A 72,089-nucleotide genomic window follows, 5' to 3' on the forward strand; every position below is an offset into this window, starting at 1 on the left:
AGAGATAAGACACAACAGCTATAAAAAGTAGAAAATGGATGCCCTAGCTCAAGCAGAGAGAGTGAATTCACCCTTCCTCTGCCTTTTGGCCCTTAACAGATTAGAGAATGCCCATGCAATCTTATTTCTTCCCAGAGATAAGACAAACCCAGAAATAATGTTTTACCAGCTACCTGGGCTTTCCTTAGCTGTCGAGTTGACACACAAAATTAATCATCTATGTATTTAGTGTCCATTTAAGTAGTTAATTTAAAACAAAATCAAGAAAGTTAGTTTATTAGGGACAGTTACAGAGAAGACCACAGTCTGGGGGTTCATAAAAAAATTCTGGAAGGAAATGCACCAAAAATTAAGTGTTAAGATTACAAATGATTTTCTTCTTTGTATTGTTCTGTTATTTTCTAAATTTCTAAAGTGTGTAGGTACTACTTTTATAATTAGAAAAAGGTTTTTTTAAAGTCCACTTAGTTTCTCAGCAATTTGAAGCTTGATTTTCTTCTTCCCTCTGTAATCATACTATGTTATTGCGTATTTATTGTACAACTTTGCTGGCCTCTAGTACAACTAAATAACAGAAAAAAGAAATGTTAATTCTTCTTGTATTCCCAGAAGAGATACTTATAACTTTGTTGTCTTAACAATGTATCTGCTTTTAATTTTTTTCCCCAAAGATAGACAATAATGTATGATACTGAGCTAACAGAGATAAGTGAGTTCTTTCAGAAGGGACACATTGTTATCTTTGCTTTTACGTTGATTGTATAGTTCTTAGATGTATTCATAAAGTATCCATTGTGAATGTAATATCAATACTACATCAGTATCTGATTATAAGTTATACTCTTTCACATAGTCTAGAAGATGTAAGATACTAAACTGGGTAAAATAATTTCAACTGCTCTTTATTTTACATGAAATATTCTAAGAAAAGTTTACTAAAGGAGACATCCTGGAACTATTATTTGTAATCATCTTGAAGAAAAATGTTGTGCCTTAATCCCAGAAATCTTCACACATTTACTACTAATAAAGATATTTAAATGGCCATTGGCACATAGGAAAAAATGAATCAACTTGAAATTTCTATCATTTCATAGCTGTAGTCCTTAAGATGTAGTATCTTATTGATTTCTTCATAATATTAACTATAATTTTTGTTTATTCACTTGTTTATTATCTGTCTCCAGTACCTGACTACAGACTTAGGAGAAAAAAAACATCTGTCTTATTGACTATTATATTCCTATGGCCTAGAACATAGCAGCTGTTTGATAAATTTTGTTGAAAGAATGGAGAATAATAGAATTATCCAGTCTAAATAGCAGATATGTTTTTAAAATACTGAATAAGTTGAATATTTCCATGCAAGGAAATAAAACGTTGTTTAATTTTATTATGACACTCTAAATTTAGATGAAGAGAAAAATTTCACTTTCTTTTGTTGAAGGAAGTGTCATTTCAAGAAATGAAGGAATAGCCATAGTTGAATTGCCAATATATTCATAAAAGTTGAATGGCTCTCCACTAGGAATACCAATGGAGCAAAAAAATTAACTTTTAAAAGCTTGAATCTTTTAAATCTGGATTTTATTAATAATAACAGTTCATAGAAAAGATAATCTTACTGAATTAGATATAGTAGCTAAATTTCAATGGCATTTGAGACAAAGAATTTAGAAATTTTCTAACATTTTTAATAGGACCATTCACATGCTCTGGATGAAGGTACTTGTCTCTCCTAAGTCACAATAACTAAATACTTGCAAGACAGAGCTTTTCTCACTTATACCCACTGCTTAAATGCCAGTGAGCATGGATATCTTCGAAAAAGAAAAAAAGAAAGAAAGAAAAGTTCCTCTCTGAACAAAAGCTGTTTTTAAACAATTGTATAATTTACACAGGTAAAATTAACATTGCTACAAAATTAAAATAACTCTCAGTTATTTGGTCCTAGTGTTCTTTGGTTCTAACTAATGGAAACAAACTCGAACTACTGTAAGCATACACACATGCACAAAAACAATAAATTATCATCATTAACAACAACAAAACAAAAAGGAAATTTATCCTAAGAATTCTGGGGGTATCCTGCAGAGACAAGAGCACAGTCCTACTTCAAGAAGAGTTATGAACAAGAACCAGAAAGGAAGGAGAATCCCAAATGCTATTCTCTGTCCTCCCTGCTTCATTCTCCTCTCCTACTACACAGAATAGTTTTCTCAACTCCTGAATTGACATGGTAATTTATGGCTTTTCTTTGGCTTTTGAGATCATTGCAATTCAACTCACAAGCAGGAGCTCATTGACTCAGTTTCAACTGCAAAATCTTGGGAGGAACTGATTGGCTCACCTTGAATCAGGTGCCCATCCTTTGCCCAGTCTGTACATGTAACTAGCCTTTCAGTCCTCTTCTCACTATAGGAGGCAGTTCCCAGAGGTAGAGTGGGGGGTATCAATTACTACTTTAAATCTAATCCACGAGAATCTATAACAAATGTATTTTGATTATGTTTTGGGATAAAGTGATGCAAGCTGTAGAAAATGTTAATTTACATCAACATAGGGTAAAACATTTATTACTAATCAAAGAAACAGATATTATCCAGCACAGTTCGGTCAACTAATTATATTGCCTATTGTGTGTCAGGCCCTATTGCAAGTACTATGAAGACAGCAGTGAACAAAACAAAATCTCTTCCTCCATGAAGCTTACATTTTACTTTAAGTTAATGCAGAACTGCCTTCAGCAAGGCAAGGTTTTAAATTTTTTAATCAAATAATTTATTCGGCTCTTTTCCAGAATAGAATTCTTGAGTTGTAGTTTTAGAAATGAAAAATTCCTAGATCAGGGATTCCTAGACTATCAGATTTTGCCCGCCAAAAATTTTTTTTAGATAAATTGGGTAAGACTCATAGCTTTCACTATTTTTTAGTTTGCCAAATAAGGGTATAAAAACAAACACACTATCACCATTATGTCATAGAAGAAAAGAGATTTTAGTATCTTAACATGGAACGAGAAAGACAATCACAGAATAAAGGACTATTTTTTCCCCCCCAAGTAAGGACTTCTGGCTACTCTACACGAACTGTCCCTAATCTTATCATTTCGCAGCTGACTAGGGAAAACTTTTCACAGGTTCACAGACCTGAATTTGGTAACCACTGTTCCAGACTACGGAGTCTAATACTGAGTAGGTAAACAAAACAAAACTGGTTTGCCTATGTATGAATTTATGGGTCAGTTATTCCATGTAAAGTCACAATTTGGTGAAAAAACTATTCAGAATTATCGCTTGGAAAGATGACTTTTAAAAACAAACTGAATTAACTTATTGGCACAAACAAAATGGTTGATATAACAGTTCTATGTAAGCAATCTTTGCCTTTCTGGAATACTAAAGACACTCCAGTATGAAATAGTGATGACATACTATATTCAATAAACAAACCAGTTTAATACTTACAGCATGTTAAAACAGCAAGTGTTTTATAAAATAATTAACTTCTGATAATAAACTGCTGACAGGCAATTAAAGCAGCTATTCAGTGTCAGGAATTTAATCTCCACAATGTCTAAAACCACCGGAAAGACCTTTGGCTTGCTTGAGCATCAAGATAACTTTTAAGTGTTTAACTTTGCCCTTTAATTATCTGAATAGGTAGACTGTCAAAGATAAAAATACGTTTGTTGTCTTTCAATACCTTGGCTCACTTTAAAATACAAGTGTTCTCCCCTCTGCCCATATTCAAACAACAATTTTATAGTGAAAGATCTTTTTGAAGTTTTAGGTCAAGATATTAACATATTCTGTTCTCGATCTATCTTTGTTACCTCTACTCGATGTTATTGCTTATCTGTCTCTTGGCTCAGGTGTCTGGAGGCTGACCAGGCAGAATTTGAATCTTTCGTGATGGCGAACTGGAGTTCAATTCACCTATGAAACACTCTGTTGGAATCAGAACTTAAATCAATGCTGAACAGTCAGAATATAAGAACTTAAATTAATTCAAATAGAATGGAAGCCAAATGTTATTAACTTTTCCTATTAATTGGAAGAAAATGTTACAGAGGATGCACTTAGTCTAGGTCATCTTCCAGTTTCCCAAAGTGAGTCCTGGTGGACAGATCTCAAATCCAGTCAAAGAAAACCAGAGAAAAGAGGCAGGTTTGTATGACATAGAAATTCCTAGTGGGCTTGGGATTGCCTGCTTCAACTTGGAAATTATATCGCAAGTGAAATTTTGACAGGATGGCGAAAGCAAATAGGCACTCTTTGCTCAAAGAGGATTTTAGATTAGCAAAATTACAAATGAACACATTTGGATCTAGAAATTCCAAATCCAGTTCACCCTACAGATGTGAGCATTTTTTGAAGCTTTTATTCCAGCATTATTATACCAAGACTGGAAATAAGCTTAATGTCAATTTTTATGGGACTGGTTATATAAATTGTGGTACACTGCAACAATGGATCACTTTGCAGCTGAGTAAAAGAAGAGACAATGCTTTATGTACAGATATGAACTGAGCTCCAATTTATGCTAGACAAAAAATGGACTGTTTATACACTGTGTAAAAAAAGTAATTCATAAAAATATACGTATTTGCTTTATGTTCATAGAATATCTCTGGAGAGTCATGAGAAACTTTTAATATTGTCCCTGAACTGGAAGACTTTTAACTAACATGGGTGGGCTTTTTCAGTAGATGAATGCCCTTTGTTATCTTTTGAATGTTGAGACATGAAAATTAATTCACATATACACGCACACGCGAAGGAAAAGGCCCCAAACCCAAGCTGGTGACATAACGGGAAAGCCTGTGAGTTCAACTTAAGTCACGTACCCTGTTCAGGTCTTGTCAGTTAAGACTGTTACCTCTGTGACGCAATTCAAATGTGTCACAACCATCCTCACCTCCAAGTCGATTTTCCTTCCGTTTGTTTCCGAAATTGGCCGTTTCAGAACTGCTAGCAAACTTGGCATTCTTTCGAAAACACTAAAACACTTTTGCTCTCGTAATAGAAAGAAGGGGGCTCATATATCAGCCAGGTAACATCTATCATAAATGAAATTCAATGTTTTTGAACGTGCTCTGTAGCTGTAAAGCTGTGGAAATACGGAGTATTACTCAATAGTTAGTGATAATTACCATTTCACACCTCAATTCACAGTTCGGAGATCATCTCAGTACCTGGACCCCACTTTCCCTTACCAAAGCCAGATTTTCCTTCTGTCTCCTCCCCCTCCTCTATTTGTCCCTCCCAGCCAGTGGCGGGAGGTCTCCTAGCGTGACTGCCCCGCTTAAGTGCGGAAGACGCACTGCAGCACAGTTCGCTGAAGAACGACGGAGCTTACTCTTTCCTCTCATCTCTATGATCCTCTTTGTGACCCATTGGATAGCACTGGAGTCACAGAGTTTCGTCCCAATAGTCCTCCACGCCGAAAGAGGACAGTGCAAAAACCTGACGTTCTCGCGAGAGGCGCGGAGTTCTCTTCAAGGAGTGAGAGCGTGAGCGCATGCGTGCTCCGCGCGCGTGGTAGCGCGAGGGAAGACAGGACCCGGCGGGAGCTTGGGAGAGCGCGCGTGCGCCGTCGCGAGCTCGGCGCTGCCGGGCAGCCGTGTGGGAGCGGGTGTGAGACCGCCGTGCGGGCCGCGGGAATGTTCCGAAAGGCCCGGCGAGTGAACGTGCGCAAGCGGAATGACTCGGAGGAGGAGGAGCGAGAGCGCGATGAGGAGCAGGAGCCGCCGCCGTTGTTGCCGCCGCCCGGCACTGGAGAAGAGCCGGGCCCCGGCGGCAGCGACAGGGCCCCCGGGGGAGAGTCGCTACTGGGCCCCGGGCTGCCACCGCCTTCTGCACTGACCCCAGGGCCCGGGGCCGAGGCCGGGAGCTGCTTCCCGGGCGGCGCGGAACCTGGCAACGGGCTGAAGCAGCGCAAGAGGCCGCGCGAGAACAAAGAAGTGCCCCGGGCCAGCCTGCTCAGCTTCCAGGACGAGGAGGAAGGTAACCACCGCACTTCGGGATCCTAGATCCCGGCATCCCTACCCCAGCCCCACGCCCGGGGTCTCCGTGTTCCTGGGACGCCCAGCCTCCGTATCCTGAATCCCCTCTGTGCCCGACCTGCCGCACATCTTTCCCCGCCTCCGGCCTTCTGCTGCGGCAGGCGACGCGTTCCCGCGCCGCCACCAGCCTTTTCTTAACCGCCTCCTCCTCCTCATCGTCCTGTGCATTTTCTACTACGAGGGGCCAGAGCTCAGATCGAGTTTTTCAAATTCGATATCCCCTGTCGTGCCTCTTTTCTGGCGGGTGTGTTAGAGGAACAACCTGAGTTGGGTCCCCTGACTTATCTGATCCTTCTGCAGGTCATGGTGCCCACGTCTCCTGGGTGCTTTGTGGGGACATCCTTGACCGGAAGGCGGGTTTGTAAGGAGGAACAGTCCTATGTCTGGAACAGAGTCCAGGAGTTGAAGCTTTGATTCAGAATGACCTTGGGCCAGTCCCTTGCATACGCCGAACCTAAGTTTCTTCGTAAAAATAAATAGGAGTACAGAAATCCGGCCTTCCTCGCATCGACTTTTGGACAATGAAGCGAGACAGTGTAATAGGAATTCAAGGCAGTTTATCCAGTCAGGTGTGAAAGAGGCCAGGCAGTAGTGGGTTTAGATTTCCGATTGTAAATGAGCCTTAAATATTTTCACTTTCTGACCAGTCGATTGTGTGTTTATATAGCCCAGTTAAGTCCGTGTTATAAAATACGAAAGAAAGACTTTTGGACATCTCTTTTGCGTCTTGATGTGAGATGCTTTTGTTTCCAGTAAGGTAGACAGTTTCTCTTTTATCTGTTATTTTGTATTCTAAGTTTGAGAGGACTACCGCCAGATTTTTGTTTTTGACGATGCAAGGACCATTTGGTAAAGTGTTTGACTTTAAGTTTTTTAAATCAAAGGTAATGAATACATCATCACAAGTTATTTTTGAAAAGTGTTTTCGCAGCTTATTCTTGCAATAACATTATGTCAGTTTGTGATGGATAAAGAGTTACTAAAAATTGACAGCTCTGTTAGTCAGCACCTTTTGATTTTGGATATTTTGTTTCAGATATCATAGTAATTTGGTTATTAAGTGCTTTATCAATGATTTTTTTCTCTCCTGAAATAGGCGATTTAAGGAAGATAATAGGAAAAAGGAAAATTTTGTGTAGTTTATATATGTTAGACCTTTAAAAAAAATTCTCAAATTCACATTATTCCAGATTAATTTATGAAGTTAACTTCAGTTTTTGAAATCTATGACAGACTTCAAATAACTTCGAATTATGTAATGATTTGGGGTGTATGAGTATATATTTGGAAGAATTCAAAAAGCACATAAAATGTAAAAGTTAAAAGGGAATATATTGTCTGAAAATTGATGCTACAGACTTCATTTAATTTTTTTTTAAGAAAATGAAGAAGTTTTTAAAGTGAAGAAATCAAGTTATAGCAAAAAGATTGTAAAATTACTTAAGAAAGAATATAAAGAAGATCTTGAAAAATCAAAGATTAAGACAGACGTCAACTCATCAGCTGACAGTAAGTACCAAATTAAAATGGTTCTTTTGAAATGAATACATGAAAGCACTCAGGGATTGAACGGATTTGCTGTAAAGTATACACTGTGAATTCTTTCAGGTGACTGTCATTGTCAAGGGTCCAAATTCTGTGGCAATACGGTTCTATTTAATTCTAACAGAACTGCATTGTAAATGCATTTTTTGAAAAGACAGACACTTCGCCCCTGGAATATTTCTACTGCAATGATGAAATCCTCTCCTAATTTCCTGCTAGTCAGACTGCTGGTGAACAGAGAAAGGTTTCCTATTTAAACCTGAGACACAAGTTTATTCCTGTTTGAGGGAGTACTGTGCATATTCCTATACTTATATTTTATAAAGACAGGTTTTCATTTTCTTTGGTGATATTTCTACAGTTGGTTTAATTCTTAGAGAACTTTTACGAATGCCCTAAGTTTAATGTTGATACTTCCACTCCACAGCCTTATCACATATGTGGATGAAGACTCCTCAGTGTGAGGCACCTGCCTACATTGTACAGATATCTTTCCTGTTCTCACATCTAAGTTAAAATATTTAACCAGTTATTTGTCTTTAGGAAAGTAGATCCACTATAATATGCGATGGTCTGAGTTATTCTCATGCAAATGCCCTAGGGAAATCTTTTTATTTTTATGGACTTAAGGATAGAACTGTTATTTCCATTTGTCAGCTACAGGCTTAATGTGGAAAAGTATGTTATTATATCTCAAACTTAAAATCTAATTTTGGAGACAGCACTTAAATGTGGTCCAAGTAATTGGATCCAGTGTTAAGCAAAATGTCCAATGAATTGTTTCAAGGGTAAGTACATTTTTTTTTTAAGAGATGGAGCAAAGAATGGTTCACAGACAAAGTGCAATTTGAAGCTGGAGCTTTGATAATTTGAATTCCAAAAGATAGAAGAGGGAAAATATAGTGTTATCATTAAAGATTAATGTGACTAAGGCTGTTTTGGAAAAGAGCAAGTATACCTCACATGACAAAGTAGATGATTTGTGGAGGAAGTAGAAGTTTAGGGAGAAAGATACACTGTCGACAGATTGTGAAGGATGTTTAGTATCCAGTAAGGGGTTTATAGTTGCTTTGTTCATTGGCTTGCCAAGATGGTGACATGATAAATGCCTTTTGAAACCTTAACCCGGTATTAGCACAGATTGGCATAAGGAGAGATTGGAGACATAAAGCACTTTAAACGCAGGGGTCAGCTTTGATCCCTTACTGGTGGGTTTAAAAAGGTCTAGCAAGACAGGCTTTTCCTGTCTTCATGGGAAAAATGTTTGCTGTGGGTATGGGAGAAGAAATGAAAAGAAAGGATTATTTGAGAAATGTTCCAAGAGAAGAATCAGTAGGCTTCATGTATGCTTTAGCTATTGGATTTAAAAGAAATAGTTAAATTTGAGCTTTCATGCCAGGGTGACTGAGAGAATAATTATGTATATATAGAAATAGAGGAGGTGGGTGGGAGGAGGAATATTTTTAGGGAAACCGATTATCTTAGAGTCTAGGAAACTGCTTCATTTTTCCCAAATCTCTTGAAAATCAACCATGTATGATGAAATAGTACAGGAAAGGTCAGGAAAAGTGAGACCTGAGAAAGGACCATTTACTCTAGTGGGTTTCGACATTAAAGTAGGGTCTGCGGCCATGCCACCCTGAATAAGCCCAATTCCGTCTGATCTCAGAAGCTAAGCAGGGTTGGGCCTGGTTAGTACTTGGATGGGAGACCACCTAGGAAGACCGGGTGCTGTAGGCATAAAAATATGAGATTGTAAGCTGACAAGGTCCTTGCATTCTATGAGATCAACCAAGGGTTGCCTCGCCTAAAAAAAAAGAAAAAAAGAAAGAAATTAAAGTAGGTATGAGGTTTACAATGCCATCGTCGTGACTTCTTCCATTGTTCCACTTTCACAAAGCTCTCACCAGATAACTCAGTTAACGTCCTCCCCAGAAGTGAAACCTTCATATTATAGATTGTCATTATTATCCCTGAAATAATGGTGCCGTGGAGCTCTTCAATAATAGACTCACAAACCCGAACTCTTCCTACCCCGATCCTCCTTAGATGTGTAGAGATGCATTAATTTCAAAACGAGGGTAGCATTGACTTGGAAACCTATTTTTTTGATATTCCTAAAATAATGAGTTCACTTTTAAACTTGAATTTGAGTGGAATAGCCAATGAACAGTTGGAGATGTAGATTTAGGTATGGTGCTTTTTGAGATAATATTAAAACCAAAAGTAAATGGCGTTGAGGGAGCAGCAAAAATGAAAAATTCTTGAGGACCAAGGACTTCTACCTGTAATAAGCATACACAGAGAAAAGAGGATTTTCCAAAGAGCTATAAGAATCATAAAGGCTAAAGGAAAAAAGACAGGACAGTTTCAAGATGAGGATGGGTAGGTTGTATGAAATAGTTCCAGAAAGGTCAGGAAAAGTAAAGACAAAGGAAGGGCTTTTGGCAGGGTTGCTGTGTTTTGCTGGAGGAAGGCATCTGGCAAAAGAGATTCATCCACTAGGCAAGCTGTGTCTCCTTGGAAGAAGGAACATCTCTTGCTCATTTGCTCAATGATACCGTAAGAATTAGCTGTGGCTGCAGCCATGAGGTTAGTTAGTGAACTTGAAATGGGAGAACACAAAAGCCATTTGCCGGGGTTGAGATGTGTGTGCAAGTTGGTGAGGAAGTAGAAGGCAACAGGTCCACACTGCTTCTTCGGGAAGTTTGGCAGAGAGAAGTAGAGCAGGGGTCCCTACCTCCCGGGCTGTGGACCAGTACCTGTCAGTGGCCTGTGGCCTGTTAGGAACCAGGCTGCATGGCAGGCAAGGGAGTGAAGCTTCATCTGTATTTACAGCTGCTCCCAGTGCTAGCATCACCATCTCAACTCTATCTCATATTGGATATCTCAGAGGAGTACTGGTCCCTAGCGCCAAAATGTTGGGGACTGCTAAAGTAGAGGATGATAGCTAGAGAGGCCATTGGGATCAAGTAGAAGTGCTTTTGATAAAGAGAAGCCTACATCTCTGAAGACTGAAGGAGAGGGAGAGCCTAATCAAGATAATGAGAATATTTGTGAGAGCGAGTGTCCTGAAGTAGTGGTAAAAAAATAAAATTGAGGGCACAGGAGGAGCCTAGAAAAAAGTTCTCTTATAAAGATGTCCAGAAGCATAATATGTGACCACTAACAAAAATTCAGCTGTTTTGGACTAGTATTTGCTCATTCACAAATACTTGTGAACTTAATGATATATTGAATCTTTTAAAATCTTCAGGAATCATTATTTGAGCATATCTGATCTGGTAGACCTTTTGCAGTTCTGTCTGTTGAAAGCCATTGATTTAGTGTTACTTGAGAGTAGAAGGAAATGGGTAGTTTTTGACTCCATCTAACCATATACATCTGATAAAGTGAGTTTTGAAATCTCATAGCCTCAGAATGCACTTCAGAAGCAAGTCTATGGCTAATGAGGTAGGATGGTAACAGGAAAAAAATTAAAGGGCCTAAACAGAATGACCTAAATCTCAATAAACGTGTAGAGATGGGGCATGGCATGGGTATGATTCCTGGGACTCTTGTTTAGGGGAGTAGAATGTGGTTTAAAAAGAAAAGAACTTTTGAAGCAATTTTTGGAGGGGAACACACGAAGGAAACAGGAAGGTATCTTTTGTATTTAGAATAAACTTTTGTTTTACTTTCATTATATTCATTGTGCCTATTGTGCCCATTGCCAGAGTCGAGTGCTTCAAGGTGAGAACATTTTGATTTTCTTGATTTTTGCCTGGGATGGAGGATGTGGTAAGACTATTTAGTTATAAGTAAACCACTTGATGTAAAGTAAAACACCGTAGGCCTCTAGAAACCCAGTGTCAGGAAAGCAGTCTTGACACTGGCCTTAGGAATGGCCTGAGAATTAGAACCGAGTTAGAGAGCTCTCTTCCTTGTCTACTTGGCAGAATATGGCCACTCCATAGCACCTTTCCTGGTATACATATGGTTCTTAGTGCCACCTGGTCTCTGACTTGTGTGTCTGTCCCAGTTCTGGATTCCCAGAAAGAATCAGGTTGTCTCTGCTTCAGTCACAAATTCACTCTTAAATATTTATTTAGTCCTGGCAGTGGGGTCAGGGTTGCACAGTGTAAATGTAACTTTTGGGTCTCACCCCTTTAGGTGATGGGCGAAAAATGGTTATGAGCTAAGAAGATATCCCAGAAAAGCGTTCATCACAGAGGGGTTTACCTGATCTGTAACCTTTGTTGTTGATAGAAGCTGCCTTGAATGGGCTTAGAGTTTAATGAAGTACTAGAATGTAAAATGAAATAATGCTTCAAGGAGGTACGAACTGTTACCTATGGGAGCTTAGAGGAAGAAACAGTTAATTTTTGATAAATTAGTAAAATTTCGATAAAATTAACTGAAGAGGGGATTGAGCAGGGCCTCAAATGCATCCCTGTGTCCTTTATTTTATTTTAATCTCCCAATTATGTCTGTTGTGTTATTTCATTTTCATACATCAGTGGTTTGAGGTTTTTGTAAACAATTAAAATAGTTTCAGCTTTAATGAGTTGAGCCCATAATCAAATAAAAAGTGCCTCCTTAATTTATGGATTTTGTTTTAAAATCAATTTTTTCGAAATGTAGATGAACCACCTTTGGACAAAACAGGACATGTTAAGGACAGCAGTCAAGAAGATGGAGTTATTATTAGTGAACATGGTGAAGATGAAATGGATATGGAAAGTGAGAAGGAAGAAGAAAAGCCAAAGGCTGGGGGAGCCTTTTCAAATGCTTTATCTTCTTTGAATGTTCTCCGTCCAGGTGTGTACTAGCAAGTGCTTGTCAACTGAAGTAAGCCCTCAAGAATGGGCCATCTGCAAAGACGGTTGTTAGGGAAAGAGTTATTTAGCTAACTTGTGTTTCTTAGGACATCCTTGTTTGAAGCCAAGGTGTTAACTTTTGCAAGTATAAAAAGTGAGGGAACTGGAAACTTCTCAGTTTTCCAGGTTCATTGTGAGGCAGTTTTGTTATCAGAACAAATGTAGGATTTAAATAAATGGATAAATGGTACTAAAGTCTTTTTATGTATTTCAGATTAAGACTTTAACATTTTTAGAACTGCTATTAAAAGCAAAATTAACTGCTGCTAGTTTTCTGTTCACACTTTATTCAGTTTTACTTTTATATATGAAATAGTTTGCAAATCTTCACTGGCTAATCAGCTTTTGAATCAATAAGTAGCCAAATTTAAATTATGAGGAGATATTGTTTAATTCATTAATATTTAGAAAATTTAAAAATGTTTACCCTGAGTTGTTAAAGTTATAAAAAGTTATATACATAGATCTAGTAGCATTCTAGCTGGTACAGTCCTTAAGGGAAGCTATTTGGCGCTATGTATCAACAGATGTCAAATGTTCTTACTCTTCGACCCTAATTCCATATCTGGAAATTTATTCCAAGGAAATAATGTTTTTATCACAACATTATTTGTGGTGAGCAAAATTAAAAAAAAAAAAGTCTAGCAGGAGAGTAATGGCTTAGTAAATTAAGGTACATTTACATGATGGCATATTACATAGCTATTAAAAGAACAATGGGTAGGAAGGCATTAATTTTTACTGTGAGTGAGAAGGTCAATTAATTATGTAGTAGATTGTGCTTTATCTGTTAAGTGAATGCTAAGCCATTAAAATTATATATATATAAAACAACATGGAGAAAAGCGTATGTTTTAACATGAAGGGAAATTAGGCACATAATTATATATTCGATATGCTTACCTATGAACTCAAAACCATTTGCAAGAGAAATATTTTATAAATCTAATAGTGTTTTTTAGGGTTGTGAGTTGTGGACACTTCTTAAATTTTTATTTTTTATTTTTTTTAGTTTAGTAATATGGTTTTGTTTTGTTTCTCTTAAAAATGAAAAAAATTACAGTTAAAATAAAACTGCTTCTGGTGGAGTCCTCCACCCTCCCAACACACACACACACACTTTCCATACATATTGCCATTATATACTTTTTAGTTTCCTTAGTGACTTTTAGTTTCTATTTCAGCTAAATTAAAAATAAATCAGTCGGATTGCAGGCACAGTTTGGGAAAGGAGTGCCAGCAACTAATATTAGAACATTATCACTGTGGTAGGGCTTTCTTGGTGAGATTATTTTACCCTTCATAGTTTTAAGAAAATAGAAACTTTATACTCTAATACATTTTATAATCCTTACCATTTGTTCGTAGGAGAAATTCCAGATGCAGCTTTCATACATGCTGCAAGGAAAAAGCGTCAGATGGCCCGGGAATTGGGAGATTTCACTCCTCATGATAGTGAGCCTGGTAAAGGCCGCCTTGTTAGAGAAGATGAGAATGATGCCAGCGATGATGAAGATGATGATGAGAAACGCCGTATAGTATTTTCTGTGAAAGAAAAGTCTCAAAGACAAAAAATTGCCGAGGAAATAGGTAACTTGATTTAATAAGATAGCCTGTTACACTGCTAGTACATGTGATTTGATGTCAAAATGAATGGTCAAACAAAAAGTACCTACATTTATTTAACTGTTTAATGTTAGAGGACTGTTCTTGCATGGGTTCAAGTGTTGTACTGTGATTTTTTTGAAAAAAACTAGCATGATTGTGATAGCTAACGTTTATTGAGCACTTCCTGTTTGGACTGTATTGTGCTAAGCACTTTATATGCATGAATTTGTATAATTGGCTCAACATTTTTGGGAGACATTAGGTTTTGTTCTTCCCTTTGTTGAACTGGTGTCAATCTCGCAGAGATTAGGGTATCTAAGATTTTAGGAGTTACATTAATATTGCCCTTTGCCTCAAAGGATACTTTGTATAAGACAAGTAAAGTCAAGAGTATCAAATGAGGAGAGAGAGAGAGAGAGATCATAATAGACATTTTAGTAGGGTTGAGGTAATAACAATAGTTTTGCTTAATTTTTGTGAAATATCAGGGTAGCATCTTTTCTCTCCCTGTTTTTCTGGTATTACTTGCTTTTTTTCCCCGCTGCTTGTGGCTGCAGGTATTGAGGGGAGTGACGATGATGCTTTAGTAACTGGAGAACAGGATGAAGAGCTCAGCCGATGGGAACAGGAGCAGATAAGAAAAGGAATTAATATTCCTCAGGTAAGAACTAAAAAATTAAACTTAAAAAATTAAAAATAAATATAAAAACCTTTTTTACCTGTTTTGTTAAAGTAAAAACATATTGCATATTGAATGGAATCTTTGTCATTCGTTCAAGTAACATAATTGAGAAAATTACAAAGTTAGGTATCCATTAAGGTTTTAGAAGAAACTGTATTATATTTTGTTTTTTATAGTCAAATGATGGAAGAATTTCTAGGTTCTTAAATCAGTGTTTCTCAAAGTGGTTCTTCAACCAGCAGCATCAGTATCTGGGAGCTTGTTAGAAATGCAAATTCTCACAAACCTGTGACCTAGAGAATGAGAAGCTCTGGGGCCCAGCCATCTGTTTAATAAGCCCCTCCAGGTAATTCTGATGCATACTGAAGTTTGAGAATCACTGTATAGATAAAATGTTTCTTTCTTATATAACTTATTTTTTCTGACTTTAAAAATTACTTTGTAGAAGATAGATTTCTCAGTAATGTAAAAAGTTGCCATAGATGAAAAATATCTTCCTAAATAGTTATAATTTGTTTTATAGACAGACTCTTGCATGAATGTAAACTTCGTTACTAGTGTTTTGACCAGAAAAGTCCTGGACTAGATATCAGGAATCTTAAATGCTAATCTCTGTTTATCTGTTTATACTATTACCATGGCAAGTAATTTATCCTCTTCTATTGATAAAATGGCAGCCTTGGATTTTTTTTTAATGCCCTTTGCAACTCTAAACTTCTTTGATATTCTATATTTCTGAAAATTATTAAAAATGAATCCAGTAATCTCATAAGAGTTAGAACATTCATCCAGCCCTACTTTTATTTGCTTTTGAAGAACTCTAATTACATACTGTTTGGAAAATGGGTATAATTTTTGTTGTTAGGTTTTTTTTGTTTTTTTTTTTTAACTCTAAAGACATGATATTCTTTTCATAGTTTTAGCTACTAGTTTTCATATATATCCTGTTTTTTTTTCTAGGTTCAAGCAAGTCAGCCTACTGAAGTGAATATGTACTACCAGAACACTTACCAGACAATGCCTTACGGTTCATCCTATGGCATTCCTTATAGTTATACAGCCTATGGATCATCCGATGCCAAATCTCAAAAATCAGATAATACAGTCCCTTTCAAAACTCCCAGTAATGAGATGACTCCCGTTACTATTGATTTGGTAAAGAAACAGCTTAAAGACAGGTAGGGCAGATCAATTTCTTAAAGACCTGTCCTCTAGCTTTGTGTTCCCTCAGGCAACATGTAGTCTGGGGTAGCAGATGCAGACTATCAGCAAAGAAGATTCACTGGCCCATCTTCAAAAGCTAAACAGAAGATGACTTCATCCTTTGTTCTGCTACCTGCTTGGATTACTTCTGTGGAAGCCTTGAAAAGTTTTTTAGAATGCCACTCCATGATCTTGTTGAAGACAGTTCTGAGTTTGCACCTCTTGGACTCTGAAAAAGTGTAGTCAAGATATGGGGGGAAAAGCAAAACAGTGAGATTTTGGTTAGCCCATCAAAAAACTTTATATGAAGTCTGTAAACTGCCAATTTTTTGAGAAAAAAGCAGTACAGATGAAAAGATGCCACACCAAGTATTTTTATATTCTAATAGTGGAACTAAATGCGTTATAATATTGCAAGAGTCCTGACAGCATAAATTTTGTGGTGTAAATATGTTATATTTATCCTTTTGTGTTCTTAAGGTTGGACTCCATGAAAGAACTACACAAAACAAATCGACAGCAGCATGAGAAACATCTGCAAAGCCGAGTGGACTCTACCAGGGCTATTGAAAGATTAGAAGGGTCTTCTGGGGGTATTGGTGAACGGTATAAATTTTTGCAAGAAATGCGAGGGTATGTCCAAGACTTGCTTGAGTGTTTCAGTGAAAAGGTAAGAATGTAAAAATATTAATCTCTTTGAATAAGGCAAAATTAGGTCTAGACGGCCTTGTGTAGATCATTTCTGTATTTCTCAGAGAATGTCCACTGAATTCAACCTTAGGAGTGATGAAAAGTCATGCTTCATTTTCTGCATTAGCGGCATTCTGTCGTGGGAGCAAATATACTACCTTTGTTGAAAACAAAACAAAAAAAGATAAAGCACATTTAAATAAGATTTTGGCAAGTCCTACATTAATAAATGGTAAATTATTGACCTGCCCTGGATTATTAGAATATAAGAGACTCATCTGATGGAATTTTCTTTTTTATGGTTCAGGTCTAAACTTATCTTTAAACTGTTTGTACAAGTAATTCCAAATATGCATAAAGTTGCAAAATTTTATTACTTTTTATTTTTTACCCTAGATAAAGTTGGTCACTGTTGCTGCTAATAGTTTTTATCTAAATAAGCCTATGCTTCATTTCAGAAACCATTCAATGGTCATAATTTCTTTTAAAGTCTCATTTCTTCCAAGTTCCTTTTTTTTTTCAGTTTGATAGTCACTTATTTTAGTATGAAGTTCAGTTGTTTTTAGTACAATTTGTATTTTTAAAAGTAGCTGCATAAAGAATCCCCTTTTTTCTAAACAACCTCTTAATTGATTTTTCTTTAAAGTAAATGTTAATTGATGAATTCGTTTGTAAATATTTGTGGGCTTTGCTAGCTTATCTTTTAAAAAGTTAAAATGGTGGTGCTTTGAACATCCTCTCTAAACTTTTAAGTGATGCAGGATTAGAAGGCACATTTTCCCTTATTTTTGACTGTGAGCATAGAATCTGTAAGCGGAATGGTATGTTTAAATGAGTTATTCTAAGTTTGTGATCTCTCGATTGCTTTAATACCGTAAAATGCCGAAAGGTTTGCAAAAGAACCTTGCCAGACTGTGTCGTCCTAAAGGGTTTTAATGGTTCCGGCCAGTCTGTGGTCAGATCCAGACTGTGACAGCATTCACCAGGTCCTCTCCATAGGATTTATCACATTCTTGTCCTTATATCTGATTTCTGGAGAAGGAGCTACAGGCTGAGCTATGATATGTCCCTTGTGGCAGATCAGTGGCTTAGGGTGACAGTACGGGGCTAGAAGAAGCATAAGCTTGCCTCTGTGCAGACGTGTGGATATAAGTGTCAGAGCTGGCAGTCCTGTCTTTCCTACTAATAAAGCCCTTTTGAGCCTAGAGGGCATGGTGGGAGCTTTTCTAACCTTTTGTGACTAGAGAAAGCATCTTTGTCTTAAACCATACTTTGTAAGTGAGATTTGTCCCTGTAGAGCTTTTTCTTAAGTATCTTGGCCTTTGCTTTGGAACTTACCCGAGTAAACTTAAATGCTCCAATTTGCAAGCTGAACTCTTAAAAAATACTGACAGTAAATGATCAACTAGATTATACAGTTCTTGAGTTAGATTACTAGGATATCTAAATCATATGGTTTTCAATTTTAAGTACATTTCTCTTTGATTACTCTAATTCTAGAGAAGCCTATTTCAGATTATGCTAACGTGGTTTCACTTAGATAAATGTTTTTGGAGCAGATCTTAAACCTTATATATCGTTTAGTGACCACATTTTACTTAAAAGAGGTAGCTAATTCCCTCTTTTAAAGATGAGAATTTTATTTATTTTGACATTTTCATATGCATTCAATTTTATTAAGAAACCCCTGCTAAGTGAATAATGTCATACATTGTCACCTTGGAAATATTTAGGAACAATTGGATAGATTCGAATGTTCATTTTACTTATACTGTGAAAATGTTTCAGGGTAAGACCATGAAAAGATAAACAGTCTTTTGGGTTTTTTTTCCTTCTTTGGTTGTAAAAGTTTAAGTGGTTTTGAACTAATGGTTTTAATTATTTGCAGATCATTTTAACTTTCCATTGTTTTATTTCCCTGTAGTCATCTTCCTTTTTGTGTTCTTCGCCTTATATTTGGTCTTGAAATAATAATAGTCAATGACAGTCTTGAGTTTGGAGAGGGTAAAGAAATTGTTCATGGTGCATACTCTTGAGATAAGTCAATATTGTTAAGAAACATGAGTGAGAGCTGAAAATGTGTTTTAGGGCTTTTATTCTCAGGATTTTCTCTGGGCATTGTTAAAGGCATTCTAATTACCTAAGCAGAAAAATTATATTATAGGAATTTTAACTAAATCGAGTAATTCATTTCTGTCTGATGCAGCCTCAGCTGTGTAGCTCTTAATAGTAGAGGAACAGTAACAGTTTCCAGGACTAAATGAATGCACTTTAGGTACATGGGTATATTTGTCTTGAATCCTGCATAGTTTGAAAAAAATTAAGGGGTGGGAAGTGTTAAATCACAGTGATAGAGCAGTAATTGCTTAAAAAATCAGTTCTAGTAAATTTTAAATATAGTCTCTGGTCTCAGCTGTCAAAGATAATCAGTCCAGATTTGGGGACATTATTGCCCATAGTGTGGCATTATTAAAGAATAAAATAACTCCATAAGCTTGACCTTTCTGCAAACATTTTCTGCTTTTGCAATGGAATCATGCAAGTGTATAAAATTGCTTTTATTACAGACATCTTTGTATTCCACCTGCCTTTTTTTATTTTCCATTTGCAGTCTGTTCAGTTCAGGAAGCTGCCATAATACTTGGTGCCAGTGTTCCCAAACTAAGTAATGTATTTTCCATTTGTACTAACCACCAGGAAACTAGAATTTCTAGTTTCCTCAGGTATGTGTAGTGGTCGTTAGTGTTTTGTGAAAGTTTCATAGCATTTGGTTATAACATAAGGTTAAGAATAAAGAGAATTTCTCTGCTTTTTTCTTTTTAAGTTAGGTCTCATTCTATAAACTTTTGTATTCCATATGAACCAAGTGAATGCTTAGCCATGGATATTGACCTGGGAACATTTATCGACTTTGTAAAATGATAATTCATGTGAAGAATTCTATTATTTTATTACAAAATATGGAAAAATTTAAACATTTGATAAGAGCTTTCTGAGTTGGAGATGTATTGATTTCAGACAGGTTAACGAGAGCTAGAAATTTTGTTTTCCTTATTAATGTAAATGAGTGCAGTTTACATGTAAAACGTATAATAAAGCTGCAAAATAATAAGGTACAGAGGAGTGGCTGAGCAATTTAAGTGTCCAAAATTGAGCAGTTAGTAGATTCTTGTTCTTACATATTCATAGAGCCATTGCATTTTTTTTTTTGGTACCACACAGTAATAACGGTTTATTTTAATTTACAAAAATTGCGAGGCAGATCATGCTGCTAGAAAATTAAAAATGTACTTTAAAAGACTTCCAAGTACTTTATTCTAAAACTTTTCACATTTCTTTTTACTAATATTGAAGTGTTAAGTTTCCTAACCACACCTTTGCTCCAATAAATAGGCACTGGACATTATAGCTCTATATGGATTAAAAGAAGTGATAATTCCTAAACATTGTAAAAATGAATTGCTATTTGTGTCAATCTATTGAGAATTCATGATGATTCTGTCCATAGAGGGTACTTTTTCAGAAATCCGGAAATAGACTGGAACCCTCAAATAAGTAAGCAGCTGAGGAGTTTGGTGTTACGGAGTGTGTTGTATTTTTACAGGTGCCACTGATTAATGAACTTGAATCAGCATTACATCAGCTGTACAAACAGCGAGCTTCCCGCCTTGTCCAAAGACGACAAGATGATATTAAAGATGAATCTTCGGAGTTTTCAAGCCATTCAAGTCAGTCCATCTTGAAGGTTTTTATTATTCATTAAACAACCTTGTTTACTTAGTGCAGCATAATTGAAAATTAGAGTGCTCAGAACATCTTTTTTTTTTTTTTTCTTTTTAATAAATGAATTCCCTTGCTCTTGTGTTAGATCGAAAAATTATAACAGCATGTACTTGGGTTTTGTTTAAGGAAATATAGGTTTGCAAAGGAGCTCAAAACCATGCACTAATATGCTGTCCGTCTTATTCTTCTTTGTACATTTTGTTTATTCTTTAGAGTTAGAAAAATATCATTATTTCATCTTAAAACCACTATCTGTTTGGCCCTAATAGATTTTTTCTTCCTGTTTTCATCCTCTTCATAACATGAATACAAATTCTGTTATTGATCACAGTGAAAGATTTTGAGTTTAGGACGAGAATTTTGGAGTGCAGAGGGGGTTTTATTATGTAACAAATGATACAACTTCAAGATTGGGGGAATTTTGAGCTTCACCCCTTGGGTAAAGGAAAATTTTTTTGGATTTAAAATTTTTTGTATTTTCTAGTTTGTCTTATACACTATACTGAGTTTTTTAGTAAGTCAGTTGATGCCTACAGTTCTTGAAATATTAGTGTAAAAACTTAGAAATTGAATGAAATTCCTTTCATTTATATTCCTTTCATTAATTTATATTCCTTTCATTAACCAAAATTAATTGGAGACCTCTTATTAGTTAGCTGAGATTCTTTAAGCAGGCGTTTTAAACCTTTTAATTCATTTTTCCAGTGCCCTCCACATTCTTGGGTGCTCTAATAGGAATATTCCCAGCATGGGTTTCTTGTGGCTTCTTTCGTCATCTCTTTGTTCCCTGTCAGCAGTTCTCAGATGGAAATGTACATCAGAATTACCTGTGATATTAATTTAAAGTGCAGATTTCCTGGTCCTTCTCTCAGAGATTCTTGCAGGTCTTGGATGGTGTCCAGTAATCTGCATGTTAAAAAACCACTCCAGGTTATCCAAGTGGAAAGGGCCCTTGTGATATCTTTTCTAAAAACAATGCTTTGTCATGTAGCGTGTCCTCTAAAGTAGAGAGACATTAGATCCCTGAGGAAGCATCCTTCTGTGTGCCTGGTGGGTTTTGGAGCATCATAAAGAGGTGGTAATACGACCCTCAAAGCTGAATCGGACTGAGATGTGGGCCATGTGAATGGCTTTGACTTTCTATTTTTGCCACATATGTTTAAATTGGAGTATTGCTCTATTGGGCACCTAAATGACTAATGCATCCCTCCCAGATCACTCACTTTCGATCCAGACAGAACCAGATTTCTGGGGCAGATTACAGGTAACCATTGTACCTACTAAGGGAAATAATTTTCTTTTAAGTTAAATGGTTTGTGTGTTCTGTACATTTCATCAAATACCTTTTCTTGCCTATAATCTGTTCTTTGTAATTTGGAGCTATTTACTTATATGGAATTAGAAGTAAGGGTTGAATGGCGTATGTTAAATAGATCGAGAGCTGGAAAGAAATTGAAAGGTAATGAAAAAGTGAAAAATGCTGCCCTAGATGGGAGTATTCATTAATTGTCAAAGATTTGAGGAAAATTATATGGGACACTGAAGTATCAGTTCCATTTCCAGTCTTTTTTTAAAGCCTGAAATTCATCTCTCTAGATTTGTAAACACCACAAATACGTAGTTCTCACAGAAATGGAGACTCACACTTGAGCCATCTACTCTCTCATATCTCCTTCAATACATGTTTTATCAACTATATAAACATAGTAGCATTTTAAGTATTATAGTAATGAATGTACTTTAAAATATTTCTTTAATGAATGATACCTCTTAAGAGGCAGGAATCATTTCTCTAGTTTGGGATTTTTTTAGCTAATTCATCTGTGGTGTATAGTGAACTCACAGTTGAGGTAAAATTGGGGCATCTTTTTATGTACTAACCTTTCTTTATAATTTGTGTGCTCTGAAACATACTTCCTAATATCTGAGCTATTTTGAAATATGAATGAAAAATTCAGTAAGAAAGCCAACTTAAAAAATAGTGGGGTTTAGAATAGTTAGGATATACTGAAGTGTAGAGAGCTAATATTTGGTTTTATTTTTCCTGTTGCTGCTATTGGTGACACGTCAGGGGGGAAAATATGCAAAAGACTTTCTTTGATTTTGCATGTGATTTCCCCCCACTTCTATCCTTTGAGTTGTTTACTTCCCTTTGGTAAACATATACAAGAGGTCCTCAAATATAAGAGGTCCTTGAATAACTTCATTTCACTCAACACTGTTTTCGTATAACTGAAAAGATGCCGTAGTAACTTAACCTTCATTTACATCAGTTAGCCTATGGTAAAACTGGTTCTTTTATACTTCATTTCCCTTAAAGGCACAGAACCAACTGACGATGTTAATTGAGGACTCACTGTATTACAGAACATCTTCGTAGTGTGGAACAAAATGTAGAAATGAGGGGAGTATTGCAGACAGATGTCTCCCTCATTCCTTCTACCCTAGGCAAGAGATTAGAGAACTCTTCTCTGGAGAGAGAATGGGTTCAGAGCAGAGACCCTGAGACATTAACATCTTGGGGCCCCCAGCAAAAGAGTTGACTTTCTACTCAGCGGTCTGATGAAGCCACCTCTGTTAGAAAACTCCCACCTGTGTCCACAGGACTTCCAGTCTCATTCTTTTACATGAGGTAGTAACAATCACCAGACCAACACAAGCAATAGAGAACCAAAGGGAATGAGGAAAGAGAATGCAGGTGGCAGAAACTTTAAAACATAATTGGTTTTCTCAGGGAGATAATAGAATGTATCCTACATCTAACACAAGTAGAGGACACTAGAGAAAAAGGAATATTCTAAGAACAAGAACCATTCTTAGAAACTAAAAACATGGTAACTAGAATATAAATTTAGGTGGGAAGGTTGTAAGCTAAAGCTAAAAAATTGCCCTAGACAGTTAGAGAGAGAGATGGGAAATAGGAAAAAAACGAAAAAGAAATAAAAGAATTCTTTAAAAGTAATGTTTGAGTAAGCTTAAGTTGGTCTTGTTCAGGTATGTTTTTGGTCTATGTGTTGATTCTGTCCTTGTTCTAAAATTAGTAATAGAGAATAAATTTCTACAAAGCAAAATTAGAATAAAAAGAATAAATCATTAAACTCCTGTAACAAAGCTGTTTTCTCATCCTACCTGTTTCTTTCCTTTCATTTCATATCATTCAACATGTGATGCTTAAGTATTTCCTTAAAAAGTAATCTATTATTTTTCCCTTTGCACAGGTAATTTAGATTTTTAATTTATTTGGTTGTCACAGTAGCATAAACTAGTTCTGTTACTTAGACATACAAATAGTGACTAAGCCCAGTTGCATTTGTTTAGGGTTGTTGAACTCCTTTTATTTTTTTACTCCTTTTCGTGGGAACCCCGAATAATACTGAGATTTGCTCTAAATTAGAAAACTGGTTTACCAATTATTGCAGAATCCTGCTGTTGGGATTAGCAAGCAGTCTATCATTATGGCTTATTCTGTGCATACTCTTTCCTCAAAATTGCTGAAGGAAAGTTTTTAATTTTAACTGTTGTTGTTTTGCAGATAAAGCTCTGATGGCACCAAATCTTGATTCTTTTGGACGAGATCGGGCACTGTATCAAGAACACGCGAAACGTCGGATTGCAGAACGGGAGGCCAGGAGGTAATTCTAAAAGTGCTTGCTGTTGGTTTGTTTGAAGGGAGGAATCTCTTTTATCTGTTTTGGGAACTTGATGTTTGTTATTTAGGACTCGGCGTCGACAAGCCAGAGAGCAAACCGGTAAGATGGCAGATCACCTCGAAGGCCTTTCCAGTGATGATGAAGAAACGTCTACAGATATTACAAATTTCAACCTGGAAAAAGGTTAGACATTTATTTGGAAATGAGATTCATTGTCATTTGGGCGTGGTTTTTACCATGAAATGATGGTTTGAAGTTTTGTGGCCTCTGTATTGTAAAAACCAGGTACTTTTCTTAATTATAAAAATTGCACCCATTTTTATTTCTGAATATCATGATGAAGTCTCAAAAATAATAGCAACATCTTGTAAGATTTATTTACTACTGGCAGAATAAATGATTCTACTCTTCGGAGTTGTAGAACTTTAAGTGACAAAAAAAGTGTGTCAGATTTTGAGGGCCACCATAATGTATCCTGTCTGGTCTGAAAAGGTAAAGCTTGGCAGTAGAGCACTCAGCCCTGAAGGAAACGCCTGATTTTGAGAATCCCTGAATAATTTCAACCAAGAGGAATAGACAGTTCTCTTCTTTGCCAGACATTTCCAAATAAGAATCTTCACTTCCCACCATTCGCTGTAATAATTTGGAATTATGTTGGCTGCAAGCCATTTGGAACTTAGTTGGAGAGGCTTATTTTCTTTCTATTTTTTTACAGTGAATATTTCTAAACATACAGAAAACAAACTGAAAGAATAGCACAGTGATCACCCATATACCTGTCACCTAGATTCAACAGGTCTTAACCATCATCTAACCAACTTTGCTGCATCACTCTGCGAATATGTGTGTGTGTTTGCTGTACCATTTGAAAGTCACTTACAGACACCATGGCACTTCCCTCTAAAAACTTCAGTGTGTGTCTCCTAAAAGCAAGGATATCTTCCCATCTAATCACAATATCATTATCACACCTAAGAAAATTAACTAAAATTTCTTGATATCATGTCTGTATTCAGTTTTCCTTAGCAGCAGGTCCCCCCGCCCTCGTCTTGTTTTTGTGAGTTTTTCTATGTTTTCCAAGCCAGGATCCACACAGGGTTCCTGCTCTGCGTGCAGTCATTATATCTCTTTATCTAGAATTAATGGATATTTGTGAGTGCCTTATACACGCACACGCACCCACGCCCGTATTATTTATTTATTTGTTTGTTTAAGACATTAAATTTCTGAAGAGACCAGGCCGCTTGTTTTGCAGAACCTGTTTCCTTATGGTACAACTTGTTCTTCTGCTCACGGTATTTCTTGTAAACTGGAATTTAGGTCTGAAATCTTGATTAAATATAGGTTAAATGTTTTTGTGACAAGAATACTTTATACAGGATGCTGTTTCTTACTGTGTAATAACAGATGACAATGTTAGATTGTCCCACTATTAGCGATGTTAAGATTGATTTTGAGAAGTAGGTCATCACAGCTAGGTTTCTCCATTATAGTCATCATGGGTGTCAGACGACCTTTCACTTAAAAATCCTACTAGCGTTCGTTGCTGATACTTGTCTATGTCGGTTAGTACAATCAACAGTCTGAAAGAAGTGTTATGATTGGTCACTGATTATGATGCACATGTGTTATTTACACAGTGATTTGTGGACTGAAGAGCTAGCAGCAAAATTTGTATTTTATGCAATTACTCATGGTAACTGAAATTCAAACTGTTGAGGAATAGGTGTTATTTAACTAACTAAACTGTAGTAATAGAAAATTATACAAAAGAAAGCGTGCCTGCCCTTTGGTTTGCATGGTAAACATTTGAAACCTATACTTATCTGTTTATTCTTTTAAATTGTAATTAACAGTTATTCTTTTGTTAATGAGCCTATCGATGCTCAAGCTACAAAGAAAATTCTGAAAAAATTGAACTATGTTTTTTCTACTACATACTAAATTATGATTTTCTGTGGATTTTTGTTGATTTTAGATCGCATTTCAAAAGAGTCCAGCAAGGTTTTTGAAGATGTCCTTGAGAGCTTCTATTCAATTGACTGTATTAAATCTCAGTTTGAAGCATGGCGTTCAAAATACTACATGTCCTACAAGGATGCTTACATTGGCCTTTGTTTGCCAAAGTTGTTCAACCCCCTCATAAGGCTGCAGCTTCTCACTTGGACTCCTCTTGAGGTTGGTGGCTTCTGTCACTGTTAGAAAGCAATGTAATACGCCTGGGTAATTTTAATCTCAAAGCTAGAAATGTAAGCTTAAGCAAAGTATTTTTCAAGGGAGTTAGGGCACAAAGGCTATAGTTGATACAGATTGCAGCTGGCTATAATCTTAGGATCTCTACTTTCATGCTCCACCCCTTCTTAAGATGGCTATCTGTTGTTTTTCAATTTATATACCATGCTTTTCTCAGTCACCTAAATTATATCGAGTGACACTGGGCTATGAACATGAATGAGTAGGAAGAACTTGGTCCTTTGATTCTAGAAAAACTTATCACCTCATGGGAAAGCTCGATGAGGCAGGTACGAAATGAAGATCTGAACTAAAAAGTCAGTGGTAATTGAAATCGGGAGGGTGAGACAAATTGATAAATTTACGAAGTGGACTCGAGAGGACCTGTTGGCCTTGTATATGAGAGAGGAGACTAGAATTCACTGTATATATCTAATGGTAACATTTAGGATATGGTTTTGGATATCACCAACATATGGATGGAGCTGTGGGCATGAAAGAGATTGGCTGGGTTGAGTATGTAAACTACAAGGAAAAGAGGGTTGAGGTCAAAGCCCTGGAAATGATTGAAAAAGAATGTGAGCTCTAGAAACCATTCAGCCCACAGCTGCCTGTTGCTCTTTGCCAGACCTTGTGCATTTTTACCCAGTGCATGTGCGTCATAGTATACAACAAAGGCCCGAGGGAACCCGTGTGCATTTTGGAGGTCTTTTTCTGTGTAGTTCCTTCCTCTACACCACAGCTTCCAGCTGTCTCAGCCTCCCTGAACTCCAGTTTTTGTCAGCTCTACTCAGCAAGCCTGTGTTCTGCTTGCAGCCCCCTACCCTACTTTCTTGATCAGCAGTTCACCTCATTCGATTCCCTTCGTGCAGGGGTCATAGTCCTGTACTGCCTGTGGCCCACTGTCTGAACACAGATGTTTCATGTACTTTGTCCAGGTTTTTGACTTGTTTATGACTAACAGCTAAATCCAGGTCTTATTACTCTTATGGCTAGAAGCAGCAGTAGCCACTATTTTAAATGTGTAACCTTTTTAATATTTTCTAGGCAAAATGTCGTGACTTTGAAAACATGCTGTGGTTTGAATCTTTGCTGTTTTATGGTTGTGAAGAACGAGAACAAGAAAAAGATGACGTGGATGTCGCACTATTACCTACTATTGTGGAAAAGGTGATTCTTCCAAAACTAACAGGTAGAAATTTCTGAATTGAACATTCAAGCACATTGGGTTTCTCAAGTCTGTTTTTAAGAATTTTTATTCAGAGCATATTTTCTCATAGAAATTACATTATAAATGACAAAGTTACCACTGGGCCCAGAGATGGCTAAAGGGTAGATGTTGCTAAGCCTGGGACTTGAAGACCTGGAGTTGGGAGCAGTAATTGATCTTTTGGTGAATTTGAGAGACCCTTAAAGATTGCCTGAAGCAAAACTGCATACTTAGTTTTGGGTGGATATGCATTTTTGTGGGGAACAAGTTTATTACTTTATCAGTTTCTCACAAAAGATTATGAATCACCTATTTAAATATTAAAAATAAGTTTCAAGTTTAGTTCAAAATTCTTGGTGCTGGCACAGTTATCTCTTAGGGTATTGAAATATTCTTTCCTCATAGTCTTTATTTTCCTTGAATAGCAGAAAATAAGAGGAATCTATTCCCTTCTCCCCATTTGCCCGATGGTCAGAATTCCCACAGTTTATAGGACAAAGAAGACTGAAGCTTGTACTCTAAAGAGAGAAAAAAATCAGGATTGGCATTTATAAGTTTAGGACTGCTTGACATCAGATTTAATTTATATCTGTCTCAACACATCCTACTTCTTTTTTAATAGTGATAGCTGAAAATATGTGGGATCCTTTTTCTACAACACAGACTTCACGAATGGTTGGAATTACGTTAAAATTAATAAATGGATATCCTTCAGTAGTGAACGCAGAAAACAAAAATACACAGGTAAATTAATATCGATGAAAGTTTTTTTTCTGTTTTTTTGTTTTCCTCTCTATCTTTTTGAAAATGAGCAAGAGTTAAGAGGTTGAGTGGTTATGACCAAAAAAGCTGATTCTCCCACTTGGACCATCTGGTCCCATATAAATCCTGAAATATAAAAAAATTTGAGATAATATTTTTAGTTTTAAAAGATATACATGGAAGAATACTATTAGTCTAGCTAGCCTCTCAGTTGTACTGTTCTCTCTTTTTACCGCCCCTCCCTAACTCACAATTGGACTGACTAGATATACCTTTCATAACTGGATCTATTAGAAAAACGAATGTAAAACTACTAGAATGGTTAATAATAGATTATTTAAATGCTAAAACATTTAAACAGCACATAAAACAACTAAGTATTGTTTTATAACTAGTTTCCAAACTTTGAGTTGCTGTTGTCCCTCGGTGGACATTCTTATGCACCTTTTAGACGTGGAGAGGGTGCCCTCTATCATTATATTTTCACTGATCTCATTTTGAGAAGAACTAGGTTATGCATCTGATCTTTAATCATTGCATAGTAGGTTGAGGGGCTGAAAGATTTCTAAATGGCTTTATTGCTTGGGAATGGAGGAGTGAACTGACAGAATAGTAGGTATGAATGACCTCGGGGCCTTCAGTGAGGAAAGTGAAAATTTGAGAAGAAAGTTCACTCAAAATTGAATACTTAATTATATGATTTGGAATATGGCTTATTTTTATTTCCTAAAATTTTAGTTTTCACATTCCTTATTAAAATATGTGATCTGTTTTTAACTCTGTAGGTGTACCTAAAAGCACTTTTATTGAGAATGCGAAGAACTTTAGATGATGATGTATTCATGCCCTTATATCCCAAAAAGTAAGTAACTCCTAAGAAATTAAAGATGATAATACTCTCCATTGTCTTTTAGATAAAGCTTCTTAAGTTCTGGAAAAACTAATAGTAGCTTGAACAATAAATTTACCTACGTAGTGTAAACCTGTAACAAAAAGGGAAATTGTTCAGTGGGGAAATTGTTCCCTTAAGCGGAATAAAGCAAATAATGCTTTTTGTTCTCCTATAGTATCTCAGAATAAATTTCCATTACTTTTTAAACTTAATGTCTTCTGCAATATAGTTGTAAATTTGAAGAAGTTACTTAATTCTTCAGTTTACCTGTTTTACTTGTAGAAATCTTTTCTTCTAGGGATCATGTGGGACTTTATAAAACATTTGGTCATGTTGTGTTTCTCTTTTAGTGTCTTAGAAAATAAAAATTCTGGGCCTTATTTGTTTTTTCAACGACAGTTTTGGTCTTCAGTTAAGGTATGTATCTATAGGGTATCTAAAAGATTTCAGACTTGGTTGACTTTATGTATTATATTTTGAAAAGTATTTTTATATTTAATTAAGTAACTCCATAGGCTTAGATCTATGTGTATATACAAAGTTTCCAGTTTGCGAAATAACTTTATTTCAAAAGTTTAATAAGGTTTTGATGTTTCCACAGGAGAAAATGAATTCTCATTTCCAAAGTAAGGTCCAAGCCAGTCAGTAAAATGCCTTGCATAAAAGACAATTTCTTAAAAAAGTGGAGTACCGATACTCTTTAAGTTTTGGGGAATAAAGCACTGAATGAGATAGAAGTGAAGCCTTCATGGAGTTTGTAATCCAGCACAGTTGACAGGTAGTGAACAAGTAATCTCAGGTGTGGTGAATTATAAAGGGAAAAATTCAAGATAGTGTGAGAGCAAATGACAAGGGGCACAGAGGTATTGACTGGTGAGTCATAGAAAATCCCCTTCCACCCTGAGGAAGTGGTATTTGGTTATTAGAGCAGAAGAATAAATAGGAATTGGCCCCGAGGTGAGGTTGAGCAGAGCACACTAGAAGAACTGAGGAAAGTCAAGGATGGCTAGCCTTAGGGAGGAGATAGTAGTCCAAACGAGACAGGAGCTGCTAGGTCATGTAGAAAACTTTGGTCTGTCTTCTAAAAGTTGTAGGATGCCACAGAAGGATTTTCTCCCCCTCTTTTTTTTAAGGTATGATCTACATATAGCGAAATTTGCTTTTTTTAGTGTATAGTTTTATCAGTTTTGATAAATGAATATAGTCATGTAATCATTACCCAAATTAAGATATATGACACTTCCATCATGCCCCTTTGTAGTCAAGCCCACCCCTACGCCCTGGCCACCCCTCTTTGTTGTCCTATGGTTTGTCAATGGAATTATGTAGTAGGCAGCCTTTTGAGTCTGGCTTTATTCACTTAATATAATGCATTTGAGATTTATCAGTGTTGTGTGTTACCAGTATTTCACCGTTTTTTATTGCTAAGTAGTATTCCATTGTTTAGTGGATATACCACAGTTTTTTTGTTCTGTTTTTTTTTTTCATTCCTCAATTGAGGGACATTTGGATTGTTTCAGTTTGGGGTAGCAATGAATAAAGCTGCCGTAAGTGTTTGCACACAGGTTGTTCTGAGTATATAAGTTTTCATTGCACTTGGGTAAATACTTAGGCAAAGATGTTTTCCAAACCAGCAGTATGTTAGTGTTCTAGTTATTTGGTTATTTTTCATTTTCACCACATTGCACACTTGGTATTGTCAGTTTTTTTTGTTGTTGTTTTTTTTTTAAGTCATTCTGTTCATTGTATAGTGGTATCTCATTATGATTTTAATTTGCAGGCCCCTAATGACTGACGATGTTGAGCTTGTTTTCATGTGCTTATTTGCTCTATGTATATGTTGTTGGTGAAGTGTCTCTTCATATATTTCGCTTATTTTTTAAAGTTGGGTTCTTATTATTGATCAATGAGTTGTATATTCTGGATACAAGTCCTTTATCAAGTGTAATATTATGATTTGCAAAGAGTTTTCCTTTTTTTCCTCAGGCTTTGGTTTGTCTTCGTTCTCCTAACAGTCCCTTAAAGCACAGAAGTTCTTAATTTTGATAAAGTCAAATTTATCACTTTTTCTTGTTAATGATTTGTGCTTTAGGTGTCATATCTAAGAAATCTTTGCCTAAAACAAGGCCACAGAGTGTTTCCCTTGTCCTTTTTCCTGGAAGTTTCATAGTTTAAGTTTTGCATTTAAATCTGTGATCTGTTTTGAGTTAATTTATGTATAGAGTGTGAGCCTGGTTTGAAGTAAGATTGTTCCATCACTGTTGAAAAGACTCTCCTTTCTTTATTGACTTGCTTTTGTACCTTTGTTGAAAATAATGGACTATATATGAGTGGGTCATAGCAGGGATTTTATGTCAGCGAAGTGACTTGAACAAATTGCCTCTGGCTGCTATTTGGAGACAATGGATTGAAGTGGGTAATAATGAAAATGGGAATTAGTATTTATTGTGTATTAACTATGTGTCAGACACTGTGCTACTCTACATAGTTTGTAGAATCCTCATAATGGCCCCATGAGCTAGACACTATTCTTATTCCACTGATGAGATGGTGAGGCACAGAATAATCTGCCCAGGGTCATTCCACTTGTAAGTGGTAGAGATAGAAGTCTAACTCAGGCCAGTCTGACTCTGGCAGCTTTTCTCAACAGGAGTTCTGTTGAAGAATTAATACCTAATGCGCTTAGGCCTCCATCGTGTGTGACGAATTCTCTTATTTCCTTTGCATCTCCAATGTTACTAGCTATGCACCATTAAGTAATGGCAAAATTAAGTAATCACTCAAATAATTTTCTGTAGGGTTAATTCTTCCATGGAACCCTGCTTGAGAAAGAGTATTCCAGAGCTCTTAATCACTTGAGTAACTGCAGGGTCCAGAAAGAGATAATGGCTTAGATTAGGGAGGTGAGAGACATACACAGAATGGACAGAAGTGGGGTTCAAACCCCATTGTGAGAGAGAGCTCAAGAATGATACCTGGGCTTCTGGCCTGATCAGTTGGTTGGATGGGATTACCATTCACTGAGTTGAGAAATACTAGAAAGCAGAAGCTTTAATGGTGGGATGGGCCTGGGGGCTTTTACTTTATGAAAATGGCTTCCATTTTATATGTATTAAGCTTGAGTAGCTTGAGATGTCCAAGCGACACAGCTCAGTCAAGGTTCTTGTTATCTGGAAAACATGAAGCATCATAGTCAGAAAGAGTTTATGTCTTTTGGGGAGGTCATAGGACTAGCTCAGGCCTGCTTCTGACTGGAGGACATTTATCTAAGAAGCAGCACTTGCCTTGTGGTACTTTCTGTGGTGGTGAAAAATGTTCTGTTTCTGAGCTGTACAATACAGTAGCCACTACTGTATGTGGCTATTTAAATTTTAGTTGATTAAATTTAAATTAAAATTTAAAATTCAAATCCTTGGTCTTTCTAGGAAATATTCGGGCCCTATAAAAGTGCTTATCAGTACTTTGGTAAGACAGGAGTTCACTGTATTTTATAAGGTGTTTTACTATGTAACTGACTTACTTTGTACCTAATTTATTGTGTAACAATGCCTCTTAGTAATTTCTTTTTCTCCTTTCTAGCTATTAGGGAATTTTCTTCAATGGTACGGCATTTTCTCAAATAAAACTCTTCAGGAGTTATCAATAGATGGTTTATTAAATAGATACATTCTCATGGCTTTTCAGAATTCGGAATATGGAGATGACAGCATCAAAAAAGCCCAAAATGTAAGTTAAATAATACACATCATAGTTTTCAAAGCATGTAAGTTAAAGTGAATCATTTTCTTTGTTTGAAGAGAGATTTGAGATTTTACAGAAACCCCTTTGGTCTATATAAAACTTCGTGCAAAGTTAACAATCACTTTGACCACCCCAGGTAGTTCTATACCACCAGCGATAGCATTTTTTTACATAAAAATCTGTACTATTAGATATGTGTATTTCTACCTATCTAATATCCATTTATCTACATTAGTGTTTTTACAGTTAAGTTGCTGATAAAGGGAACCCAGTTCATTTAGGGCTTCCTGGAAAACTGGAAAATGAAGCAATCGATTATCATCATTATGTCTCTAATATACTCAAATGTTGCATAAATTATATATCTTTTGCTTTGAGTACTGGAACTATGTGTTGAAGTAAAAATTCAGGTATATTCAGGAAAGTTGTAAAGTTAATGGAGGAGGTCAAGTTGAAAAGAATATCCGTTTAAAGTAATTTGTTATGTAAAGCCCAGTAGCAAGTCTTCTAGTTAAATGCATTATGCCCATCATCTGGACTCAGCTTTTAGACACTTTGACTTATTCATTTTAACTATTTTATTTTGCATCTTTCTTCTCTGTAGGTAATCAATTGTTTCCCCAAGCAGTGGTTCATGAACCTGAAAGGAGAAAGAACTATTTCTCAGTTAGAAAACTTCTGTCGGTACCTTGTGCACTTAGCAGATACAATTTACAGAAACAGCATTGGGTGCTCTGATGTGGAAAAAAGAAACGCAAGGTGATTACTTAATGAAATGGTGATCTAGAGTCTTTAGTTGTCAGATTTAGTATTATTAAAATGCGTAAGTAGAAACTATACATTGATTTAGTATTGGTAAACATAATAGAACTACACAATTTTTATTTTTGTGGTTTTACCTAATCTTTTTCTAAAATATTTATGGAGCTCTTTCGAAAAGAATTCTGGTAAGGACCAGCCCTAACGGGAAAGAATTAATCTTTGCTTTCTGTCTCTTCCTTTGAAGAGTTGGGGAGGTCACAGGCTCTTAGAATGGCATGGGTCTTGGTCTCTGAAGATTCATTTTACACATATTGTAAACCTTGGAAAAGACAGTCCCTGAAATCCAAAGCATATTGAAGGTTATATCCCAAATATATATACCCTCTGTTGAGTTTTTCTGTATCTACATCATAGGCTAATGATCGTCACTCAGGATTTTTTGGGTGCAGCTTATTTTTTTATCAAGGGTTAGAAGTAATGAATAAATCAATCTTTTTTGTGGACATTGTTTTGGATGTCATCAAATTTTGGGATAAATCCCTAGTGTAAAAAGTAAATAATAACTAGTACAATTTTAAAGAATTTTCTTTATAAATGTTTCATTTCATATAGTTTTTCCAATATCATATTTTCATTTTTGTTTAGGTCATACCGTTAATCATACCTCATAGCAAAACTTTTTTCTTTTTCCTCATTCCTCCTTCCATGAAAAAGAACCTCATTTCTTTAAGGGAAGTTTGCTATCTTTTATGATAAAATTAAAAGCAAAGCAGGTAGTAAACATTTTAGTGATAAATTCTTTGGCAGGTGGTATTTCTTCTCAAGGTATTGTGTTTTGTTAGATAAATCCTGTTTACTTTTTAAACTTTGATTTACATATATTTAACACTGTTGTTGTTCGGAGTTAAATATCAATAACAGTATTTACTTTTCTACAGAAAAGGTCTTCAGTGCCTACTGTGTGCAGTGCACATATAATAGGTTCCAAACAGAGGTTAAAAGTTTTACAAATTATAATCCTTCCCTGCAAGGTACTTACTATAATTTTGTAGAGAAGACACTACATTATGTGCTGTTTCTCACAAGCAGGTCAAACTAAATGTTATAACAGTCAGTCTTAAAGTGCAGTTCCTGGACCAGCAGCATCAGCATCACTTGGGAGCTTTGTTAGAAATACATATTCTCAGGCTCCCCCCAGCCTACTTAATTAGAACTCTGGGGCTGGGCTTGGTGGTCTGTGTTTTAACAACCCTGTATGTTGTTTCTCATGTTTGCTAAAATTTGAGGATTACTTAATGAGAAGGCAGAATGACTTCTAGTGAGGGGGTGATAAGGAAGCCAGGTTAAGCTTCACTACTGAACTTTGGGGGAATGTGAATTATGCTGGGTCTTGATGGATTGGTGATGAATACACACAAATATAATTTGTGTTCCAACTATATTCTAAAAGAACTAGAACTCTGCTTTGAGAAGGACTTGGAGAGCAGGGCCTGGGAGTAGTTTGGAAACATCGCATTTTTTTCTCTTTGGTTATTAATGAATATTGGTCTCAGTGAAATTGGGGTGCTTTTGTTTTTGAAAATGAGTCTTTCATCTTTAGGCTAGTCATTTAAACACACACAGTTTTGTTTTATATGGCTAAATATCTTTTCAACATGCTATAGCTTTATCTTTGTTTTCCTTTAAAAATGTATGCTTGAAATATTGATTGAAAAACCTCAAAAATGGTCAGAAAGTTCATAACAAATTTTCTGTTTAAGACTTTTATACTAATTAATGAGATGCTGCTACATTTTTTTCTCTTTTAGGGAAAACATAAAACAGATAGTAAAACTCCTTGCAAGTGTTCGAGCTCTGGATCATGCTATGTCTGTTGCAAGTGACCATAATGTGAAAGAATTTAAGTCTTTGATTGAAGGAAAATAGATCTATGAGACTGAAAAGCCTATTTGCTTTAATATCATTCCCAATGTATAAATTTTGTATATATGTAAAGTTTCTTAAACTGTAAAATACTGATTCTCGTTTTAATACAAAGAACATTATTAATATTCAATACTGTGTCCTTAAATGCAATTTCTTCGGAATGAAAGGAATTTAGATTATTTCTAGGAAGTTTATGAATGTTTTCCTTACTGCCTGTCATACTTTGTTTACAGACGTATTTTATATGGTCATTCAAATTAACTCGCTCAATTAATTGTTCTCTGTAAACGATGTGTGCAGTGTAAATTGTGTAATTATGCATATATATATTTATACCACCATGGCGTTACTTTCACACTGGAAATTTGTGGTGTTTTTCTACAGAGTAAGCCTTTTAACAGCAGAAAATTATTCAATAGCAAATTGTCTTAGGGAAATTACTACACTGTTGCAACAAAAGGGCTGGCAAGTGACTAAGTGTTCATCACCTTTTGGTTAGCAGTTGCTGTCACTGTCGCTGTGCTGCCTTAAACTTGAGAGTTGAGTGTGGACTTGATCAGTGGGTGAATGGTGAACTTTCTTCCTTGAATCAGCATTACAGTCAAATGTGGGTTTAATGTGAACTCTAATATATGCAACATAAGTTTTTGAAAAGAACATAGGAGTTTAATTTTTGGAAATAGACCCACAACCTAACTGCATGGTTTGGGGCTGACTGTCCTGTCTCATTCATGATTTTATTCCCTGACCAGCTTACAAATACGTGCATTTGAATTTTAGCATCCCGTCATTATATTTAAAATCCCACATATGTGAGTTATATATGCAATAAAGAATACGCCTTGCTGATCAGCCACACCCAAGCAATTTAATATCCGTGGTCTTCTATAATGTTTATACCACATTGTAAATATTCAGAGAACTTGTTTTAAAGTTTATGCTTTCTGATTCTGTGATTTTCAAAAGAGGAATTTTTGGAAATTAAGGACTATTATTTGATAATTATATATGTAATTAAGCTTTAGCCAAGCATTAAATTAATTTTCAATTATATTCTTTGTTGTATTTTGCTGATGATTAGTTTTAGTCAAGAGCATTTCAAATCAGTCTAATATAGTGAGACTGGTAGTGTGTGTATCCTGGTCAACTCAAATATTTAGAAGAGTGTCATGCATTCTAGTTGCTGTCAGTTTTTATTTTAGGACCACGGCTTAATCATTCTGAATGAATTTTTCGTTACACCTTAGTGGCCCACTAAAAATTTAGATGAGAACACTTATTTCCAACTTCAGAGGAATGAAACATTGAAACACGTACATATAGAACATGCACATCATTTGTGTGTTAAATTTGTGTTTCCAAACCCATAGACTGATTTCTTATGTCTGCTTTTAAGGACGCTTGCAGTAAACTTTGGGACTTTTAATCTTATGAAATCCATTAGGCTGCTTTGGTTTCAGGAATGTGTTTGCACACTACAGCACAACTTGGATACAAAGCGAATTTAGCATAGACTTGTGCATAAGGCAAGTGATTCTCTTTGCAGCCAGAAAATTTTTATTTCTGAAATAGCTAAAGGACATCCTTTCTTATGAAGGGAATTGTGAAAAGATAAATTCAGAGGGTGACATTTTAATAAAGCTGAAGTTTTGTCTTCTAAATTTTTTCTTTTGGAGCAGTCATCCGAATTAACTCCAAAATAGGTAAGGAACGTTTTTGAAAAGGAAAGTTATTTCTCTATGACAATATAAACCACAGTCATAAAGACCAGTTACTACTATTATATCAAATGATGGCGCCCCACCCATGTCCCTGTTGATGCCATGGTGTCCTACTGCAGATCTGTCTGAGGGCTTTCTCTTGGCCTATGCAACAGGCCAGAGTGTCCACCAGATAATGTCCTTTTGAGTATCCCTCAGCTGAAGAAAGACATGAGAAGATGAGTACCCCAATGTGTTAGGGTCCTGAGGGGAACAGTCACCATAGGAGTTGGCATTAGATGTACAAGAGATTTATTGGTAGGAACAACTTTTAGGGGAGGTGAGGGAGCTGGAGGAAGCTGGGAGAGCCTGAGGTGTGAGGTAACCTGTGACCTGTGTGCAGGACAGAGGGAAGGAATTAAAGTTCTCAGACATGCGTGCAGGTCTAAGAAAGTTGCAGCAAGGCTGACGGGGTTGTCAACCAGAAGTCACTCTTCTGAGGACTCCCATGTCTCCAGGAGCAGGCCTGCCTTTGTCCCTGCTACACTCAGTCTTTGGCGGAGAACAGATCTTGATACAATCAAGGGCTCCTTGTAGACGATCTGAGAGGTGTAATTTCATGTTTACCACACCAGTTCCTGATCTCTCAAGACAACAGCTGTGTTCTGCATCATCTCCCAGAGGGAGTCAGTTGATTTACGCATAGCTGCCTGCAGTGATAACCTCATCAGCCAGTACTGGCCAAAAATCGTACAAGTCTTAAAGCAAGTACCTTCTTTATGGGAGTATACTAAAATGTAGACTTCCCTTAATTTTTTAAAGTCAGGTTTATCGAGGTATAATCTATAGACAGCAAAGTTTACTCTGAGTATGTCTAATTTCAGTGAGTTGACATATGCCTAATTTTGTTTTAAATGCTAATTTCCCTTGAAATGAAACACTTGTAAGTGGTGAAATGTAGAGCTACAAAATACTATATGCAAGTATAAGTTGCTACATTATAGTAGTTCTTTATGGTTACAAGAACTCACTTTAACATGGTAATATCCATGAAGTAAAGGGAGCGTTGCCATTCTCTGATTATGACCACCATTTTGGTCTGGTTTCAAGTAAATGAAAATGAGAACAGTTAATCAGAACTTCTGCAGAGAGAACAATGAAACATGAATGTTTGAGGCCTCAAACTTCAATAAGGCTATCGTTCAGAACATTTTGGAGATTGCTCTCCAGAATTGAAACTGTCAATGGATAGTAGGTGAACAGCTACTGATACTGGCTTCGCCCTCCTAGCTAAGGCAGACAGGGTAAAGATTCTTATATGGAATGGATATTGATGTGCAAAAGCCTACTCTGGACCTGTGGGCCCCCAGTAGTTTGTACTGTCAGCCCTAACTCCAGCAGAGGCTTGGAAGTTAGACTCACCCAGCACATTGACGACGATTAGTACAGCATTTCTCAGAACATACACTGTAGTCGTTAAAAAGATCTTCAGGAAAACCTATCTTAATATCCCAAGCTTGATGATTCAAAACCCATAGTAAACGACAAAAGCGTTGACAAATCCTATGGAAACCATTTAGCTACTTTCCCCAAACACCACATGTTAAAGCTTACCTTCTACATTTAACCTTAGATGTCGAAATTCCAGCGACTCTCGCTTAGAAACCAAGGGCCAGGTTGAAGAGTGAACATCCTACAGCTCTAACAAGGAGTCAACCCTTTCTGTATTCTAATAGATCTCCGCAAATCCTGATATGTTAGCTCTGTGTAACTTGAAAAGCTATTAAAGGTAACTGTAGTAGATTTAGTATTCTTCAGATTTGCCAAACGTTTTCTAGCATTTTCTATAGGTAAATGCAGGCTTTAAGGAAATGGTAAACATGGTAAACATCTATTCAAATGTATAGTCTTGCAACATATGGTGTAGTGTTTTTATGTCATTGTTCAGGATAATCATTTCTAGATTAGGCCATATATAGTTACTCTTTTTGATAATCATTTCTAGATTAGGCCATATATAGTTACTCTTTTTGACCTATAGAAATGGGTCATCGTCCCTACAAAAGGCTCTGAGGAAGAATCCCTCTTGCCCTCTCAGCTTCTAGTGGTTGTTGACATTCCTTGATGGTGGCCACATTGCTCTAGTCTTTACCTCTGTTTTCACATTGCATTTGTGTGTGTGTATTATCCCTCTGCCCCCTTCTTATAAGGGCATTTCTGATCGCCATTTAGGGCCTACCCAGATAATCTAAATTAATTTCAAAATCCTAACTCAATCACATCTGCAAAGATTTGTTTTCACCATATTTTAACATTGACATGTTCCACGGATTAGGAGGTGGATATCTTGGTGGGAAGGCGGTACTTTGCAGTCTACCACAGACATCACTGCTCACTTTCAAGGGTCAAGAAAATGTCAGCCCATCTCTGTAGGCCCTTAAGAACTCACCTAGAAATTTGTGTATGCCAATTTAACCTGTATTTTAAGTCGGCGCACTCCAAAGACATTCTTCAAATTTGGTGAAAATTTGTCCAGCTATTTTCAAATGCTGTGATGAACAAGGAAGTATAAATAGGAAAAAGGAACAAGAAAAAATAAGTTTTTAAAAGTCACTAGTAAAATATTCCTTATGTTTTCAAACCCTGAGCATATGTTTATTTCATGACTAAAATCAATTTTGAAGGGATTTGGGAAAGCTGTGGCCTACTGACAACTCTAAGAATGAGTCCTGCTTATCTCCCCACCCACCTCGCCCCATTTAATTTGAAGAAAGAAGCAGCAATTCAAACCCAGAACCAAGAAAGTTTGACCGCAATCTCCTGACTCCAAAATCAAAAGAAACCAGGAATAGGCAGAACACTTGCTTCTAAAAACCTAGCACCCACACTTCCTGCTTTGAGAAGGGAGGGGTTCCTAGTGTAACTTCACACAGATGAAGGTGTGGTGGAAGGCATCTTTGGTTTGGGGTGAGCAGGTTTGGTTTCAGGTCTCAACTCTACTTGAAACAGTAATTCTTAACTTTTCTGGATCCCAGTTATAAAAAACAACTTGCTTGTAATGTACTCAATAACATCAGCATCTCTCCAGGACCCATACCTTGCATATGTTTTTCTGGTGCATGACTGTTTGGCATTCTTTCAGGGTGATAGAGGCATTATACCTAAAAAGGCAAATAAGACAGATTCCATCCTCACCCACTCCCATGTATCTTTCTCTGTCAAATGCAATCTCCAATTGAAATGGATTCTCTGGAAAGAAAAGCAATCACGGACCAAAAGATTCTCTTAATATGAGCTTATTTCTGAGGCTGCTTGTCAGTAACCACTACAAAGAGCAAAACAGTTTTTCTAAGGAGATAGACGTAAATGAGATGTAAAAGGAGAAATCCCTCCAGTTCTCAGAACTAAATCTGAGTGTCTTTGCCTATCTCCTAGAAAAGAAGTGACTTCTTTTCTAATGAATTATAGCTCCTTTAGTGTCCTGAAACCAGGGTGGGTCCAGCTTCTCTAAAGTGAGTGAAGAAATGTTAAGTCAAGCCACGTGACCAGGGCCTGAAGGAGGAAATGATTTTGTGCAAAATGCCAAATTTAAATTCTGCTTTTGCTGTTAAAATTAAAGCACTAAGAGGAAGAAATAAAGAAAAAGCAAAGTCAAGAGGAAACAGTTTTTTAAGTTCTGGGTTCATCAAGTTTTCAATTCCTTTGACCCTACTGGTTTTGGCTTCATTCTTATATTTAAATATATTAACTGGAAACAGAATGAAAAGTCTGTGGGACACTGATATGAGCCAGGAAGCATGATCTGTTGAAGAATGATAAGACGAAAGGGTTAGTTGCTTTTAGTTATTAGATTCCACGGTTGGCAAAAGCTATGCGCCATTCAGTGACAATCAGCTGCTCCCGGCCTCAGTACTGCCATGTTTTGTTTGGCTCAGTCTTGAGATTCTGGTTTGTGACTTCCCACTCTCCACCACACGTACAGCTGAGCACCCTTTTCTATAGTAGTCCCGAGAGCTCCAGAACACACCAGAAGAAAAGGCAGCGAACAGAGTTGTTCCAAACTAAGCATTAATTTTCCTTCCTGCCACCTACCCAGACGCTGAGAATAAGAACTCGGCGCTGTTGGAGGAGAGACACCATGGACAGCTCTTCAGGCGCAGCCTGGTTGGCCGGCGTGCTGACTCCCTCGAGCCCTCCCCCTCGTCTGTCAGGCTGGTGGGGACGACTGGGGGTGGTCCTGACACCCATCTTGGGTGCATATCAATACTCAGCCCCCAAAGCTTTTCCCCAGAGTCCCTCCCTGGCGTCCACGGGGACGGTTGGTGAGCTCTGGAGAGCCCACGCAAGGGGCCCAGGGAGGCCAGATCCTCGCTCTCCCGGCATCCCCAGAGGTGGGACCTGCAGCTGCGGCCTGGGGACACGCCGCCTGAGGCGAAGGTCGCTGAGCGTGAAGGCGGCGGGCAGCCCACCTGCAACCCGCCCGCAGGGCGGCCCCCGAGTGGGCGGGGCCTCCCTCCTGACGCTCCGCCCCTTCCCAGCGAGGGGCGGGTGTTCCTCACCCCCGCCGCGGCGCAATGCGGAAGAGATGGGCCTGCTGGAGCGGAAGTGACGCTTCCGGCGGCTGTGGCGGCAGCGGCTGCGGGAGAAGGAGGAGGAGGAGCCGGAGAAAGAGGTGAGCAAGCCGGCGGGGGGCGGGGAGCGGCCACGGCCAGACCCTCTGGCGGCCGGGCGCGCGGGCGGACGCTTCCTGAGGCCGTCTCCGCTGTCGCAGCCGGGCGGGAGCGGTGAGGGGCGACCGTGGGCAGCCGGGGTTTGGGAGGGCGGGCGGGGTTTGTCAGGAGACCGCGGCTTGTGCGGGGCGCCGCGCGGGCCGGGGGCTGTGGTGACAGCGGCTGTCAGCTTGCCCGCGGGAAAGGAGCCGAGGCGGTTTGGGCGCCAGGTCATGTCTTCTGGCGCATAATGGACACATTGGGCTGCTGCGCGCCTCCGTTCCCCTGGGAAGGAGCCGCTTTCCCCGGCGGTCGAACGCCTGCGACCCCCGAGTGGCCCCGGTCGGGTCCGTGTCTCGGATCGTGACCCTTCCCGGGTGGCCATTCATATTCACGGTCTCTCGCCTGCCGTCCCTCCTGCCGGCGGTGGCCTGGGGCAGGGCGGGAGGCGGCGGTAACCTGGGCAGCTTCGCTGGCCCTTGGCCGCCGCACTCGGGAGGTCCTGTGGTGTCGGATAATCCTTTCCCCCCGCCTGTCCCCTAAGGAGCTTTGAACCAGCCTGGTTAACCTTCCCTCCCGCCTCCTCTCCTCTTCCCCCGAAGGAACGGCTTGAAGTTTCCAAATTGGTTCCCTGTCAACGTAGTGACAAATACTGAAGCAGGAAGCTGATAAACATCTACGAACGAAATACGCTCAAATTTTTCCTTTCGGTAAACAGAAAGTAAACGGGAAACTCATCTTAACCAAACCGTTCGTGCACTTAGAGTGATGAAACCTTGCCTTGCTTTGCCCGGAGAATTGGTAGCTTTTCCTCTCTTGCTTTTTGGTAAAATTAAATGACGACTTCTCTTTTGGAATAAACCATTCTCTTCCTGAGCGCTCCCCCCTCCCCATGAAAACCTGGCATGCAGGGACTTCTGGATGCCTTGCATGCAGTTCCTGCTGCAGAAGGAAACATTAGCTTCATTTGCTTTGCTTTGCTTGATTTTCACAGGGCTGCCTCTGAAGAAAGGAGAATGGCGTTCAGCAAAGGATTTCGGATCTATCACAAATTGGATCCCCCACCTTTCAGTCTCATAGTGGAAACTAGGCACAAGGAAGAATGTCTCATGTTCGAGTCTGGGGCCGTAGCGGTGCTCTGTAAGTCATCTGTTACAGCCCAGCTGATCATGGTCTCTGTTTTGATTTGAAATAATTCAGATTTAACTATTTTTTTTTTTAAGAGAAGACCCTGACCACTCTGTTACTGTCTTTATCTAGCATATTATGCTTTTTATTTTCTTTTAGTTAAACCTTATTTCGTTTTAAACTTTAATTTTCTTTTCTTTCTTCCCCTGCTGCAGGTTTTTGTTGGGAGTGGGGAAGATGCAGGTTTTGGTTACAGGTTTTTGCTTTAGTGAGTTCTACTGCTGCTTCTAAAAGTAAATATTTCTTTCCAAAGAAATATTGCTGCAATTTATTATCACATCACATATACCCGTAAAATGGCTTGCTTGACATTTTTACTGTAATAGACAGAATTTCTTGTAGATCAGTTATAGTAATGAACTGTAAGAGTGTTTATTTATCTAATGTTTTTGGAATGTCTTATGGTGAAGACCTTGTGTTTTTATTAAGAGAATTGTAAACAAAATTTCATGTGGGATATGTGACTGATTTTATATTATTTTAAAAGTTATTCTGATAGTCTTTTTTAAAGAAAAGGACAACTGCACTACACACAAAAAATAGTAGATTAGTATGGTTTCGGTTATTTTGTGAGCAAATAGATGAAATTAAAAATAAAACGATTAATTTGAATATTACATTTTTTCCTTAGTATAAGTTTTTGGCAGATCAATCCAATTTTGGGTTATTTGAAGTGTGTTTGTGTTTTTAAAAGCTTTCTAGTGAGTACTTGCTGTTTATTATGTTTTTGCTATGTAGAGGCACAGAGCAGGAAGGGGCTATATGTGTTCTAAGAAACAAGTATTAATATGAGTTATACTCAATCAATATGGACTTAGTTCAAACTGTTTTTTATACTTAAGCCAAAATATAACTTGCTGTAATATTAATTTGCATAGCATATTTTTTCATACTACAAATAAAATTCTTTTATTGATGAATTCTTAATTAAAAATATCTGGGGGAGAAAGGTTTGGTTTAGTATGTGAAACATTCGTCAGCTGCTTGTGTTTTTTGATGACATTACCTGATTTCCTGATTTGTTTCAATTCTAAATGTTTCCTTAATTATGGTTACTGGTAATACTAGAGATCCAAATTTTCAGCTATGTGCATTACCTATAGTTATTAGGATTATTGCTATTCTTTACTCCAAGGTCAGGAAACCTAAGGGTAATCATAGTTTCAAACCTCCAGCAGCCCTCTTTTATGCCAAAAAATGATTTAAAAAAATTCTTAAACCATTTTGGCATTAACATTTATTTTGAGGAAAAAGTATCAAACATGTTGTTTTGACTATTAATTCTATTCATTTTCATTAGATTTAGACTATGAAATTCTTTCATGAGAAGAAAGTTTGAATATTACCTCTATAAAGCTAGCATAAACGGATGTATAATCTCTTGGGTATGTTATTATATAAACTTTACAGCAGTACTTAAAGTATTAATGTTTAAGAGTTAACAGACCTTTTAATAAACCATTTAATATTCAGTTTGCAGTGATACCAAGGTGTGTATTATGCTGTAGTGTGTTACATTTTTTAAAAAAATGCCTGCTATGTTCAGGAAACTGTGCTTGGAAAATACCAAGGTATTCTCATCTTCAACAATCACAGTGCCTTGAATTTCAGTGCATCCTGCATGTTAGTCTACCAGTCTACCTTTAAACATTTTTTATATGAAACAAGTATGACTCCATTTTTCAATAAGATTAAGTTCAAACTCCTCAACCAGTTATTCGAGGCCTTCCATAATTTGGCCCCACCCTGTTTGTCCAGCCTTGACCTCCTTTAAGGAGACTCTGGGGTTTCTCAGTGCTCTCCTAAAGTACCATGCTTTTTCCAGCCTTCATCATGCTGTCCCTTGTTATGCCCGCTTTCTCCAAGACTGCTAGAATGCTTTTCTCTACCTTTCTGGTCCAAGACTTGAGTGTGTTCCAACTCAAGTCTTCTTCCTTCATGAGAATCTGCCCCATCTGCCTCTTTCAATTCACTCTTGTATCTTCCTTCCTTCCATTCATTTTTGTAGAACTTAGTCTGTATCACAAGAAGAACACTTTTTATATAATGGTTTTGTTGGTCTCTACATGCTTGTATGCAGATATTTTTCTTGAAAGTAGATGATGAAAGTGACTCTGGGAGGACTCAGTCTTCATGTACCAAAAGTTTACGGTTTCTACAGGTTCTAGTTGCTCTGGCTTTCAAGAGTAAAGTTAAAAAAAAAATTAGACATCTTGGACAATACCTATTGCTAAAGACTAGCAATCACTTAATTTCCTTAGCTTATGCCAGAAGCGCCATGAGATACACAACATGAAATTTTATCTTTCATATTGGTAGCACATGTCACAAAATGGAGTGTAAGTGAAAATACAAAGAATATCATCTCAGATCATGGATCCTATTAAAGGACTAAGTGTCCACTGATCCAGCCTCAAGACTCTGTCTTTATGTTGATAGGATTCTAAGCTTAAATCAGTCATGATGCTGTGACTTATTCAGTCATTGAACCAGTAATGTTCAGCCCTGGCTGCACTTTATAATCACTTGGAGAGGTTTTACAAATACTGGGGCCTGGGCTCCAACCTCCCAGAGATTCTGATATAATTAAGTTGGATGGTAGTTTCTGAGCATAGTTCACATAGGCCTCTCTATGATAGATGATGGAATAACTTTTAGTTTGCAAATTTTATCCAAAATAATTATGTTTCCAGAATTATAATCCTATTATTGTCTGTTATGAGGCCCATAATGAGTTTTCTGGAAACCCTCAACCTGAACCAAATGCTAATGCTTCCATAGTACTTTTTGTATAGCGCTTTCACATTGTGGAGCTGTGTTCAGGTGTCTGCATACTGTACTCCTTGGGGAACAGGCCCATCTCCTAGTAATCTTCGTTTCCCAGTGCTTACTACAGTGTTTTACTAATACTTGCAGAATAAACTTTTTAAGTGGCACAGGGGAAGACTAACCTAAACTAGATTACAAAGTTGACAAAAATGCAGTAGTCTATATTTGAAAATATGATACCTTTTCCAATAAAATTTATTCCCTTTTAAAGAATTACTATTTGAACTGATATAGAAGATGTACATTAAATATTGTTTGGATTTGTTTCTGAAAAATCATAATGGAAATAACTATAACCACATTATTAAAATTTTTCTGAAATGCCAATTAAAAATGATGTATGTTATTCATGACTTCTGTAAATATTGTTACCAATTTGTTTTAAAATTTTCTTTAAATGGAAAATAATTTCATTATCAATTTTTTATTGCATTTATTTATTTAAAAAACCTGAAGCTTTCATAGTGTAACCATTTTTAGTGTTACTCATTTTTGAAAATTATTAGTCTAGAAAAACAGTCAATTAAAATGAAAATTTGGTGTCTGTGGAACAGTGGTTCAATGTGGCAGGTGAGCATTCTGAGGTTAGTTATATTGTGTCTGCCCCAGTGTAAGCAGCAAGATTGATGGTCAGCAAGTTATAATACTGCATATTCTTTCCCGGAAACTAATTTATTTAGAGATAAAAGAAGATGTCTATTAGTTTTGTGTAGGGTTCAGTTTTCCTATTCTTTCTACAGAACTTATGAATCACCTGTTTAAAAGATGGAGATGTAGGGTGTGTAAATTCTTCTTAAAATTAGAGCTTTTGCTCTTGTGGCTATCACATGGTAATAAGGATTACTCGCTTTTATCTGTCTAGTAGTAAGATTAGTTTCAGGCTTTCTAAGTAGCATGATTTGAGTCAAATCAGCTCCCAAATCGTTCACTTTAATAGACAGCAAGGCTGTATCACTTAACTCTAGGCCTGGTTTTACTCTAAGTTGTCCATCTGAGTTTGTCTACCTGATTTTTTCTTTTATCATGGAAATATGAGCGATAAAACTATAGGACAATATTCTGGAGATGTTTGTCATAGAATCTGAAGTATCTCACCTTTTTTATGAAACTGCATACTGTAAAGGAGTAATAATAATGAAATAATGGTGCCATTTACTGGAAGCTTCCTCTGCTATTCACAGCATTAAGCCAGAGGTTTCTAAGCTTTATTGTTTCATGGCATCTTGGTGTCTCATTAAGTTTTTCACAGCACCCCAAGGCCGCAGTTCTGTTAATAAAATAGGTCTAAACAGTTGATATTTTTGTCCTAACAACTTTAGTAGCTGTTTGAAAAAATAATGCAAATAAGTTGAAAATAATTCATTTCCTTTGTAAATAGCCAGGGTTATTTACTAATGGGATGTGTGTGTCTGTTGAGCATTGGACAGTTTTTTAAACCTTGGAATCAGATTGGACAGTGCCACCTTCATTTCCTATACCACATTGATTTTTAAATGATACTTGCTTTTTATCACAGCAACCACTGAAAACCCAACTTTAAAAAGATAGAATGTCAGCAAAGGACTGCACTGCAATCTAATGTTAAAACTCTCAACTATATCAAGCTAATAGTTTGGGTAGTGTCCAGCATATGTTGAGAATCCCTGTGTTCCTTTCAATTTCAAGTATTAGACAGCCGCCCTGAGAGTTTGTCGAAGTATCCTGGAGTATCTCAGTATACAATTTAAGAGATGTGCCAGTAGACATGCTTTATTTTATTTAATTCTGTGGGTTGTGCTTTTGTCCCTATTTCACAGATGTGGAAACTGAGGCTTGGATAAATTAAATAATGGCTCCAGTGATATGGTCTTACTATTTGATTTTTTTCACTGTAATTATTATTTGTGCTGGTGCAAGGGGTGGTGGTTATTATTTGGGGAGTTTGAGAATGAAGAATGAAAAGGAATGCCAGTAGACGACTTAAAAGTTAAGAGTGAGATTGGCAGCATTTTGTAGTGAGGGAAGTGTCAAACTTTCTGTGTTTTTGCCTATAAACTATTAATGTATTAGAGAGGAGACATGGTTTGATTTAGAGTGGGTCATTAAAAACAAAAGTTCCTTTGCTGCGCCAAGTTAAATGTCAGGTTCTAGAATTTTGGATAAGTGTAGTAGGTAGTAATGACAAGCAGTATGCATAGCTGTTTTTTAATTGCCAAATGCTGCCAGTTGGCATGATTGCCCTTTAGATAAGTGGCAGTATCCTGTCTCTTTTTAAGAAAAATTTTCAAGTTGAGGGAGGAAGTCACTTTATATAGTTGACTTTTTCTACACAGAAATGAGGAAATTTAGACTCGTTATATAATACTTTATGTTAGGGTTACAAAAATTCACTTTCGTTTTGTAAATAATTTTTGGAATGTTCCTACTTAATAGAAACATCTTAAATGTCAACTTAAATATCAACGCTTTAAAAAAAACACCAACCTCACTTTTCCATTCTGGGCTGGGGTAGCAGGATTAGCCTATTAAGGTAGGACGAAACTAATAGTTCCTAAGTGCTTTTATGTTTTTACCACTTACCTTTGCTATGAGGAAATAAAAGGTGAAGACAAAATTTCTCTTTCACTGAACAATGAAACCTTGTTATGTGACTTTTTATTACACAATTTGAGGTCTGTCATATATTCTAACTAGCCCAGGACTATAACAGGATATTCGTGTCCGACCATGATGGTATAATAGTAACTGGATTTATTTTACCCTCTCACCTTAAATAACAGCAACAACAAAAATAAATTATACGAAACAGTTTTCAGACATTGAACGGTAGGCAGCACAAGACACTGATCCGTGAAAAAAGGGAAACAAATGAGGTGAGCCTCGTGATTGTTCTAGCTTACTACCTTGAGAGCTTCTAGGCCACAGCAACAGGAAGATGAACCCAGACAAAGCCTGGCAGTCTCCCAGAGTTCAAGAGACAGAGGAGGGACTTTGGGAAGCCCATGCAGCTAGATTTCTTAGTGCTGAATACCAGAGAGGAGATAGCTGGACTGAGAGCTCCAGAGATGTTTAGAGGGTTCCACTCGAGACTTCAATTGAATACTGATCAGTGCCACTGTGTGAGGAAGCTACTGGAGGAAGGGAAAGAACCACCAAAAAAGGGCAGGTGGAAAAATTCCTGGAGTTCACACAAAGCTGGGAATAATTTGTGTTCTAAACAGTCAAGATGGAGAAATCTTGTAATACTTGGGAGATTGGGTTAAATACTCAGAAAGGTACATTGCTTCAGTAGTGGGCAGAATAGCCCGCAACTAAATGCCAGTCTGGTCCTGCCTGACATTTTAAAAGACCCAAAGTGGTCAAACTTTCCAAATAATTTATCTCAGAACAAAGTTTAAGCATATAGGAATGGAATATTACTCAGCCATAAGAAGAGATGAAATACTGCCATTTGTGACAACATGGATGGCCCTCGAGATAATCATGCTAAGCGAAATAAGCCAGACAGAAAAAGTTGAAAACCACATGATATCACTTATATGCAGGATATAAACCTAAAAGCAACAAATGAACAGAACAAACAAACAGAGACTCATGGACATGGACAATAGACTAGTGGTTAACAGAGGGTAGAGGGAGGGCAGAGGGGGCAGGGAGGAAGACGGGGTAAAGAGGGTCAAATATATGGTGACAGAAATCCAATTATGGGAGGTGAACACAGTATATAAACATATATGCCTTACTGTTAAAGTGTACAGCCGAAATTTATTGGATTTCATTGACCAATGTCCCCATAAAAAAAAAGAAAAGAAAAAAGAATATAGGAATGAAATATATATATTGCAATACATACATCTAGTATTCAACTCTGTAAAAATTCAGTGTCTAGCATTCAATTAAAAATGGCATGCATGCAAAGAAGCAGGAAGATATACCCCATAATGAGGAGAAAAGTCAATCTGTAGAAACAGATGCTAAAATTAATACACAAGGATATTAAAACAGCTATTATAAATATGCTCCATATGTTCAAGAAGTAAAGAATTAGCATATTAAAGAGAGACATGAAAAAAATGTGAAAGACATAAATCAAACTTGGATAAATGAAAATAACAGTATCTGAAATGAAAAAATACACTGATTGGGATTAATAGATTAGACACTGCAGAATAAATGATTGGTGAATTTGAAGACATAATAATAGAAATTACCCTAAATGAAACACAGAAAAAGATAAATAAACAGAGCATCCGTGGGCTGTGGGACGAGTTCACAAGACCCAATATTATGTGTGTAATTGGAATCCCGAAGGGAAGAGGTTGGGGCAGAAGATTTTAAATAACAACTGACAGTTTTCCAAATTTAATGATAACTATAAATCCACAGATCCAAGAAGCTAAATGAACCCCAAACAGAAGAAACATGAAATAAAGTACTGAGAGGAAAAAAAAAAAACTGTCTATTTGGATTCTCTACCCAACCATAAAGATTTTTTTCAGATATTCAAAAGCTGAAAAGATAGGAGTCAATTATAATGAGTAGCAGTTTAAATAGTATTGCTTTCCTTTGTATCTAGTGCCAACATTTTTAAAAATTCTGTGATGGTAAAATCTGAATCAGTACAGTTTTGTTACATAGTTTGCATAAAGGGGAATGGACTAGTGCAGTTGGAATTAGCCTTGTAATTAGAGTGCCAAAAGGAGGTATAACTTAAAAAATTGCATATCATATTTTTACTGATGACAAACTTAAATTTGCTTGAGTTTTTTTTTTTAAATAAGAATTTGTGTTTTATCTTCTATATAATAGATTTTGCAAGTGTAAGCCATTGTTGTTACTCTGTAATCTTATGAAATGTTAGCACACCTGTCCACCTTGGAGTGTTTTTCATAGCTACTGAACTAGTCAAATTACTCTGAGTAAATTTGCCATTTGAAGAGACTAACTCTTCTTGGTTAATTGGACACTAATTACTCCTTCATTTCTGGTTGGCAGAATTTATATGCCTTTTAAATTCCTGGATAATCTTGAGATAACGAAGTCAGTGAAAAGAAAAAATAGAAAACAAAATATTTGTTATTAAATTATTGGCTTAAACATTAAGTATTTCTATATATTGGACATTATACTTATTAAAATACTCTCCATTTTATTGTCCTCATAGCTTTTTATATATAAATTGTATTTACTTATGTAAACTAGCTCTTAGTAATAAGTAATTATTATGGATTGTGTTTCATTCTGTTTACTAGTAAACCATAGGATTGCTGTCATCTGTTGAATTCCTTACTGAAATGTAGTTAAACCAAATCTTTTAATATCCTGTGAACCATGTGCAAAGTACAGGCAGGATGAATCTTATAATTAAGTAAATCCTTAGCTGGGTGTGCATTAGTGCTCATCAGTGGTCTGTCCTAGGCCAACACTGGGGCTGTGTCTTTGGCTTATTTTGTTATAACGATTTCATCATTCTCTTGGAGAATAGGGTAGAAAGTATAGTTTTCAGATTCGTAGATGTTGCAAAGTTGTGGGATTGATACAGAACTGGGTAGAATAATTATTTATTTTAGATGACAATTGAAATTCGGCTTTTTCCTACTGAGGTAATGGGTTAGAACCCACAAAATGAAAACGCACATCCCCTCGCAGTGGACCAAGTTGAGTTTTGTATCCATTTCCGATCCAGCTGCTGTGGCCTTAGGGATATCCTGTGCTATTTGGATTGGGCAGATGATTGAGAAAAGAAGGTAGAAATTACTCTGATTGTTTGGGTTCCCAGTATACCCCATGTTGTATGGTGACTACATAATAAGGGTTGAAATAGATACTGGGTGTATGGCATTCCTTCACATCTGCTCTTCCTTATCTCAGTGGATTGCACTCCATCCACCTAAACCAGAACTTGACGTCATCCTCCACACATTCACTCCATTACCAAGTCCAGTCAGCTCAACCTCCTAATTTCATTGAGAATCCGTGCAGTTCACCATTTTAACTGGTTCTACCCTAGCGAAGCCACTGTAGTCCCTTTCATGGGCCATTATAATAGCCTTCTTAACTGCTCTCCCTGCTTCCACTCCCCACACCTACTCTCCAGTCTTTTTAAAAGCACAGTTTAGATCCTATTATTCCATTCCTTAGTATCCTTCAGTGGTTGACCACTGAACTTAAAGTCCAAACTTTTTAAAATGACCTCCAACAACATTATCGAGTCCCGGCACTCCTCCCCCACCGCCCCTGCCTTTAATCTTAGACTATTTTGCTTCTTGGTTTCTGTGTTCCAGGCACATTGGCCTTCTTTTAGTTCTGAATGTACCAAATTCTTTCTGGTCTCAGGGTCTTCACATATGCTGTTCCTCCTGCTCCAGATTTTGTTTTTAAAAATAAACCCATTCACACATGTACAAAAGTACATAAGTCATAAATTTACAACTTGATGAATTATAGTGAACATATCCATGTTACCACTTCTAGGTTGAGAAATAGACTATTATTACTAGCTCTCTAGAAGATTCCCTATGTTCCTTCTCAATTGTCATCTGCACCATGATCTACAAAGATAATCACTGTTCTGACTTTTTACATCATAGATTAGTTTTATGTGGTTTTCAGCTTAACGTAAATGGAATCATTCAGCATATATTCTGTTGCGTCCAGCTTCTTTCATTCAATGATATACATGGCAGTAGTTTATTATTTTTTATTACTCTGCAGTATTCCATTTCGTGAATATTTTAGTATTTGTTTTGTTGACATTTGCTGTGTTTCCCTTTATGAATGACACTAGTGTGAACATCCTTGCCTGTATCTTTGGTGCACATTTCTGTTGGATATATTCTTAGGAATGGAGTTGCTGGGTCGTAGGGTATGTGTATGTTGCCTGGAATATTTTTACCTCCACTTTACATTTGGCTAATTTCCTGTTAATTCTTCAAATTTCAGTTTAAAGGTCACTTCTGCAGGCTGGCAGGCCTATTCTAACCAAAACCCTCCACCAACGATTTTAAATTAGGTCCTCCTCTTGGAGTCCGTTGCAACTCCATCATCGTACTTACCGTAATTTATAATTTTGCACTTGTATGATTATATAATGTCTATCTTCCTATTAGAAGGTAATGAGGCACTAGCTTTTTTTATTCCCAGGTCCTGGTACATGGTAGGCATTTAGTAAACTTGTTGTGTGTAATGAGTGAAAGATTATTTTTGTTTTGCATTGTCACCAAGAATGGAATATTTAGTTTATATAGAACATTAATTTGGATAGTTTAATGTCTTTCAGCTAGAATTTTAATTATTTAATTATACGAAGAAAACCTTTTTCTTGTAAAATAATATTTCTCTTTATGTATAATGAAATAGAAAGAGGCGTTACAGCCAGCCAGTTATATGATCTTGGATGAATCACCTAACCTCTAGTCTTTTTCTTCTGAAAATAAGTAGCTTGGACTGCCTGATCTCAAGGATCCTCTGACTAGAGGCTCTCTGGTGCTACTCCAAAGTGCTGCCTACATGCAAATAAGCTGACCACAAACTACGGTGCATGAAACCACAGGCAAATTGTGATTCTAGGGAGATCATGCTAATTTGTAACCTTGTTTTCACAATCTTATTGACTTTCTTTAGCTCGGTCTTCTGTATCAGCCGAAGAAAGACAGGCTGCTCCCGATCCGTAAGGTTTGAGCCACAGCAGAATGTCGACATTGGACAGCAGGACCTTCTTTGGGCATCATGATTATTTGATTTGAATGGTTGTAAATTCATCAGAAGTTAGAGAAATTTGCATTTAAATTTAATCTTCAAAATAACATTAAATTAAAAACAACTTTCTTTCTTTCCTTCCAGATGGTGGAGTTAGAAATGCAGGTGTGATCACCATGTGACAATTATTCTATGTTTGATATGCCTGTTTTTAGAGTCACAACTCATGAAAATCAAGAAATAGGTGTATGATTATGCTTTCATTTGAACTTCTGTAGTCTGATCTTATGCTTCATTACTAGCCTTAAATTTTAATTTGAGAAGGGAGATGTAACACCAGCAATGCTGAACAATGTCAGTTACGTTGTATGACAGTGCTGGAAAAGGGTGTCGAATACTGTGAGAGAGAACAGTTAGTTTGTTCAATTTTGACAGAGAACAAGTGATGTATTTAGACTCTGTTTTCTATAGTCTATATTATAAATCATCTCTATAGCTTCTATTTTCATTACTTTTCAGTAGCTTAAATAGAAACTGTAGGTTAGGTCTGCCTTCAGTCATGAATTTTTCATTTAAAAGAAGTTTGAAAATATGTGCTGAGCTAAAATAATGAATGAGTTAAGGTATCCGAATTAAGTTGTAGGATATCACTACTTCACGCCTTTCAGTATTTTCCCTGTGCCGCGCCCCTCGCATCCCGCCTTCAACACCTGGTCTTCTTAGGTGGTCTCCCATCCAAGTACTAACCAGGCCCAACCCTGCTCAGCTTCTGAGATCAGATGAGATTGGGCATGTTCAGGGTGGTATGGCTGTAGACTTTCGGTAGTTTTAAGTATTTCTTAACCTCTTCTCTGATGAGCAAAGGTGAGCTTATTTTCCAAGGGTAGTCTCAACAGAGTAGGCTATTAAGGCTAAATTATTTAGGATGAATATAAGGAAAATATTGATGACAGAGTATTTACCCTTCCTGGGGTCTCCAATCTGAAATTGCAAAGTTCTCCTTTCCCATTTATTATATATTTACTATTTGATAAGTATATGATATCCTTGGGAAGAGCAGACTAGTGGGCCATTCTCAAAGCTATAGGACTTTTGCTCCCTTTCAGTTATAAAAGTCCCAATAAATGCCCATTGCGCTTTTGACTAAAACTCCTGTGGTCTAGGGTGATTGGAAGAAAGTACCCCTCTGATCACTCAGAATTCCAGTAGCCTCAGCTATCTCTCTGACTGGCGAGACTCACCGTCTCTTCTCTCCTTTTTAAATTTATCCAGGATGCCAAAGAATGTTGTCAAAATCAAATTTTTATCATTTTATTTTGGGAAGTATCAAAACACATATCAGAGAAGGGAGAGAATAGTGTCTTGATTCCCTTGAATCTGTCGCCCAGCTTCAATGATTATCAAGTCATGGACACTTGTGTTTATCTATATCTCGATTTATTTTGCAGTAAATATCAGACATCATGTAATTTCATCCATACATATGAGAATAAATGTTTATAGCACATATTTTATTTTGCTTTAAATTCAATCCTTTGACCTTATTCATATTCACATATTCACTAGGAGTAGAATCACAGGGCCTGCAGATTGTCAGTTTAAATCATGTGAGGATATATTTAAAAATATAGCTATAATTGTAGATTCAATATGTAAGATAGCTTTGTGTACTCAGGAAATGTATCTTCACATTAGACTGAAAACTAAGAAAAGATTTAAGGCATGAATGAAAGATAGTATTGAATGTGACATGGGAAGAAGAGTTTTTCTTTTAAGATAAGCTCTTGGGGGAGTTGGGTACTATTTACTCCTGCAATGTTCAGGTAGTAATTTCAGAAGTTGGGCTTTGTCTTAGTTTGCTTGTTTAACAAGTGAGCCAAGGTACAGACCTTACCTTAGCTGAACCGCTAAAGGTCTTGATCGGCTCAGAATTACTCCTCAAACAAAAGTCTTCTTGGACAGTCATGCCTACCTGTGGTTAGAAATCAGTAACGAGTAAAAAGAAAGGTTTGTTTTTCCTAGCATCGTGTTTGTTTAATAACAACAACATGAATAGGACAAAAAAAAAAAAATACAAAGGTCTTTACAGAAAGCATTCTGTTCCCCTCACTGAAAGCACAGTAGATACCTTGAAAGACTACGGTAGCAAGAGAGTGACCTGAACTTCCGTTATCAGCATGACCCCTGAACTTCCATTTCCTCTCATTCCTTCTCGTTGTTTTCCTCTACGCTCTCCATATACCCTACCATTTAATAAACTCCACTAGTTTGTCTGATGGTTTTTTATGCTCAGATTCAGGTTATACATCTTGGCAGGAATATGCCAGAAGTGGTGTTGGGTTCTTTCATTGTACCGTCAGGTGGCACACAGTTTTGATTCATCCCGTTACTGTTGGTGTTCACTTTGATTACCTAGTTAAGGTGGCATCTGTGAGGCCTCTGGCAGACTTTTTTCCTCTTTATAATTAACACATGTTTTGAGGTGAGATACTTTGAGACTATATAAACATTCCATTCCTCATCAAATGTTCAATTTATGGGCTTATTCAGTGGGTTTATATTCTGTTACTCTTGTAGTTTATTTTGTTGCTCAAATTGTCCCAGATTTCACCAGTTGAAGTCCCTTCTAACTGGCTTCTGCATTTTTGTGGCATGTCTCCATTACTCTTTGAATTCTCCATTACTTTCTGGTACAAGAACATGTTCCAGGCTCATCTTGTTTCTGCCCCAGCCCTGGAACCAGCCATTTCCCCAAGGAGCCCTAGTCCCTTTTAGTGGAAGATGCTATTAGACTGCAAGATCTGGGTGCTTGGTGTGCTGGTCCCAGGTCTTGTCGACGGACAGAGCTGAGGAGAATATATATGTCTCTATGTATGTGTACGTGTAAATATATGTACCCATGTATATTTATATCTGTTTGTCTGTCTCTCTAGAAAACTGAGTTCACACTGGTAACTCCGATTTCAGTCAACACTGCAGTGTGCATTTCTAATTGTTTCTCTTTTCATATGTGCACTCCTTGTGTCTGACAGTGAGAACCTGGTTCCTATTATCCTTGATCATTCTGCTATATGATCAACCACTCTGCCATTGCCACTGCATCCCCCTTCATGGGGGGCCCTCCTCAGCCCTTTGGGGCTTCAACACCCTGTCTGGGCTTCTCTCTAGTGTACTCTGCCCCCTCCCACCCTTCTCAAGCTCCAGCATACCATGTCAGGCTGCTCCCAACATCTTTGCGTGGACACTGCCCTCCTCACCCTGCTCAGACTTCAGTATCTCAGGCCAGGCTGCCCCTCCTGCCAAGTGGATGCCCTCTCTCCCTGCCTCTGGCTTCATATCCATGCACAGGGCCATCCTTCTTACTTTACCTGAGCTCTGACAGCCTGCAAAGGACCTCCCTCCATTCTACCCCAAATCTTTGAAGCCTATACGGAAGAATAAGAAGACATCAACAGTTTTTTCCATAAAAAATGTGTAGGAAAGCATGGTTTTCTCTTATGAAATTAGAAGTGTCTGGAATTAAAGGTGCATATGGCTCAGAAATTTTATTTACCAATTCATCGAACATAGAATTATTGAACTACTGAGTGCCAGGCACTGAATTGGGCCACTGAGGATAGGGCAGTGAACCAGACAAAGTCCCTTCTCTCATGAAGCTGCATTCTCTGACTGGCTGCTTAAGCTTAGACAAGTTAGCAACAAATTAAGCCTGTTTCTTCACATGTCAAATGGAAATAGTAATTTTTCTCATGGGGTTGTTGTAAAAATTGAATAATGCAAGAAGAATATCTAACCCAGAGTTGGTTACTGTCATGATCATCAGAGAAACAATATACAAGTACCCCGGCTGAAGCATTATTGATCACTCTAAGAATGATTTCATATTTTGAGGGGAAACCAAATATTACTGGCAGGAAAAATGACATCTACTCTTTCAGTTATTTTCCTTTGCTTTAGCATACTTTATCTATCACTTTAAATTGTGTGCTTGTGCAAGACAGAAAAAGTTGACAATCACATGATATCATTTACATGCGGGATATAAACCTAAAAGCAACAAACGAACAGGACAAACAAACAGAGACTCAGGGACATGGACAATCGGCTAGTTACCAGAGGGTGGAGGGAGGGAGGAGGGGAGAAAGGGAGGTTGACGGGGTAAATGGGGTCAAATATGTGGTGACAGAAAGAAATCTATAAGAAGTGAACACACAGTGTAAATATATATGTGCCTTGCTGTTAAAATGTACAGCTGAAATTTATTGAATTTTGTTAACCATTGTCATAAAAAAAATAGTAATTCAAAAATAAATAAATAAATAGTGTGCTTATGTGTGCATCAGTCCTGTTTCCTGAGCATCAGAATGTAATACAAGAGTAGATAACCAAGCAGCATGACATTTGTTTGCATGTTTGAATCAGGTGACGGTCTAATAGATGAGACATCATTGGGCCTGAGAGACATGATATATTCATATATTTGGAATACAATTAATGAAAAGGTAATTATTATGCATTATTAGAAGAGAACATTTTGTTGCATGGTAATTTAAGTTATACAATGACTTGTTTTCTAAGGGAAGGTGATGATTTAATATTAAAAATATGTTTTCTTTTTAACTCTTACTAGCTGCTGGTAGTAGAACCCAAATGATGATTGCTGCTGAAACCGATACATGTAGTAATATCTAGATTACTATATTAGCAATGGTATTTAAAAACATATACCATGTAACTTGTAAAACTCTAGAATGATATTTGCCCTGGAAGCCATGCTTTCTGTCACTAGAGATGTAACAAGTCTAATGTTTTCGGTGTAGGCAATCCTATTTTACTTTATAAAATATAATGGAAATTTTCGTTGTGATGTTTTATATTTGTGTGGCTTATCATTGAATCTTTGGAGTAACTGTTCTATAAACATATTTATAGTAATAATTATAATAGGGACTCTAGGAATGCAGAATGAAATACAAATCCCCATAACCTAGGGCCTGGTGAAATATTCCCCACTCCTGAATTTCATACTGGGAGATCATTTGTCATTGTTCATTGAGATACCAGCTATGGTTTATATTTCTTTGGTTCTTTGTCAAATTTTTCATAAGTGTATTTGCTAAGAACTAGGAAGATTTTCCCTTGAAATTTTCAGAACTTGTTTTGTTTTCTTGATAGAACTACCGTAACAGCCTGTCCTAGGGAAATTATTCTGTGGGTTATATTCATTAGCAAGATAACATTAATTTTATAGCGGAAGAAATAAAAAGCCGAAGGCCAGATTAAAGATTTCCTGTTCCTGTGCTAAACTTTGTAGTATTAGCTTTCATTATTTAAACATTTTATCAGCCTTTTATGTGTCAAGCACTAGTCTAAGTGTTAGGGGTGAAAGGATGAATAGGATGCAAAGGAATTTCTGCCTTCAGGGAGGAGGCTGGCTAATAGGAAAGACAGTGATGAGTCTAAATAAAGTGATAAAATGTTTTGGCAACATGAAGAGGGAGCTCTGTGAAGAACTGCGCTGGCTGAGTAAGGAAAGGTGTCCAGGAAGTGACCCGCCTATGTTTTTGTAAGGTGAATAGAATTTTACCAAGAGACAAAGTTTGGGTAGAGCTTTGCAGGCGGGAGGCTAGATTGCTGTGCAAAGGTACAGAAATGGAAAAGAGCATGTTTGGGCAATATTGAGAATTTAATACGATTAGAGCATAGGATGCAAGGAGTGAAAGGAAAAGGGGGATAATGAAAGATAAAGCAGAAAGAATATATTGAGGCCAGAGATTCTGAAAGATTCCTTAAGGTGTCAGGTGCTGTCCTGTAGGCGGGAGAAGGCCTAAGAGAAGGCAAACAGATCAGTGGGAGAGAGAAGAGAATTCACAACACTCCCAAATGCGAATATTATTAAAGGTAGTACCACAGATCGGAGGGAGAGGGTGGCTTCATAGGTAGTGCAGAGCAATTGGTTAACTCTTTGGGAAGAGCAATTAAGTTACTAGTTTGTTAAAATATTTTACTCAATACATTTATGTTAAGAACATGAGGTTAATATTTAGAAAATTTTGATCAAAACTTCGACTTTATAGCTAGATAAAACCTGATGTTTCAGATCACATTTCTTACCCTAAAACTTCTTTTTTTGTAGCATCTGCAGAAAAAGAGGCAATCAAGGCTACATACTCCAAAGTACTGGATGCATATGGACTCTTAGGTGTTTTACGATTAAATCTTGGTAAGTTTATTATTCGGAATAATTCATCTATTTTTTTCATTTCTGTTTTTGTAATTCTAAGGATTTGAAAGAGACTAGTTATAAATCATTTCAGACTCCATATTTGAGCTGTGTGGTAACATCTTTTAAACCCTGACGAAGCTAATCTTGGGATAATGTTTGTTGATTGAAAAGGCATGCTGCATGCTCACACTCATGATTTTAAGTTCCAGAGGCAGTGCCTGGTTTGAACACTTTAAGAGATTGGTGCTAGTTGTCAAAAGAAAATGAGAGCATTGCCCTTCTTCTTTGCTTCAATGCATTTAGGAAACGATGTTTTAATTGGAACTGCATTGATTTCCCTGGTTTATAGTAGAAAAGACATCTGTTTTATATTCAGAAGGTCTTAGCTTGAGTCTGACTCTGCCACTTAATGTCACCATGGGCTGCAAAATAACTTTTGTGATTACCAATTTGATTGTCTATAACAGTGTGACTAAAATGAGGTGCAAGGTCTGGTACCATTCCATGAACTGTTTATTATTGGTCTGTGCTGAGATGAGGACCTGGCACCATCATGCCAGTCAGCACATGGCTTCCTTCATTGGTAAAGTCATACTATGAAAAAAAAGCCAGCTAAACCAAATGGTGAATTTGGTGATGTAGTTGATTTCCATTCTGGAACAAGCATCTTTTCTCATTGTGAACTGGTAACAGGTCATGGACCATACTTTCAGGAGCATTGGTCTGGAGATTCACCATTTGTAATGGATCTATCACATCTGCCTGGGTGCTTAACTAATATTGTCTTAGGTAACTCTCATAGTCCAGTGAGATTTGTTTTAATCCTATTTTATAGGGAGGTTATCTCAGGTTGGCATGTTAGCACAGTGACTTTGGTCTAGGTAATAAGTAATGGAGCCAAGTCATAGCCCATGCTCAGAGTACATCACTGCTGAATTCCACTTTCATTGGATTTTTGTCAGACTTAGATGAATCTCTATGAAAGTTTTTGTAAACTAAATTGCTTTATAAATTGTTACCAGGGACTCTTTGCCCATATATCATTATTATCATCAGCTCACATTTTATGCTATTTTTCCAACTTTGCTATTTACAGAGAACTCACATTCATTGTCTTATCTGAACTTCCTAACAATCATAAAGGCAAGGTAGGGAAGATGACACATTTTTTTTAACTGCTGTTTCCTAATGTGCCAGTCCGTTTCCCTCCCCACTTGGCCAAGATCTCTCTTTTCACATTTTAAAAAAAATAAATCTTACATACCCTCAGATCAAGTAGAGGAACAATTTCATAAATGTAAGATTATTCTGTTGATATTTAAATGGTTCATTATACTAAATGTATTTCAGCTTTTGCCAAAATCTCATTGTTAACTTAAACACGTCAATGATAAGTTTAAAATCATCATGATGTCAGGTTTAAAAAGGAGACTGGAAAAGAAAGTTGGAAGAAACTTTGAATAGCTTGAAAAATATTGGAACTTTTCATCCCATTAAATCTTTGGTTTTTGCAGGTGATACCATGTTACATTATCTGGTCCTAGTCACAGGATGTATGTCCGTTGGAAAAATCCAAGAATCTGAAGTTTTCCGAGTTACTTCCACTGAATTTATATCACTACGAGTCGATTCTTCAGATGAGGATCGCATTTCAGAAGTGCGAAAAGTTTTGAATTCAGGAAACTTTTATTTTGCGTGGTCTGCATCTGGAACCAGTTTAGATCTGAGTCTTAATGCACATCGCAGCATGCAGGAACACACGACTGATAATAGATTTTTCTGGTGAGTCTGTGTTACATTTGTCGCTCTGTAATCATGTGCTGTGTAATAGCTTGGCGAATTGGGGCACAGTACGTTCAACAGTTATTTCCAGAGCTGGCAGGGATGGGCATTACTGGGAGAGCACACTACTCACTCTTTCTTGCCCTAGGATCCTTAGCCGAGTACAGGAGACATCCACTGTCAGTTACTGAAGTTGACATGTGACATGAAACCCATTTTCTCTCCCTGATTGTGACTAAACTTTCATTTCAGAAATACACTTAAAATCTTTATTTTAAAATTAGGAATGAATTAGTTGTAATGGAATCGTGTTATTCATATTTACTGTTCTTAGTTTTGAGATCTTGTCTCTGGCAGTATTGCCTATTAAGCCAACATTCTCTTATTATTTTTAATTTTAACGTTGTAAGTAGAAAATCTTGATTTAAGAGCAACCGACTGTAAAGGAATAGTATGCTGGGATAAAGTTTAGTACTATAATAAAAATAAGACATAAGTAGGTAACTGTGATATATTCCCTGATTACGCATAATGTGCTGTAATATAAGTGTGCACAGATGAGCAGAACGCACGTGACCATAATTAGTATCAGTTTATTATAGGAGCAGACCCAGTCTTTAGTTCTCTTATCTACAACCAGTAACGACGATGACTTTTTTCCCTAAATACCACCAGGTACTAATTATATTTCATTCTGTTTGCATATGTTGTAAGGCCAAAGTCCAGGACTCCGCCCTCAGCAGTTCAGAGTCAAGATTTTTCCTCCTGTGTATTCCCGCCCGCCCCCCCCCCCCCCCCCCCCCCACCCCCACCCCACTTGCACTTTCACCGTCTACCTGTAAGGTCCTTGAGTAGCACATTCAGGTCAGACCCATTTTACCTAGTTGTCAGAGGGCTCAAAGTCAACAAAAAGTCAGAATAGAAAACTAACTTTAGAGGAATAGCTTAGCCGCCTCGTAGCTCACATGGAAGTTTCTCGGCCCTGAGTAGTGGCATGGGGGAGAAAAGAGGGCAGAATGGAAAAGGGCTTCAGAGCACTGGAGTCAGAGACTCGGAGCCCAGCAAAGCAGGAGATGATGGGAGGAGAGGGAAGCGTCAGTCAACAGGGCAGATGAGCAGACAGAGTCCTGTCTGCTCTTGTCAACCCTATACTTTTTCTGATGGAAGAGACATTGAAGTCCCTGAGAAAGGAAAAGGCGTTGCAGCTTGGCTTCGGGAAGCTGTCCTTACCACCTCCCCTCCCTATCCCCCGCCCCCCGCCCCACCACTCATTCTTACCCCAGATTCCTTAGGTTGACAAAGTTTTCATTCCTTAATTAGAAGTCCAAGCAGGTACAGCTGCGATGATCAGCAACCAAGCACATTGGCTAAGTTTAATCAGTAGGAATAATTCATTTGTCTTTTCATTCAATAAGGCTAACTTTAGATCTCAGTTTGAAGAGTTTTATCTAGCAGTTTCTCCAGATTTATCCAGAGGTGGGGCAGAATTAGACGACACATTAAGAGGTTTATCCAGTAGGAAACAGGTTAAAAAAGGGGAGGCTGAAACACCAAAGGTGAGCTTTGCTCCCTTTTACTCTTTGTACAGTTTTGCCAAGGATTGGTGTTCTCGAGCCTCACTTTGCGTAGAAAAATGAAAGCTTTAAGAATTCATATTCATTACACATACCCTGCAGCTTAATCGAAATATTTTCCAGGATACGGCCAAGAAAGTTTTGTGGCCAGAGTGGTAAATACCTATCATAAAAACCCAGGCAGTTTTACTCCATTGGAGATTCGAAGCTGCTGTCTGTCGAGTTGTTTATAAGTTTAAATAAAATTAAAACAGCAACACATTGACAGCAAAGAAAAAAATGTAAACTGACAGAAGAAGGAGAAACTCTGCCTGAGGAAATGCATAGGATCTCACACCCACTTCTCTTTAAATGAGGCAGTCAAGTCTCTTATACCTGAGCTGTGACATGGGACCCACTATGTCTCGATATACTGGGTCACAGTCAATTTGAGCTTTGTCTCAGATCAGTATCAGTGTAGGTACTAGTAAAGTATGGGGGCTTAAGTCATATTTTAAAATAAATAATAGTCATCGGATTTAATGTTATTCTAGTAGTAATCTTACCACTGACATTTCGGGATGCTTTCTTGAATGGAAGGAAGGAATGTGGTTATAGCTGGTTTACCAGAAGTGCACATGACCAGCATTTGTTTTGTTTCGACTGCAGCCTAAACCCTGAGGAGGAGGGGGTTGGGGACTGCTGCTTTAGCAGTATTGCTGTATATTATTGATATTAATGACCTTGAGGCTTCAGGAAAAGGCTGTTACTTTTTTTTTTATACCTTAAAGACAGCAAGATAGTGCAGAGCACTTCAGAATTCAACTTAACATAGTAGGAGAGTTTTAAAATTCAGAGGACCAAGCCTCAGTATTATAGAAAATCCACTTTTTGTTTGTTGAAAGGTTTTTCTGCACCATTATATATTTGCTTGGGTGGTAGGTCTGTTAGGAGTCTCCACATGTATTCTTTAGAGGACTAAGGTTCCAGTGGAAACCCCTGAGGAGACAGCAGGATGAGAAGATGGCCAACCTTGGCAGGACTCCAGCCCTCATCCCTGCTTTAGCCATGGTGACACTGCTTTTATGTAGCCTGATCATCAGACTTCCGCATGTTTGTTTGAATAAAACATTTTGCCCTTAAGAAGTTTGGAAACCAGGCCTCATCTGTTACCTAGAAAGCTAATAGTATTTGGAGTAACAGAAAGCTCTAGGCATGCGTTAATACAGTAGCCACTAGCCTGCCTGGCTATTTAAATTTAAATTAATTAAAATAGAGCCTCATAAAAGTCAAGCCTTAAAAGTAGAGCTTTATAATGTGGCATGGGGATATGTGTATGAAATCTTTTTTGGAAGAGTTAGGTTATAAATACATTATATAAAAAGACAATAGAAACGGGGCACAGATTCTAAAAACATAACCAATATTCTGCTTTTCTGTGGACCACAGATCACATGCTCGAGGATCTCAGAGCTCTGTCTTTTGATACCTGGCAGAATAAACGTAAATGAATTGAATTATTTTCGGTGCCTTTTCACTTAATAGCATTAAATTAATTTCTAGGAGCACCGTTTTAAAACTTAAACTTTGTTGTCTAGTACTCAGTAAGCTAATGCAGTTCTTTCTTTTTGCGTTAGGAATCAGTCTTTGCACTTGCATCTCAAGCACTATGGCGTGAATTGCGATGACTGGCTATTACGCCTCATGTGTGGGGGAGTAGAAATCAGAACGATTTATGCTGCTCATAAACAGGCAAAGGCTTGCCTCATTTCTAGACTAAGCTGTGAACGAGCTGGGACCAGATTTAATGTCCGAGGAACAAACGATGATGGTCACGTCGCTAATTTTGTAGAAACAGAGCAGGTATGTAGTGTTTTGTATTGCTTAGTTCATCAATGAGATGAGAGACACAGAAAATTATAGAATGACAGATTTTTACTTGATTCAGAACTCATTTTGACATCCGTAATGTCATTTTCATGGTTGTTCTCAGCTGCTTATTGGCCTTCGGAAAGGTTACCCTGAAACAGACTTACTTGGTTATGACTCTTCAAATAAATAGCAAGATTTTCACTAATCAGCATGGCATGGCAGTGCCTGTGTTTTGGTATTGAATTAAAAACTCAATTATAGAGCTAGACAACTTAAGAAAAGTGTTTTTCTGTAAAATAAATTAAACCCAATCTTAAATGTAGATATATGTACCATCTAAAAGAAAGAGGTATGATATTTTTGGCTATGAAACTATGTAATTGTAAATTTAGGCCATTCCTCTAGCCCAGCTCAGATCTTCAAGGTAGTTTTTTAAAAATATAAAAACTAAAGAAAAATTAAGTGGAAATAGAAAGGTATAAATGTAAGTATTGAGATTCAAAAGGAATTCCTTTTCAAAAGTTGTGATTCTTATATTTTCACTATTTTCCTGGTTAATCTCTATGGAAGAGTTATCACTGATTTAAAAAAATCAAACTTATTTAGTGGCCTATTTTGGATATTTTGTTAGGACAGTTTGTATGTGAAAGATGAATCATAAGCTATAACTAGTGTGCAACGGATGTTAGAAAATGTCTTCTAATGTAGAAGTAACAGCTTAGTCTGTGGAAATATTTTTTACAATATTTTTCTCTGTAGGTCGTGTACTTAGATGACTCTGTTTCTTCCTTCATACAAATTCGGGGATCTGTTCCATTGTTCTGGGAGCAGCCAGGGTTGCAGGTGGGTGTTTGGCATTCGGTTTTTTGTTTTTTTCTTGAAAATTTCTATATTTTCTAAATTTTCAGGAGAGTTTATTAGTTCATTGGATGAATCTGTTATTCTAATAATATTAGCTAGATTCATAAATGAGGATCTAAGTACAAAATTCTTGGAATTGTCTTAGATATTTTTTCCTTTAATGTTCTTTCAAATATCCATCAAAATTCAGCTGCCGCGTTTAATATTAAAATTTTGATGTTTTCATAGTATATTATTTTAAAAATATTTCCATATTTACAATCTCAGTATCTAAGTATAAAACAGTTTAGTCTCTGTAGGCAGAAAAATGTAATTAAAACAAAGCTTCTGAAACCAGACTTCTCAACTTGGATCCTTATTCTACCATTGCTAGCTGTGTGATCTTCGGCAAGTGATTTAACTTTTTGGTGTCTAAGCTTTCTTATCTTAAATGGGAATAATAATATTAGTAGTACCTACTTCTTAGGGTTTTCATAAGGATGAAATGGAAGGTACTTAGAATAAATAGTGCCTGGCACACACAGTCAGCACTATGTAATGGTTAGTTGTTGTTATTATCGATAATATATCTGCTACTGAAATTTTACTTTGTAATTTATATTGATCTGTCATCTTGCATATTTTCTCTGGCTTGCTTTCTAATTATTTTTAAACTTTCCTTTGTTGATATAAATGTCTAATCTTTAAAATATAAGATTCTTTTTTCATGTAAGGTCATAATATTGGATTGCCCATAATAGTGTGTTTTGCATTTTATTTTTATTCAAAACCCTTTAATCCCGAAAAAGGAAGTTATATTAATTTAGGCTTCTAGTATATACTGTCTAGTAAATTTTGTGCTTCAGTCTACAGTATTGAGAAAATGGTCAGAAAAAAATCTTGCCTACTTTTCATTCATAGCTGGATCTCTCTTACATTCTGGCTATCATGGAGAAAAATTGAAGAGCACTTGAACCTTTTCAATAGTCTAGTTTATTTAAGACAGACCAAGAATCACAAGGATTAACACTTGTACTGCTTTGCTAAGATCTTGAGTTCTTGTCAAGCCTGGTTTGATTTGTCTGGGTTTTATTTTTGGCATATAAGAGTAATTTAAATAGCTATACCTCTCCCTAAGTCTCTCTCAGGAAAGAATCTCATCCCTACACCACTTCTCCTAAGCTTTCGTCATCTGAGAAGGGTGTTTGGAATAATGCTTTAGGAATTCCTAAAGCCCTGCTTCAATGCAAGGCGAGTGCTTTTGCTTTAGACAGGCTAAGTCAAGAGACCCTAATAGCCTGCTTATAGGCCCTCCGTTATACTGCTTTCTGTGTTATTTCACTAGAAGTTCAGAATTGCAGTGTCTGATTATTCACTAAGGTTGGATCCTGAGTAGTTACATTGAGGGATCCTCCTTTGATGGGACTTCCTTCCTACTTCCTTCTGTGTTCTGTGGTTTGCCCTGCCACACAGATAGTCTGGCTGGCTAATGTCATGTGATTATGGGCTGAACACTACAGATTTTTAAATTATGCCTTTCTTGAAAGAGAAAGTAGTTTCTGAGACGTCAAGACAGTTCAACAATTCTGCTTAATGGTCACTGAGTTGCCTATTGCTGTCGGATTAGGTTGAGGATTGGGTCAGCGGTTCTCAACTATTTAGCTTAGTAGTTGAAAGTCAGCCTTTCTTTGAACAAGAATGAGTGGGTTTCATGACTGTCTTTTATCATTTCCCCCACCATCCTCAAAGAGTAGGCAATAGTGAGGCAATAGAGAATCGATTTTTAAAAAACTGAAAAATAGATATTGATTTTTAAAAGTAAAAATACTAAGTCCAAAAGTTAATTTTCTCATAGAAGATAAACAAGGATTTTTGACTCAAAGTGGTTGTAAATGGTTGTAAGATGTCCTGTGTATTCTGGAGACCAGAATTTATTTTAGGGGGACCCCAAAGTCGGTGTTGCCTAGTGAGGTGTCCCATTTCAGAAGTCACAGACAGAAAATCCTCAGGCAGTTGTCCCTTGTCTTGCCTCTTACCTTCATGATTAATTCTTCTGAGGTTTTTTTAATGAAAAGATTTTCTAAAAGAATCATCTGACGTGGTTTTAAAACAGATTCATGGCTTCAACTTTACATCAGCTGAAATAGAATCTCTTGGAATGGGGCTGGGAATCTGCGTTTTTAACCAAGTTCCCTTCCAGTCAAATTTGAGAACTTCTGTTGTGCAGGATCATCTTCTGATGACTCGAAGCATCCCCAGCCCCATCTGCTCCAGCGGCCCATGCTGAGCAAGCAAAGGCAGCGCTGTGACATAGCCCCAGCCTTCTCCTAGGCATGCCCCCCCTTTTTTTGTTCACCCACTTTATCATGCCAGTTTAGGTCTTTGTGTGTGTGTGTGTGTGTGTGTGTGTGTGTGCGTGCGCGCGCGCGCGCACATACGTACATATGTGTGTGTGTGTGTGTGTGTGTGTGTTTTCTTTGTTTGTTTGTTTGCCTGCAAAATTCTCACAGTTTTCTAACTAGTCTCCTCCTAGCTATCTGGCAGTTCTAATTACTTAAGGTACATTATGCTCCTCAGACCTACCAGGCACCTGTTTCTTCATGACCTGGCTTTCCTCTATCTCTCCAGCTTCCTGACTTGCTATTTTCTAACAGGAATCCTCTGCTCCCAAAATTAGGGTTTGTTGCCCTTCAGTAGCCAACTTAGACCTCATAGAACTTCCGCACTGACCTCTAGTCACTTCCGCACTGACCTCTTCATTAAATCCTTGAGTTCTTCCTGTGTATATTATCTGTACGAGGTGTATGATCTTGTATACTGTGCTGTGAGAAATTCAGAGACTATAATGATGCTTCAGAGAGAGCTTGCAATCTGTTTGGACAGTCAGGCGTTTTATGGAAAAGGTGAAGATCAATATGAATTAGGTTGAGACAGCGTAAGAGTTGTCATAAGGTGCTACGTAGATAAAAATGATATTTTAAGTGCTGGCAACTCATTTTACTTATGATTTCCTTTCTCTGAAGTTATTTAGCATTTATGATTTATAGTATTAGGCTGACATTATATTGTAGCTTTATGTTAGTCTTAAGGATGGTGAGCACCATGAACTCTATGCCCAGTATAGTATTGTACACTGAATTTTTGGTCAAATCGAAATTTCAAAATATGTGAACATGAAGCAATACTATTGGTGGAAAATGATGTTTTCTCAATTAATTGGTTTTCTAAAAATATCTTTGATGCAACTTTTTAAAAAAATTAATTGGGTAAATTTTTAGTTACTTAAAGCCTTAAAACTTTCTAGAGTGCTGCTTTCATCACAATTGACATAACAGCTCTTTTATTATAGAATTTTTTTCTTTAATATCGAGTAATGAAACCTAGTCTAGTTTAACTAATACATTGCTCTGAGTGATGATATAACTAGTTGTGTATACGTGTTAGGGAACCAGGTGGTGGGGAAGAACCAGAGGCATTACCTGAAAAACATGAGAGCTTGTATTTTTTCACCTTCTTGACGGTTGGGAGTATTGCACAAGATGAATATAAATAAATCAACATAATGCTAAATCTTGGACTTTGAGTTACAGGTAATTGCTGGAGATTACATGAAAGAAAAAGTATTGACTTCTAAATTTCCTGCAAAGTAAAATGCTTAGTGTCCTGGGGCACACATCTCTCAGTTTGACATTTTATGTAGACTGCTAAGCACTATAGAATGAAATTAAATATAGATATGACACTAGGCTAATCAATTTCTTACTGAAAAGAAAAAACAGCTAATCAGTTTCTTACTGAAAAGAAAAAAAAAAAGAAAAACCACCAATTCATTAGTACAGCCATTAAATTGTCTCACTTATCAGAACAGGGGGCGAATGCTGAATGAATGATAATACTGTTAATTCAATTTTAGAATTGGATGAGCATATTAGAGCTTATTTTCTGATTTTATTTCTCGAACTGCGTAACTGATTTGGCAACACTTTTCCCATTCCCTCTTTCAAGTCAGTTTGTTCACAGATTAGCTAAAATGAAATCTGGTGAACTTTGATCCCCAAGTCGCAGAAGGAAATGTTTAAAACTTCAGGGAAATGATATAATCTTACTTTTATATTTGTTTTGGCATCTGTTATATTTCTCAGATCTGTGTCATTTCTCTCTCCTGTATGAGAAAAGAAAAACTATAACAAAACACAATAGGTAGATGTTTTCCATCTTGTTTCATTTTCTTAACGCAAATTCTCTGATTCTACAAAATGTTCTATTACTATAGTTATGTGACTATGAGATTAACTTCGAAAAGTCTGTTTTTCCAGAACAATATTTTTAACACATAGACATTGCTTTTGTAGGCAGCTTGGAAGAGTAGGAATTTAGAAATCTGTTTTGGAATTAATGATATTGACCAAAAGGACAAGTTATTTCACCTGGCTGTATTTGTTTTATTTTCCAAATGGCAGTAATATCTGTTGACTTACACAGGGCACATGTTTGAGCTTAAAACAAGGTAATGTATATGAAAGCACTTAAAAAATATTTTTCATAGATACAAATTTCTCTTAGTTTACAAATGCTTCATAATGGGCTAACTTCTAGCTCTTTTTTTTTTATGAGGTTATATTTTAAAAAATAAAAGGGAGCAGAAAGTCCTAAACCTTGTATTTTCAAAGACTATCATGAGTGCCAGTCAGTCATCTGACTTAATGCTTTGTGTTCAGCAAATGGATTTTTGAATATTGTAAACAAACAATGACATATCTTTTATCTACATGTTGGCTTTTCGTATTTTTCTTGTTTTAGGTGGGATCTCATCGTGTTCGTATGTCAAGGGGATTTGAAGCCAATGCACCTGCTTTTGACAGGTAAGACTGATTATTTTCAGTGCTGTGAGTTTTGATACTATTAAGCAATGTGACCAGTTGTAATTATATTTACTGATTCATTTCACCTTTTTTGGTTCTAAGTAAAATTTTTCTGATTCCTAATTTAACTGGAAGACAGTGACACCTAGTGTTATGACTTCTCGGGGTAGGAGCATTAGATTTGTGGGTCTTGATCTCTTGGCCTTAAAACTACTTCAATGGGTGGTTGTCCAATACCCTATCTGATAGCCCCTAGCCACATGTAGCTTTTGAGCATTTGAAATTGACTAGTCCAATTGCGATGTGCTGTAAGTGTAAAATACATGTTGGATTTCAAAGACTTAGTGCAAAAAAAACCAAAAAACAAATATTACCTTATTAATATTTCTTTTATATATTGGTTACATGTTGAAATGATATTTTAGCTGTATTGAGTTAAATAAAACATGTAAAATAATTTCATTTGTTTATTTTTACTTTTTTTTAAATGTACCTTTTAGAAAATATAAAAGTATATCTGTGGCTCATGTTATATTTCTTTGGGATGGCATTGCTCTACAGCCTCTATAGTACTTAGAAGCTGGACAGAATAGGCTCATATATGGGGCCTGTTTTTTTAAGGCTAGATCTATTAAGGAGTTCTTTCTGAATACTCACGGAGCATATGATGTCTTCACTTGCAAGGTGCAGCCTTAAGCCCTCTGCCCCAGCCTCCCTAACAGCCAAGTGGGTGGCTTATGTCCTCTGTGCTTGTCTGACACCATACTCAGAGAGTGGAGAGGGAGCTGGATGACTCCAATAGCTCCAGCATAGGTGGGAGGCTTCATATTGATAAGTCAGAGAGGAAATTGTAATAATACAATTATTGAATGAATATTCATAAATTTAGAGTTTTGAGACTATGTGGAATGAACTTGTATATAATTTTGTAATATGTTCTGTTGTGAGTTTAAAATACTACCATTTAGGTTCTGTTTAACAATGGATTACTATTTATCGAAAAAAATTTTAACTTGTCACTTGACATATGCTTATTTCTTTTCTTTAATAGGCATTTTAGAACACTTAAGAATTTATATGGTAAACAAATAATAATAAATTTGCTTGGATCTAAGGAAGGTGAACATATGCTAAGTAAGGCTTTCCAGGTAAGAATGGTATTTAAAAAATAATGTAATAGGGTGATCAGATTCTTCCAGGAAGTCAATTACTTCCTAGAAAAAGGTTGGATACTTGTTG

General features: G+C 37.0%; 2 protein-coding genes and 2 pseudogenes across 6 annotated transcripts in view; 3 read left to right on the forward strand and 1 right to left on the reverse strand.

Moving 5' to 3' along the window:
* The first annotated feature begins 5,510 nt into the window (after window positions 1–5,510).
* PAXBP1 (PAX3 and PAX7 binding protein 1) lies at window positions 5,511–36,665 on the forward strand. The gene is made up of 18 exons (XM_011373840.2): window positions 5,511–6,008; window positions 7,448–7,576; window positions 12,236–12,412; window positions 13,840–14,061; window positions 14,637–14,740; window positions 15,722–15,939; window positions 16,445–16,634; window positions 20,259–20,382; window positions 23,970–24,069; window positions 24,155–24,270; window positions 26,066–26,265; window positions 27,367–27,511; window positions 28,152–28,273; window positions 29,077–29,153; window positions 29,534–29,600; window positions 32,763–32,909; window positions 33,529–33,683; window positions 35,495–36,665. The coding sequence occupies exons 1-18, from the start codon at window positions 5,666–5,668 to the stop codon at window positions 35,610–35,612; spliced, it is 2,754 nt and encodes a 917-aa protein (XP_011372142.1). The 5' UTR covers window positions 5,511–5,665; the 3' UTR covers window positions 35,613–36,665.
* LOC111728857 lies at window positions 9,234–9,352 on the forward strand (annotated as a pseudogene).
* Window positions 36,666–41,871: 5,206 nt separating the features above from the next.
* The window catches only part of SYNJ1 (synaptojanin 1), an 86,173-nt gene continuing 55,955 nt past the window's right edge, over window positions 41,872–72,089 (forward strand). For all 5 annotated transcript variants that reach the window (XM_023519722.1, XM_023519723.1, XM_011373841.2 and 2 more), the window contains exons 1-8: window positions 41,872–41,984; window positions 43,016–43,161; window positions 59,852–59,938; window positions 61,456–61,723; window positions 64,914–65,139; window positions 65,908–65,991; window positions 70,789–70,850; window positions 71,902–71,998. In XM_023519722.1, the coding sequence (XP_023375490.1) occupies window positions 41,887–41,984; window positions 43,016–43,161; window positions 59,852–59,938; window positions 61,456–61,723; window positions 64,914–65,139; window positions 65,908–65,991; window positions 70,789–70,850; window positions 71,902–71,998 (1,068 nt within the window). In that variant the 5' untranslated portion in view covers window positions 41,872–41,886. The remainder of the gene's footprint in view (window positions 41,985–43,015; window positions 43,162–59,851; window positions 59,939–61,455; window positions 61,724–64,913; window positions 65,140–65,907; window positions 65,992–70,788; window positions 70,851–71,901; window positions 71,999–72,089) is intronic.
* LOC111728859 lies at window positions 54,414–54,532 on the reverse strand (annotated as a pseudogene).

The sequence above is a fragment of the Pteropus vampyrus genome, unplaced genomic scaffold (genome assembly GCF_000151845.1).
Source record: "Pteropus vampyrus isolate Shadow unplaced genomic scaffold, Pvam_2.0 Scaffold233, whole genome shotgun sequence".
Classification (NCBI taxonomy): Eukaryota; Metazoa; Chordata; class Mammalia; order Chiroptera; family Pteropodidae; genus Pteropus; species Pteropus vampyrus.

Bases quoted from the DNA above. Each gene is read 5' to 3' on its own strand.
- PAXBP1 (XM_011373840.2), top strand. From the start codon at position 5,666: ATGTTCCGAAAGGCCCGGCGAGTGAACGTGCGCAAGCGGAATGACTCG. The intron at 29,601-32,762 runs GTATGTATCTAT...TCTCCTTTCTAG, and splicing joins AGTTTTGGTCTTCAGTTAAG to CTATTAGGGAATTTTCTTCA. The intron at 32,910-33,528 runs GTAAGTTAAATA...TCTTCTCTGTAG, and splicing joins GCATCAAAAAAGCCCAAAAT to GTAATCAATTGTTTCCCCAA.